At 40.5% G+C, this 70729-nt stretch overlaps 5 protein-coding genes across 10 annotated transcripts in view; 3 read left to right on the top strand and 2 right to left on the bottom strand.

Annotated features, from left to right (window-relative positions):
* The window catches only part of gpr156 (G protein-coupled receptor 156), a 22158-nt gene extending 14937 nt beyond the window's left edge, over positions 1-7221 (top strand). The window contains exons 8-10 of the mRNA XM_061053448.1: positions 2156-2392; positions 3470-3628; positions 4620-7221. Coding sequence (XP_060909431.1) covers positions 2156-2392; positions 3470-3628; positions 4620-5930 — 1707 coding nt within the window. The 3' untranslated portion in view covers positions 5931-7221. The remainder of the gene's footprint in view (positions 1-2155; positions 2393-3469; positions 3629-4619) is intronic.
* Positions 7222-9996: 2775 nt separating this feature from the next.
* gsk3ba (glycogen synthase kinase 3 beta, genome duplicate a) lies at positions 9997-47956 on the top strand. 4 transcript variants are annotated; one of them, XM_061053465.1, is made up of 11 exons: positions 10003-10910; positions 22177-22370; positions 31646-31729; positions 38627-38737; positions 39388-39518; positions 40518-40624; positions 40791-40888; positions 41010-41105; positions 43245-43431; positions 44029-44127; positions 44877-47956. In XM_061053465.1, the coding sequence occupies exons 1-11, from the start codon at positions 10823-10825 to the stop codon at positions 44945-44947; spliced, it is 1266 nt and encodes a 421-aa protein (XP_060909448.1). In that variant the 5' UTR covers positions 10003-10822; the 3' UTR covers positions 44948-47956. The 4 variants fall into 4 exon arrangements, with proteins under 4 accessions (XP_060909450.1, XP_060909449.1, XP_060909448.1 ...); XM_061053464.1 differs by having other exon boundaries at positions 41010-41117; XM_061053467.1 differs by lacking the exon at positions 44029-44127 and having other exon boundaries at positions 9997-10910.
* Positions 47957-48167: 211 nt separating this feature from the next.
* On the bottom strand, positions 48168-56372 carry cfap91 (cilia and flagella associated protein 91). Its single transcript, XM_061053459.1, has 17 exons — positions 56211-56372; positions 56024-56100; positions 53653-53810; positions 53434-53514; positions 52954-53010; positions 52694-52872; positions 52329-52506; positions 51396-51553; positions 51132-51284; positions 50901-51040; positions 50311-50415; positions 49707-49778; positions 49462-49608; positions 49148-49369; positions 48710-48858; positions 48514-48605; positions 48168-48408 (listed from the first exon to the last, which is right to left on the bottom strand). The coding sequence occupies exons 1-17, from the start codon at positions 56296-56298 to the stop codon at positions 48200-48202; spliced, it is 2265 nt and encodes a 754-aa protein (XP_060909442.1). The 5' UTR covers positions 56299-56372; the 3' UTR covers positions 48168-48199.
* Positions 56373-59320: 2948 nt separating this feature from the next.
* On the top strand, positions 59321-65112 carry si:ch211-214p13.9 (cell surface glycoprotein CD200 receptor 1-A). 3 transcript variants are annotated; one of them, XM_061053479.1, is made up of 7 exons: positions 59321-59730; positions 60846-60899; positions 61548-61853; positions 63152-63418; positions 63574-63670; positions 63764-63806; positions 64206-65112. In XM_061053479.1, exons 1-7 carry the CDS (start codon positions 59661-59663, stop codon positions 64293-64295), a joined length of 927 nt encoding a protein of 308 aa, XP_060909462.1. In that variant the 5' UTR covers positions 59321-59660; the 3' UTR covers positions 64296-65112. The 3 variants fall into 3 exon arrangements, with proteins under 3 accessions (XP_060909462.1, XP_060909461.1, XP_060909463.1); XM_061053478.1 differs by lacking the exon at positions 64206-65112 and having other exon boundaries at positions 63764-64164; XM_061053480.1 differs by lacking the exons at positions 60846-60899; positions 64206-65112 and having other exon boundaries at positions 63764-64164.
* A 5429-nt stretch (positions 65113-70541) lies between these two features.
* si:ch211-214p13.7 (uncharacterized) overlaps positions 70542-70729 on the bottom strand; it is a 2153-nt gene continuing 1965 nt past the window's right edge. The window contains exon 4 of the mRNA XM_061053447.1: positions 70542-70729. This exon is cut by the window's right edge and continues 488 nt beyond it. The gene's annotated coding sequence lies outside the window, so the exon portion shown is untranslated.

The following is a 70729-nucleotide window of genomic DNA, read 5'->3' as shown; positions in this document are numbered from 1 at the left end:
GGAAAGATAACATTTATAAAGATTGTTGTGCACATAGTGAAGCTGCTTCAAACTTTTTTTCTCCTTTGCAAGTTTGTTCTTAACTTCTCATTGGTTGATACTCGGCTGTGCATAATTTGAACATCCATACTCTGTAGTTTCTGTTGTGAGAGAGATGAATCAGTGTATTCTATGACAGCAATGCCCAAATAGTCTGTATTTTCAAACATTGTCTGGTTTTAGTGTTTAGTTCTTCAATATTTTGGCTCATTTTATTTAAAAATATTGAATCTTTTACTGACAGCTGATGCTTCTGATTTTTGATCACATGTCACCTTTTCACCGAGCTGATTCTGGTTTTGTTGGAAAACCTTAAATGCTTATAATCATATTTATTAAACATAACTTCTTTACTTGAAGTAGGTGAATCCTCCACTGAGACCTGACCTGTAAAATCCCCCAAGACTCCATCTGTGTGTCAGCATGTCTAGACTCGTTAAGTCTCAACTTTCAGACTAAGAATTTCTATTTGTGCATCAAAATACTTTATATTTATAAAGTGCGACACACGTAACGGGCTAGAAGCTTTTTTTTAAATGCCACAGAAGTAGCTTACAATAAAATGAATTGCCAGATTTATTCAACAACAACAAGTTCATCTTACTTCGGGCCGGGCTGTGGCTCAGTGGTAGAGTCAGCTGTCTCTCAACCAGAAGGTCGGGGGATTTGATTCCCAGCTCCTGTAGCCACATGTCGATGTAGTTCTCCTGAGGAGGCTAAAAAGTTTAAACGTCAGACAGGACATTTTAACAGCAGTATACCGGTCACTCGTTGAATCAGTCCTCACATTTAACATTTTATCCTGGTACGATTGTCTCACCGAAAAATGCAAGAAAAAACTTACTGGTATCATTAAACATGCAACAAAAATCACCGGCACTACCCAGATCCAACTATCAGAACTTTACATGCGAGCAGCAGAAAGGAAAGCAGTCTGCATCACTCAGTGCATCACTCAGGACCCTTCACACCACTCACTCACCACTCGGTTCAGCTGCCCCCCCTCAGGCAGTCTAGAGTTTTAGAGTACCACTGGCAAAAAAGAAAACTTACAGAATCTCTTTTATTCCCTCTGCAATACGCATTTTAAACAAGGTTAGATAAGCAATGTTTTTTAAATGCTCTGCATGTGTTTTTACCTATTTAGGGTACTTTTAGCTATTTATGACCTGATGTGAGTATTAGTGTGAATGTTTGTATGTTTTCATGTTTAGCCTCAACAAAAGGTAATTTTCTGTCACAATGTGATAGACAATAACGTTTTTCTAATCTTGAATCTTGAATGTGTCCCTGGACAAGACACTTTACCCCAAGTTGCTCACGTAGTACTGATGGACACTTTACATAGCAACCTCTGCCATCAGAGTGTGAATGGGTCGCTTGTGACCTGCAGTGTAACCTCTTTGAAAAAGTGCTATACAAGCAAATTCCTTTTACTATCAGTTGTTTGACGTCCTGAAGCAGTTTCAGTCTGCCACTGTGTAAAGCTCTGAACTACAGCACAAACTCGTGCTGTGATCGACGGCAAGTCATTTATTTTATTATTTTTTTTATTTTACAGGGACATCGCATATTAATAAACATTTCAGTAAATATGCCAGAGTTAGCCAAAAGGCTAAGGCCAGATTTTTATAAAAGGCCCCTTAAAAAAACCAATTCAAACATCGCTAAAAGCTACAAAAAGAAATATCATGACAGTAATTAAGCAGACAGGTGAGCAGCCACAGGTGAAAATACATAAACCATGCAGGATACACATAAAGCAGCATTTGGTTAATATAAAAAAATGTATCTCATGCAGGACAGACGTGGAGCAGACATAACAATGTACCAAAAAAATAACCAAAAAAATGTTTTTGTGTTTTTGTACGATATGTTTTTCACTGTGTTAAGATTTGCACATGTGACTTATATTACGAGTTATGAATATCAGTGACCTATTTATATTTCATGATGACACAGCACTTCATTCTGTATGTAATAGAATCTGCTAAGATCTGCTATATTTAGTGCCTCTTACCTTTTACTTCATTTAGCTTTTCAAAATGTATTTTGCCCTTCAGTTTTTTTTCTTTGAGCGCTGTCTTGACTTTATCCTTTTCTGTTTTCTCTTCAGGGTTGTCTTCTCCTCTACGGGACGTTTCTAGCCGGGCTGACCAGCACAGTCAGCCATCCTCCTGTCAACCAATCCCCGACCATCATAACAGCGGCCACTCTGGTCACCCTCTCGTCGGCTGTGGCCGTTCCTGTCTCCATCTTCCTGCAGGCATATCCTAACCTGGTCTACAGCACTGTGGCTGGAGCCATTTTCATCTGCACGCTGGCCACCAACTGCGTGCTGTTTGTCCCTCAGGTAAAGAGAAAAAATGTCATCACTCCCATATATGATGAATTAATAAAGTTTAGGGAAGAGCAGGATTTCTTCCTCTTTGTTGGAAAAACACGCCTGACATCTCCTTTTGTGAAATGACGACACCGGACGTTTTTATCTTTTTTATTTTTATTTATTTATTTATTTATTTATTTATTTATTTATTTATTTATTTATTTATTTATTTTTTATTTTTTATTTTTTATTATTATTATTTTTTTTTTCCCCGAAAACTTTCAGCTTTTTTTTAATTTTTTTTTTTATTGCAAGACAAGAGACAATACACTTAAAATGAGCACAGGCCAGAAAAGGGGTATATTCATGTTTTACTTGAGTGTGTGTGTGTGTGTGTGTGTGTGTGTGTGTGTGTGTGTGTGTGTGTGTGTGTGTGTGTGTGTCTGTCTGTGTGTGTGGATGGAAGTCAGAGTTAGAAAAAGGAGGAAAACAAATACAAAGTCACTACGAAACAAAAAACCAAAACTAAAAAATAATAAAAATAGAGGAATAAATAAGTAATGATAGAAATTATAACAATAACCGGCCATTTTTAATATCAGTGTGAGTGTCACAGGATGGCGCGTGTGGAATCCAGCCATTAAAACAGTCAGACAGATCTGATGATACAGATACGCAGACACATGACAGAATGAAAGATGCTCGTCTGACTTTCTCTTTTTTTTTTTTTTTTTGACAAAGTTGTAAAATCAATCGTCTGATTCTGGTTCCCACGTCTTTATTTGCCGTATGCGTGCCAGTGTGCCATGTCTATCAAAGGAGAGTGACTCACACAGAAGGTGTTTATGAGTCAAATCTACGTAGGCTGCTGCAAACAGGTTTATGACTCTTTGAGTGTCTGCTGGCGGCGGGGAAAGAATGCCTCTCCAGCGGGAAAGGAAGGAAATGTTTGAACAGTGAGCAACAGGCTCAAACACACCTGGTCAAAAGGTCCCGTGTTGAATGATCCTGGAAACATTTACTACTCATGTGTGTGTGATGCAGCTTTACTTTAAAGTTTGCGTAACACCTTTTTTTTTTTCCATCTATCTCGTCACCGTGCAGCTGACACAGTGGAGACAGTTTGAGGAGGATCAGAACAACCCGAGTCAGATGGCAAAGTATTTCAGCAGCCCCAGTAAGAGCCAGCCGTCGGTGTACAGCCAAGACGAGATCTACTACCTGCTGGGGGAGAACACCTCCATGAAAAAACTACTGAATGAGGTAATGCACTGTTCTTATCCAGTCTACTGCTAAAAGAGGAAAGACTTATATCTAAGAGAGGACAGGAGGGCCATGCTCTTACATTTTCTATTAAAGACTTCTTTTAGGAACTTATTGGCAAGCCCTCCCTGCAGGAGCTTTAATGTGATTTTGTGAATACTAATTTAGTTTAATTTGTTACCACTAATCCAAGGTTACTCTCTAACTTTTCTTTAACCCTTTGACTTCCACACTAAGAAATCCATTTGCAAAAAAATATTTGTTGGTAAAATTGTGTTCCTGCCTCTTCATTAAGCAACAGGTTATATTTTTACCCGATCAGGAAGCAGATATGCAGGAAAACCAGCTGGTTGCCTGTTCAGGGTTACTTTGGGCATGAATGGATTTCTTTCAATTCTGCAACAAAATGTTGAGTTTTTTCATTTAAAAACATCACAGAGAGTAGAACTTATTTAACAAACTGAATGAGTAGCAATGGTTAGAAAAGGTGAACAAAATAAGAAATTAGTGACTCGAGCCAGGCCGTTTGCATAGACCGGCAACTCAACCGAGCTGTTAACCATGTTTTCTGAGGAATCGTAGATATATATTTAATTGTCAAATTTATTTCCTTCAACTAAACTATGATTGTTAGAGGGTCTATAAATGATATGTGAAAATATATTTGCTCTTGTTCTGTGAGATTTCTGAGGAGCTGTGCAGCGCAGAGTCACTCCCGGTATTTTCCACAGTTTTCAGATAATGATAATTATGTACAGCAGCGCCACCCATTGGACATAATCAGGGTTACAATATGACGGGGGAAAAAAGGTCAACCGTGTGGTTACAATGCAAGTCAAAGGGTTAATGAGAATGTTCACATGCTGACTTGGCATTTTAATGGAGTCCTAGACTCACTCGCATTCACACCAGCTGTTCAATACTTTTGATATATTGTTCACAGAGGTTATGTGTATGAGTGTTTACGTTTTTTTTTTTTTTAAATCTCCAGAAGAACGCTGTGATCGACAGTCTGCAGGAGCAGGTGAACAACGCCAAGGGTAAACTCCTGCGCCTCATGTCGGCCAGTCAGCCGCCCGACGACCAGGACCTGGACTCCTCTGACACCAACCTCAACTCCTCCTCCACTCAGACCACAGAGCTTCAGTCTGACCGGATCTCTTCCTCATCTCTACCTCAGAGGGACACCAGATCCCCACTTCCTCCTCCTCCTCCTCCTCCTCTCACTGCAGCTGTTCCATTATCTGACAGAACGCCCCCCTCTGCTGCTAAATCTCCAGACCTCATCCCCGCCTCCTTTCCTCTCTCTGAGGGTGAAAATAAGAAAAGCGTCACTGCAAGCGGTGCTACAGGTGGAGGCCCAGCTGAGTCCAGAACACGGGATCCTAAAGAGCCCGTGTCCCTAAAGTCCAGCGGGTTACTCAGAACAGCAGAGGAAACAGTTCAGTTTGTCACTTCCCTACAATCCCACAGAGGATTAAACCCCGCTCAGGTTGAAACTCTCAACAATCAAAGTGGCCTGACGCTCAATCTGAGACGAAACACCAGACCGGCTGGTTTTGTGAGCAGCGAGCAGTTGCAGGAGATCCTCCAGGAGCTGAACGTGGACGCCATTATAGAGACAGCGCTTCGATCCCCCGGTCAAATGTCTTCTCAGCTGAAATATCCAGACGCTTCTGCTGCGCTCTCCCCGCTTTCCCTGCGGACTCCACGCTCCCCTCATCCGCCGCCTCTTCTCTTCCGCTTCCCCAGCGTCTCTCCGTACGCCATGAGGAAGCGACGGCCGCCCTTCCGCTCCTCCGGGAGAGGTTTGGCCCCTCGCTGCTTCTACACGGGCGCAGAGGCTGCTGCTGCGTGTGGGAAGAGAAAGGTCAACCCTGGACTTGATGCAGCCACAGTGGGGGGTAACCTCATTCAGGTGGAAGACTCTGACCTGGAGGAAGAGGAAGAGGGGGAGGAAGGAGACGCAGAAGGGAATGAAGCGGTTAGAAAATGTCGGAAGTGTGATTCAAGGTCTCACAGGTTTCACACAGCGTCGTCGCGCGTGGAAGCAGCCGGTGACAACGGTCAGAACAGACGCATTAGAGACTCCTGCGGGTACTGGGACTCTGACTCCAGCAGCTCCATGGACTACTGTTACTACCACCGTCCGTTCTGTGACTCGTGCCTGCAGCGAGGCTCGCTCCTGTCCTCTGACTCCTCCTCTGACTCCTCCGACAGCGAGTACGACGGCTACACCGGCCTGTACCGCTCCCCGCACCCCGTGGTGTTCAAAGAAGACCTCAAACCCACCTTTGTATAAGCACAGGGGTCACTGCACTTTACACTTCTCCGAGTTTAGTGCGTCATTTTACTGAAAAAACAGAATTGTGTGTTTTGCGATCGTTATGAAAGGAACACAAGTATTCTTGAATCTTGTATCCTAGAACATAATTATTATTTAAAGTCTTTATATGTGATTCTTCACACTTAAATGTAGAAATCAAGTATATCCTCTGAAAATAACTCTGTGAGTCATGACTGTCTACAATGGGTGTAACACCCGAGTCCCACTGTCTGTGATGTTTTCAAAGTTTTCAGAGTCCTATCTTCAGTTTGTTTACATCGCCCGGACGGCCGGCTGACTCCTCCCCTCGAGTATAAAAGTTGTTTAATTGAGGGACTAGAGAAAAGAAGAATAACATACTGTACTCACTGCTTAACTGTGTTTCTAGATCACGCTCATTTCAGGTAAATTTACATGCAGTGTGAAGATACAAGCATAATAAAGATCGCTAGCATTAGCATGCTAACACAACAATGCAGCGCAAGTTGTTTTGGTTTCATGCTGGTGCTCAAGGGCAACATCTGCTGGATCAAAAAAATCACATATAAAGACTTTAACTTATGAGGATAAAATAATTGTGAACCATTATGTAGCTGTTTTTTTTTTAATATTACATATTTGTATATTTCTTCTGTCAAAGAAAAGTCCTCACGTTCCAAAAATGTTGATTGAGAGCAAAATGAAAAGGTTTCTCACAACAGTTGAGATGTGCACTGTATTTGTGCAGCGCTGTATTTATTTTGATATTTATTAGTAGAAGTTTACAGAATAACTTTCTGTCTGTGTATTGCTGTTTTACATTGTCAAACTCATTCCTTTAAAGTCGATATGCAATCTTATTGTATGGTCTGCTTTTTGTCTGTTTTCTGCTCTACATTTTAAATTTGACACATCGTCAGAACAATACTCTGCATTTTATTTATTTTTTTAACATTCTTTTTATTTATTTTCAAAGACAAAACAATAACAGCTCAGTGCACTTTAGCAAAGTATCTGCATAGTTGGTCCAGTAGTCACATTCAGCATGTGATTAACAGTGATGTTGTACAATAGCAAGATAATCATTCAGGGATCATTATGATAAGTTGCACTTAACATTTAGAAGATTCAAAGGCTTCTCCCATTTTCTTTTAAAGAGATGAGTCTTTCCTCCGATACAGTATCTTAACTTTTCTAACGTCACAACATCAGATGTCAGAGATTTCCACAAGTGAACAGTAGGGGGTTCATCCCCAACCCATGATACTCTGCATTTTACCTCAAGATCTTTTTTTTTATCTTTAGCTATAACACAATCAGAGAAATTAGAAAAAAACAGGTCACTATCTGCTGTCACTTTACACAGTTTGAAAGTCACATGTGTATCTTCAGGTTGAAGAAAGACAAGTGGCCTGAAGCCCTTTCATGGTTTTCATCCCCCTTTTCCCTTTTTTTTCCCCCTAAAAGAAAATTGAAACCACTTCCTGTTTACTCTGCATTGTTTCCTGCTTCATCAACTTCCAAAGCAGAAAGTGTATTAATCCACCGGTTTCATTTAGGCCCAGATTAACCTGCTAGAGGGTTCAAAGCTCAAGCAAACACTCAAAACATTCAACAGTAGAACTCAAAACCTTTTTCCCTGATTCCTCCAATTCAACAAATGCAAGAAGACTAATCTCAGAATCAGAATCAGATTTATTGTCCAGGTATGCTTACACACACAAGGAATTTAACTTTGGTGAACTGTGCTCTCTTATATACAGGTACAACATTAAATATCAACAATAAACATAATAAGAAAAGACTAATATTTACATGACTAAATATGAAACAGTGCAGTGGTGAATAGTGCAAAAAGATGCTGAAGTAACATGATGAGTAAAATGCAGTTATGTGACAGATGGGTCAATTAAGATGTCAATTACAGTAACCTTTCTTACAGCACAAAACAAGACTTCTGTTTACCTTTTAACAGTAAAAGCAACAAATCCCCATGACATGCATGCGTATAAGTCATGTGTCTTCAATCATGACTAAAATAGTAAAATAGCAAATCGAGTAGATTCTGGCATTTTCATGATATTCCTGCAATACAGACAAAAATAGAGCATTTATCTCTCCCACTCATTTCAGTGTTTCTCTTTCCAGTCTCTCACTCCCTCCCACTATCTCCTCTCCATCTCCCTGTATACGTTTTCTTTCTTCTTCTGATGGGAATATGAGAGTCTGCCGGGGGAGGTGTTGCTATATGAAGGGAGAACTTGTGTCTTACATTAATTCTGCTCTGCTGCCTGTTTTTGAGTCTCTATTCTGCATAGCATCCATTGAAGGGGCAGCCTGGGAGAAACTCCCTTTGATACAGAGCATAACAGAGTATAAATAAACCACACAAAGAACTGACTGCCAGCATCACCGTGCAGCAGGAGTAAAGACTTTACTGCTAAAATATGATAAGTGCCCTGCAATATCTAATGTCGACTTTTAGAGCAATCCTAGAATAAAAAAAGTTTTCAATCACATACTTTTCAAATTTAAAATATCAGTAATCTGGGGCTATCCTGGAATATTTCTCATAACATTAATTAGAGGATGAGTAGGCCTCATCTTAACTAGAGAATTAGAAAGGGCCCCATATTCTTTTATCTATACATTATTATATAATTGTTGTTATTGAGCTAAGGCTTATTACATTTTTGGGGGTTGCCAGTTTTTGTTAAATCCCTTTAACTGGACTTTGTAAACAAATAGAAATACTCAACACCAGCCAACATTTTTTTTAACAACACTATAAGCCTAAAAGATAATTTATACACAGACATATTATTAACGTATCTATCATGCATGAGAAAGGTTTCACGGTTATGCTGCTACAACGCTGCAAGAAACGGAAAATATAGGATCAAAGAAAATTAGAAATAAAAAGTAAACAACAAAACAATATAAGCAAAGAATCAATTGCTCCTATAGAAATATAGTAATACAAATATTAATCAAATAGAATAGGAATGTAAGTAAGATATCAATAATAGGTACAAGAAATAATTACACAAATAAGAGTCAGATGGAATATATACATACATTTTCAAGATTATTGCACTGTTTGTTTCAATATTGCACTTTTAATGCACTTATTGCATTATTATTATTATTATATTGCAGTTTTAATAAATAATGAGTTATGGTGGAGGTTACAGTTTTTCAGTTTTATTTTATTTTTATTTTTTTCAAATAAAATTTCAGGCTGAACTAGTCTGGGGTCAGACGGAGTGTTTGTCACTCAAAGGGAGGAGTTAGCAAATTTAAACACAATATAATATTAAATACAAAGTAAATAAGCACTAAAAATATCAAAACTAAGAATGAGAATATATACAACCAGGATTTAACTAAGCATTACTAGTCTTAAATATGAAAGATTAAATGTAAATGTGCAAAAGAAAGAGTTGTAAATGGACAGTTCTGACATAAGTTAAAGTGAGTGTAGACATATTATCAGCAGATAATAAAGTTAATGGCTACTGTACAAAAACAGATGTAGTGATGAAATTAGCCTGAATTAAGTTTTTTAGTGATAAGGCAAACCCTGCACATATGTACAGACTCATTACAACAATTAATTTGCTTTATGACACTAATTAAATGAACGTGCCACGGGGCCTCGTGAAGTAGGATGGGCTTTTTCTATTTAACATAGCAACAGTGCTGCATGACCACCGGTGTGTCTGTGACAGCTGGGCCCATTCGTACTGACAGTACTGATTCTGGAGCCCCATTGGCTGACGAAGCCATCAATCATGCGAGCAGAACCCGCCCACTGTCCCCGTAGCGGCATGGAGAAAAAGCCCTTTGAAGTCGCGAGGGCGGCGCCAAGCAAATTGTTCCATGTGGTGCTCGAGAACCGGCGTCCTCATTGGATCAGATAAAACCCGGTCAACGCCCATTTCTGAAGTATCCCCTCTTCTGATTGGTTGAACCCGCCACTTCAGATTCGCCGTCTGCGCGTTCACAGTTTTCCTATTCTCCGTTTAGAGTTACGACAGCGGCGTAAACTTCCTTCTATGATGCTGGACGTAGCCCTACGTCCCGTAACGGATACTGCGCAGCTAATGTGCGCAGCGACAAAGACAGCGAGACCTGTGGGGAAGGAATAAAAAAAAGAAATTCAGTACCGTCGCCCTCTGTGTGCTTTAAGACCATCGTTATCTGAAGAGGTCGCTGCCCCGGGACTTCGGGAAAGAAAACCGAAAATTTGTGGGCGACGAGGTGCGGGTTTTTTTTTTTTTGATTCAACCGTGAGGTGCTGAACTCGTTTTTCTGAAGACTGAGGCAACGGGAGGATTTTTCCGTTGGACGGTAAGGCTGAGCTACAGCGAGGGAGCCGCCATGGCAGTCGGATCATTGAGCCTCCACATCGGGATATGAAGAGGAACCGCATGTGTCAAGAAAACACCGCATTCACCTGGAGCAGACATCCTCACAGCTTGTTTTCATATTTATGAAAATAATTCCACGTTGAAATAGAAATCTCAGTCGGTTTTAATCGGGGAGGGGGCCACAGGGAGAGGCCAGATTCATGACTATTTTAGTCGGAGACGTGTCTTCAAAGGCCCGCTGAGAGAAAACCCTGGAGCACACGGAAGAAACGATGCTCTGATTGTAGGGACAGAAAGAAACGGGTTCTTTTAGAAGGTGTTGGAGGATCTTGGACTTCGCTTTCTGCCTAACCCTTTCTCTTTTAATTTTTAATTTTTTTTTTACTGGTATTCATTTTTCTGCCATCCTTTTTTGTTGGATGAGAAGGTCCGGCGGATCGATCTGCCCGTCTGCCGTTCAGTGAGTGAGTCTCCAGTCTCCGAGTCGAGAGAGAACCAAAAGGGGGGGTTTGGATCATGTCGGGTCGGCCCAGGACCACATCCTTCGCAGAGAGCTGCAAACCAGTGCCGCAGCCCTCTGCATTTGGCAGCATGAAAGTCAGCAGTGAGTACCCCTCCTCATGTCTTTTCCCACCTTCTCTCTGCATGCACCAGGCCCCAAAAAGTGGGGCTTCACATTCTTGCAAAACCGAACTGGAAATGTGTAAAGTGAGCCTGTATGGTGAGCTAACGTTAGCTTCTTAGCCCCTGTCATGAATCTTGGTCACTGGCTTGAGATTGGCAAACACACACACCGCTGCTCTCCTCAGTGTTAGCACCACACACACACACACACACACACACACACACACACACACACACAGCTGCATTCTGACGCGCCGGTCAGCCTGACCTGCTGGGTTTAGCAGCAGGCCGTGCCCGGGCAGTGCAGCAGGGGGGAAGCTGGGGGGTTGGCACCAGCCCAGCCGAGAGAACCTAGCCAACTCCTTTTTTTTTTTTTTTCTTTTTTTTTTTTACTGCAGATCCGCTCTCATTAATGCCCACTTGAATGTCGATTAGATCTCATAGCTAGGATTTGCTACATAGCATGAATACCGGTATGCGTAATAGCGCGTAATGGCGTTAACGCGTTAAAGCGATAGGGCCGGTCTATTACGCAACTTGTCAAATCGGAAGGTGCCGCCCCACAGTTGTCTGGTTCACTGATATTATTTGTTCTGGGGCCGTTTCGATGTCAGACGTCGCGACGACTGGAAGGAGGAGTGTGACACAGAGAGGATCCTGTTTATGGAGCCACAGTGGCACCGTGCCACCGGGCTGCTTATAGACCGGCTGCAGAGAGAGAGCTGCACTAGGCCCGAAGTTACCTGCAGAACCATGGGAGTCTCACATTCCTCCTTCAAACTCATAAATCACTAAATTTTTTGCTTTATAGTATCTCTGTATTTAGTCATAAGCATGCATCTTTCCACTGCACGTTTTGTTCAAATGTCTCTTCACTAAACAGCTTCTTAAAACATTTCAGCACTGAGTATTTTTTGCCATAGATTGCAGACACTATACGTTCAAATAATCATGTTTTTGATGATTATTAATGAGTGGCTGTCCCTGCTGGAGATATCCAACTGACCTATAGCTACCACCTTTTCTTATCTTGATATATAGGAAGCAATTGGGTGTGTGTGTGTGTGTGTGTGTGTGTGTGTGTGTGTGTGAGGAAAAAATGACTCTGTTAAGGAATGTGTTGGTGGTGGTTTGAGGCTGTGATGTGGTCATGATGTGTGTCAGTGGGGTGAGGCCTGGGGCTCTCCTCTGGGCCTTGGCAGAGGAAACCACCCCAGTGGACTAGGGCGCACACACACACACACACACACACACACACACACACACACACACACACACACACACACACACACACACACACACACACTCTCTACAAAGGAGAAGCACTTACATCCAAAATGTGCTACTCCTCTTGCCCCAGATACTACGGCTGTGCTGCTGTCAGTGTGTTACAATCTTGGATGTTTAGCTATATAAAAAAAAAGGAAAGAAAAAGCTCTCCAGGGTGGAAATCTGTGTTTTTTCAATGAAGTCTTTTCCTTATTGTTAAATCATAAAATACTGAATGTAGCCCCAAAGAGCAGACATTGACATTACATGACTGTTACACCAGTCTCTCTCCATAAATGTATTTTTTTCAAGAGGCTCATCTGGTTAGTCAGTATTTCATTATCAATCATTAAAGGCTGCAGTGTTGGTAGTCATCCAATTAACTAGGTGTTAAATCAATGGATTTTTATTAGCCCCATAGAGGAAGGTGTTAGCAGTAAACACATAAAACATTTATTTAAAGACTTTAGCAAAAGGGCCATAAATCAGTTTGACTCATGAAAATCATAAAAGTTCAAAAGAAGAATTGGATAACTTTTAATAATGGAACTTTTGGCCTACTTTTTTTTTTTTTGCATGATCGTGAATATGTTGGAGAAGTTGATACCTTGGTTTAATGAGGTTGTTGTGTCTTTACAAGAGGGTTCACAGTGCATCGAGTTCAATACTTGTTGTGCTTTCAGTGCAGGAAAACAGAAATTGTAGAAAAAAATGAGCTTGACACTAGACATTTGGAACGCTGATTTGGTCTTAGTTTTGTAAGCTTAAGACCCCAAGCTCTCAGTCATAACGCGTCCTTCTTTGATTGTCACACTTTGACTCAGTTGGTCCACTATCCTTATCTGTAGATTCTATTTTGTTGAACTATTTTGTGCCATTCACATATGCAGAGTTGTTCAGCCAGAGACTATCTCTAATTTGACACTCACAAAGCCCCAAACACAAGTCGGCTAGAAAAATCTTCCTTTCAGGGGATTGACAATGGCACCAACACGATCTTGAAGAGTTAAAAACATCCCAATGAAGAGTCTGTGATGCACAAGTCTTTTGGTTTGAGGATAGAAAGAAGTATAAATGATAAGTAGCATTGCAACCATCTTTTAACTTCTAGGTTCTCTAATGGTGATGTCCTGTTTTCCCTAAAGGCAATCATATCCATATGTGTGTTGGGAAACTCCAATCCAATCCAACTTTATTTGTCAAGCACTTTAAAACAACCACACTCGACCAAAGTGCTGTACAGAAGAATAAATAAAATACATAACAGCTCACATGAGAGAAAAGAAAACTACATGTGAAATACAGAATCAATTTAAAAGAGATAAAACAAATAGGCACGCAAAAAAATAAATCAAATCAATAAATAAGTTGACGTCTTACTGTGTATTAAAGGGAAAAGAGATGGGTCTTAAGAAGAGATTTAAAAAGAGGCAGAGAAGAGGCCTGTTTAACATGCTGAGGTAAATCGTTCCATAGTTTTGGAGCCGCAGCAGCAAACGCACGATCCCCTCTGAGCTTCCGCTTGGTTTTAGGCCCCCTCAGGAGCAGCTGATCAGCTGACCTGAGAGAGCGGGTGGGTGTGTAAGGGTGTAGAAGCTCAGAGAGGTAGGGTGGGGCAAGACCATTCAGAGATTTAAAAGCAAATAAAATAACTAACCGTAACCAACCCTTAGTTAAGAATCGATGCAGCAGAATAGCAACAAAAGTCACACCCACATGTGTCAAGGAATCACAGTTGCATTACTTGTGACATTCTGTGAGACTATAGGGGCTCTTTGGAAAAGTCTTAAAAAAAGACCCCCATATGTTCTTTCTTATCTGCTTCTCTTGACCTTGTTAAAAAAAATGTCACAGGGGAAAGGAGAGGTTTGAATAAGGGGATAGGAAATGAGAACGAAGGAGATAAGGGAACATATCTGACTGGCGGATGTTACTGATGTTAGCAGGTCTGCTAGTATGAAAACTACAAATCAAGCGAAACGGACTACAAAGAGCACGTCTATCGCCTGGTGCGATCTTGACGCGTCTTTCTTTTCCAGCCATGAAACTCTGTGATAAAAACGACCTCATTAAGGTGCTTAAAGGTTACAAACCTGAAGAGGCGGGCCGCTCAGGACGAGCAGCTTTGACGGCCAGCCTGCAGATCTGAGAACTCCTGTAAGGGTTCATATCTGTAAAGTAGAATTTATTTGATATTAAAAAGGGTTTTATGACAGTTTTTTTTAGTCCTCATTTTACTGAAGTAATGTATTAAACTTATTTAATTGTCTTTCTTTTAATTTCCTTTTGAATTAGTTCCGACTTTGTTCTGTCTTACTATCGGCTCTCTGCTGACAAAAAAAAACTTTATCATTTTATCTTAATTATGAGGTAATAAACAACGATCTCGTTTTGACTAAGGTATCTTTAACGACATCATAAATCCTACTTCATATTGGCGGTGGTTAAACTTTAACCACACTCTATTCTAAAAGTGGTGCAGCTAGTGCAGTTGAATTATTGATTGATTGATAAATTTAGAGATTGAGATTAGAGGAATATTAATGAGCAGAGGACAAGGTGAGGCGATGTGGTGTTCAGGTGTTGAATGGTTGAGAGGCTTTCCACCTTTTTTTTAAGAGGGTTGACCCAAGGAGTTGTGGGTCTAATGTTCTTCTTCTCTTTCATAAATGATGGTCGGTGTGTCCTCAGGCTAATGGAGATAATAAATGGGTCGAATGTCGTTTCTTCCCTCATCATTTAGAGTATTTAAAAAGCTCTCATCTTCTAACCTTCCTAATAAAAAATAACTATTTGAACGGTCTCCAGATTTTGTCCTCTGTTCAAATTTTGATTTTTTTTTTTAGCTCCACTCGAGTGAAGTTTTAGAATTGGACATGTAGAAGTAATGATTCTCTTATCAACAAGTGACAGAAATAACCTGCTACAACCTGATTCATCATCAAGAGATACACATAATGCAATGTCATGATTGCACTTTGGACCTACACACACACACACACACACTCACAATCACACACACACACACACTCTTACACACTCACAATCACACCACACACACACACACACACACACACTTGTGGCCCGTTTATGTATGAGAATAACGTGACTATCTCAAGCAGCTGCTGTAGCGAGTGTGTATGATCCTGGAGAGAATGCACTTACCCCTCCCACACAGGAACACACACACACACACACACACTCAAAAGCATATGCATGCATACATTTCCTCATCCACATGAGCACTCTCACTCTTTGGTTCTGTTTTTGGGGGTGAGGCAGCTGGCCAAGAACAACGAGCAGCCTGTTTAGCATTTCAAAGCTGCATCTCTCTTTTCCTCTATTTACTCCCCTCCTCCTCTCTGTCCTCCCTCCTTGCCACATTTTGCAGATGATGATGGGAACAAAATGAACTAATTATATACTCTTTGATTCCAAATGAGACCGTGAGGGGACGAGAACCATCATCAGAATCATGCACAGGATTTAAATAAGAAAGAGACGCCGTAGAAAATGATCCTCATCAGGTGTTTTCTGCGACGGTTATTGAACATCTTATATGGTGGCCATTTTCCTCTGATGTCACACTCAGGGTGGTAGCTCTGATGCTCTAATAATGTCAAACCCTGCAGTTGCTTGTTGGTATTTCAGCTAGTTATTTACCTGTTTCTGCTAACCAGTTAGCTACTGCGAAACAGCAGCTAATGCCTCTCAAAAACTCCTAGCAAAATGTCCAAAACATAAGGAAGGCATATATTCCTAGCTAACGTTTTCCTAGGGACTTCTGTCTTTACTTTTGTCCTGCTTTTTTTTTTCAAGCTTTGTGCAGGATTCCTCGTTAGCATACCTTGTTAGCATCAGGCTGAATTGCTTACCCCACAGGGCTAATGTGAATCTACATTAGTTATTTCCGGCTTTTCCATCATATCATGTAACACAATCAATCTTTAATTTTAGCTAGAAAGCTAAATGTAGCTGTTGCCCAGAAGAAGCTAGTGGGTTCAAATAAGGTGTGTGGGTGAACAAACTGTAAGATGTATAATGTTAGAATTTGTCCGGCTATTTAATTAACAAACTGGAATACATCAGTGAAGAGTGAAACCAGAAGAAAATGTCCCCTGAGTGAGTATGGATGGCTCTGCAGGCTGCATACAGCCACTGTGCTATCTGACATCTTTGCACCACTATCTCGTCTGCTCACTGATGTCTTCAGTGTTGCATAGCCGAACGTCTCTCACATTCCTGTGACAGGATTTTCCAGTACTGCAGTGAACTATCTTACCATGATTGCAACAGTGATGGAACATTTCATTTCAACCCTTTGAGTGAGAGTGAGAGTGAGAGTGAGAGAGAGTGAGAGAGAGAGAGAGAGAGAGATAGAGAGAGCCCCCCCCCCCCCCCATGCCTTTAGCTTGATGCCGTATGCTGCCCAGGAATTCCTCAAATCTCCACATATATTCATCACAGATTTCCCTTTCCCTGCAGCCCAGTGCTGCCATGAGAGCATGTCTCTACATTCATCTTCTAGTACTCAGCCTTATTGTTTCAATTCAGAGGGTGAATCTAATCATGCTGTGTATATCCATACAACTGCGTTTCCCAGATTTCAGACTGGTTTATAAACACGGACAGTTTTGCAGGATTAGGATCTGTGACAGTCACTGGAAGTGATTCATAAACCCTTTTCACACATACAGAAATCTCCTGAAAAACTCCAGAGATTAGTCTACCCGGAGGTTCTGTAGGCTGTGTGTGAACGCAAACGGACGCATTTTTCGTGCAGACTTTACCCGGAGTTTATCCGGCCAGACCTCTAGTATTTTATCAGCAGAATATCTGAGTGAGCTGATGTCTGAACGCGGCAGCATATACTCCGGAGATTTCACCTCGAGCCAATAGAAAGAGAATGACGTTTATACAGTGACTGTCTAAAGTGTCTGCACGCGACCTCTACGATCTCCGTGCTCTAATTAAACGTCTGCATTCTGTTTTCTGTTCGTCAGTATGTTGTTCTCCTCTCTCTCTTTTGGATTACACATAGCATTGATATAAAGACAGATATTCTCGTTATAACGCTGTGTAGCGCCCCCTCTGACAGGGAAAGTCCCCCGCTGTGAGGAGCATATCTGAACGGCTAGGTCGGGAGAATCTCCGGAGCGTTCCTCCTGTAATTATCTAGATATTATCCGGAGTGCGGATGTGAAAACGGCTTTAAAGAGTGGTGTGAAGGTTTCCCCTCAAACTGCAGTTCATTCATGAATGATGTCACACGCTGCGACCTCGTAGTGTCTCGTGGTTTAATCACTTCAGTTGTATCCTCAGGTTACCTCCAGAGTAGAGGACTCGGGTTAAATGATACTCAAAAGTTTTTTTTAGGTTTTAAAAAGATATTCAGTAATAATTATAAGCCTGTGATTGTTTATTTGTCTTTGCTAACATGAAGGGAAAATATACCGGTCATTAATTCAAGTGTAAATGTGGAGGAAATATTTGCATCAATTTTCCTGCAGATGGATCAAAACATGGATTTTCAGCAACATGATGTTGTGCATACACATCATGTGCGTTAATAGACAAAATAAAAGATTGTTTAAAAGATTATTTCTGCACCTCCATCCAAAAAAAACCCCTCAAAAATGCTCTTAATTAAGCCCATAAAAAGCTTCATAAAAGCCCTGCACCTGTTATTTGTTGACCGTCAGAAGTGCCTGCAACCCCATTAACATTGCACTATCATCAGTGCGTTTAATGACAGCCAGGAGAGTGTGCACACATTAACCTGCACACATCGTGTCTACACATTATTGTGTGAATAGTTTGGCAGTTAGATCTGTGTGTGCTGTACTTACAGGTGAATCATGTCGCTTGATTTAATGCTTCATTATGTTCATTTTTAAATCAGGCAGTCTGCGTTTTCATCATGACAATCAGAGATGCATCATGGTATTTTGGTAGCCGTGACAGCACCAGATACGTTGTTCAATCAATCCTACATGTGTCCTGTACGCGCATAACAGTGGTGGTGTCTGGCCTCATTAATACACACGTTGTTGTTAGCTGTGTTCTGCTCTGGCCCGAGCTACTCTGGTGACCTGAATTGACTATTGATGCTTGTGGCTAAAAGTTGCAGCAACTGTCTCTCCTCTGTCACCTTGATGCAGCCTTTAACATGAAATCAGGCTCTGTGATTGGTCACGCACTATATGTATGTGTTCTCTGTAGAGGCTGTGATTTGGAGTTTGGTTTGAGTCGAGGGAGATTTCTAACATTTGATTTCCTGTTGGTTCAGTTGGTAATATTGTATTTAAATGAAAAGCTCCAAACTCTAAAAAGAGTCAAATCTGGCTGTGACAGTTTTAAAGTATAAAATAGAAGCAAATCTGGGATAATTTCTTTACCCTATTTTAAGCCCATAGCGAGTGTATAAGTGTGTAAAAGGCCATGCTTGGTACTGACTTCCAATCAGCCATGTAAAAATCCTTTTCATCGCACCCTGATTGCTGTGTCATCCTGTATTCTCTCGTTGTGAGACCTCTCTGTGCTTGTACAGTACGAGTTGTTGCTGCGTGAGCGTGCACAGACTTTTCTCACGGTTTGAGGAAGTGCAGAGGCGTCATAGAAGAGGCCCTGCTGGAATATGAAGAGAGCAGAGTCATATTCCTTTCTCTACGTCTCTCACTCTCTCTCTCTCTCACTCACACTCTCTCTCTCTCCGTCTCTCACTCTCTCTCTTGGAAAGTCTATTTCTCTCTCTCTCTCACTCACCCTCTCTCTCTCTCTCGCTCTCCGTCTCTCACTCACACACTCTCACTCTCTCTCTCTTTCTCACACACTCTCTCTCTCTCTCTCTCTCTCTCTCTCTTGGAAAGTCTATTTCTCTCTCTCACTCACCCTCTCTCTCTCTCTCTCTCTCCGTCTCTCACTCACACACTCTCACTCTCTCTCTCTTTCACACACACTCTCTCTCTCTCCGTCACTCACTCTCTCTTGGAAAGTCTATTTCTCTCTCTCTCTCACTCACCCTCTCTCTCTCTCTCGCTCTCCGTCTCTCACTCACACACTCTCACTCTCTCTCTCTTTCTCACACACTCTCTCTCTCTCTCTTGGAAAGTCTATTTCTCTCTCTCACTCACCCTCTCTCTCTCTCTCTCTCCGTCTCTCACTCACACACTCTCACTCTCTCTCTCTTTCACACACACTCTCTCTCTCCGTCACTCACTCTCTCTCTTGGAAAGTCTATTTCTCTCTCTCTCTTTCACACACTCTCTTTCTTTCACACACTCTCTCTCTTTCACACACTCTCTCTCTTGGAAAGTCTATTTCTCTCTCTCTCTCACTCACCCTCTCTCTCTCTCTCTCTCTCTCTCTCTCTCTCTCTCTCTCTCTCTCGGAAAGTCTATTTCTGTCGTTACACAATCCGAGTTCAGTTACTCTTTCTAGACTCGGTCGGGGGGAGTGAAGGCCCTGCTAGTTTCTCATCCCTCTCCCCTCTCTCTCTCTCTCTCTCTCTTTCTCTCTATCCTTTCATCTCATCTTCAGTAATTGGACCACTCACTGGTCACACAGTAGCAAAAAAAAAAGTGCAAACACATGCATGATTATTTTATGTTTTGGTTGGACTATTCTTGCTCACGTTTGAGTGCTTGTGTCTATGCAGGCACTATTAGTGTTAAAATCAATGCCACAGCTGGAAAATGAGCCGAGCGAGCCAATGAGAGCATCACAGCACTCTGTGTTCCCGTCTTAGTCAAAACATCCACTTTCTGCTCTTCAGCCACTCGGGGGTTAATCACCAAATCATTTAGTTAGTTTTCCAAACAGACTGATCACATGCTGATCATTTGCAAGAAACCTGCAGTCCATGCATGCTCACTCCCTCCTCACATGGATCAGACTCTGTGGCCTGTCAGTGTCCTCCACATGGAGGTGGTCTGCTCCCAGCATGCTGCAGGACGTTTCTATTAAATGACACCATAATCAGGGACAGTCACGGGTATTAAGCAGCACTAAATCCCCTCAACGTGATTTGTACCCACTTGAGAGCCGGAGACAGATTTGATCGTAGGCTGACTGTCTCTGCAAACTCGTCAAGAATTAGACGAATTTAACAAAGATATTCAAAATGATTTTAGCAATGTGTTTCTTTGTTTTGGTGCAGTTTTGTGGGGGGAAAAAAACAACAACTATTAAACTAATACAAAGATTATGAGGGGGATTTAATTGTACAGATTCTGTGGTGAAATTGTGATTAGAATTAGGAAGCAGGCCAAATGTTTGTGGCATGTGACACACACACACACACACACACACACACACACACGCACACACAATCGCCTGGACGTCCTATTACAGCCAGCTAATGTGAATTTTGCCCCTTGACACATTGGAGAGGAGGAGGGAGGGAGGGAGCCCACTTAAACAGGAAAGAGCCTCCATGTTGGGATCTCAGGGGAGCAGAGGCAGACTGGAGAGGAGGGAGGGGCAGATACTGATCCATAGTGCATTAGCATCAGATACAGATCTTACTAGCTTAGGACTTTTCACTGATCTTGTATTGCAGTGGTCGTGTCTGCTCACCATGGTTGGTGAGTCTGTCTTAAGGTAATGAGTCGTATCCAGTCGGGGGCTCCTCACTGATAGTCGTTATTTGATGGATGAACTATGTGGATAAAAGCTTCTATCTGCTATAACACAGAGATCAATAGCATTTTAAAAGAGTGTGTTTCTGGCAATAGCTGTTCATACTTTTATGTTTTTTTAGCATCATGACATTTACATTTTTTCACAAACAGGATATACTAAAACAACTAAAACCCACCAGTCCTCCTTTCTTTGTTTTAAGGGCACCATGTAATGATTCTTTAAAAAGGAACAATTGGATGTTCTGTTTCAGCTCAGCCATGATTCACACATTCACACACAGTCAGCTGGGAGCTGATCAGTAAAAACCACAGCTGTTGACCGGTAGGAAGCACTGCTGGAACAAATGAGGGGTTAAAACGGCCGCAGGAAGCCAAAAATGATTGTGTGTCTCACAGTCACAGTCACATAGTGAAAGCTGCGACCTGTCAATCAAAAATCAGCATCTCCAGGAAGACGGCGTTTTCTCAGTCTGACTCTTAAAGACACTCTAGAGAAGCGTCAGCAGGAGACGCACGGGTGTAGATTATGAAAATGAAAGATGGCTGAATTCCAGTCAGCAGCTGTATTTTCAGGTTTTCTTTTGTGCGCGTTGTTTCTCACTGTCACTGTGTCGTTGCTTACTGGGAATGGAACACAACCATTAGTGTTAGATTACTAGTTTCACATGTGAAATTAGAGAATTGATTTAAAAGTATGTTATGAGGCAAACACAGGAAATATGAATAAGACCTGTGGTAGGGAATTTCACTTTAATTCAAAATGCGTGACATAACCTTTGTTCTTCAGGTTCCTCTCTTACCCCGCTGCTCGGGTTTCTGCAGCACCACTTAGCTGGTCCAGAACTGCTAACTGCTAGCATCACTACAGTAAGCTGTCAGCGTGACAAACCACTTTGTGCCTTTTGTTTTCGGACCCTTCATAGGCTGTAAAGACCGAAAATCAAATCAGTAGTTCATCGGGGTCGACAGATTGGGACATGGTGCTGTAGTCATCCAGAGAATATTGTGGACAAACGTCTTTTAGCTCAAACATGAAGTTGGCACTACATTTCAAGACTCCCAAAGTCTGAAGCAACTCTTTTAAAGAGACGATGAGGTCTCACCATCGCTGTTGTTTTCTACAGTGGAGTTATTACTTGGCTCTGCGGCCTGTGGAAAAAAAACGAGCTGATTCTTAAAGAGTAAGCTCGTTTTATCGACTGTTAGCCCAAACCATGCACGGACCACAACCAGGTTTGACTTTGTGGAAAGGAAGTGCTGAATTTTTTTTGCCGAAGAAAAGTGAGTTTTAAGCGTTTGTATTGATCTCCTCTCTCTGTGTTTGTTTCTCTTCAGGGGATAAAGATGGCAGCAAGGTAACAACAGTCGTGGCCACTCCAGGCCAAGGCCCCGACCGGCCACAGGAAGTGAGCTACACGGACACCAAGGTCATCGGCAACGGCTCGTTTGGCGTCGTCTACCAGGCTAAGCTGTGCGACTCTGGAGAGCTGGTGGCGATCAAGAAGGTTCTGCAAGACAAGAGGTTCAAGGTAAATCAGGAGCGCTAGACTTTCAAACTAACGCAGGGCTCAACATTATAACTGGCCCGATGGCCCGGATGAATGATTGACAGAGTCCGGGCCAGCTGATTGCACGTTCAGCCAGTTCTCAATTTCACGGCGCTTTCCTGTCATATCGGTGTTTTGTCAGTAATTATTTTTTAAAAGTTGTGCTAATAACTGCTACAGCATCAACGTATCAAGTGATCGTGTGAGCGCTTGTGTGTCACAGTTGAAAGGCAGCCGACGGCTTCACTGCTGTCACTCCGGCGAGCACGCTCACTACTCTTGAATTGTACACTCGCACACAGATTTTAGCGCAGGTTTTCTCTGATAAAAAAACACGTTTGGTAAAACGGTTTTAAAACCATCAGATCCCGACAAAAGCCGAGTTTAAATCAGCTTTCAAAGAGAAAAAATAACTGGAAGAGTTGAGAGTGACAGAATGACGAAAACAGAAGAAAGAAAAGTTTGATCCACAGTGACGGACAGCTGGAGGAGCTGGAACACGTTAAAGGTAAAGACTAGATCCTGGTAAAGATAAAAGTTATTCACAAAACATGTTAGCCCTTAAGAGAGCTCCTAAAGTAAGGATGAAGAGTTTCTCACAGAGAAGAAAGAAGGAGAGATTCCAGCTCTATCACAGCCTCATATTAATATCAGATTAAGTAGACTCTTACAGTTAGCAGCATGGTGAATAAACATGAGCACATAAATATAAATATGTATAAGAAAAATATACAATATGTTTATAATCAGAGCTCAATTAATGAAATAAAAGTTGTAGCCAGCTCACATAAAAGACCAGAGACTGCCAAGCCTGCAGGACAGCTGTTTAGAGTCTCATTAACTTTATAGTCTTCAGAGGTTGGAGTTATGGGTGCTCTGTGTCCTGGCCGTGAGTAGGACTTGGTCTTGAGTAATACTGAAGTGATAAACAACTTACCACATTTATAACATTAAAACTACTACAGCCTGAAAACACAGCCATTAAGCCATTTTAATGAAATGTATAGAAAACCATTCTTTATATCTCAACACAGCAATACAAGTCATTCTAAATAGTCTTGTCTTGTCGCTACAATTATAAAATTACAGATTTCTGTCGCTTGATAACTGTTGGAATTTTGATATTTTAGCTTAAAAAATTCAACATATTGTACGGTTAAATCTTGGTGGCAAAAATGAAATTGCATTTCTTCTATTTAGTCAGTTTTTAATTCAGCGACAGAGTGTCAAATTACAACCTGTAACAGAAGCAAAACCATATTCTACAATTCACTTAGCAGACGCTTTTCTCCAAAGCGACGTACATCAGAGAGTAAGAACAACACAAGCAAGGATCTAGAAAAAAGGGAACAATGTCAGTAAGAGCAAACGATCAGCTTTGAGTCTGATTGGACACACAGGTGCTGACAGGAAGTGACCAGAGGCAAAGCACAACATTGAGGGCAGTTCTTGAGAGCTGTAATCAGTATAGAAACCATCTTATAAGTCGTCGTTATCAAACAGAATCCATCGTCATTACCATCATCATCATCATCAATAATATGGAGACCATCATCATTAAGTTAGTAGGTATTCATGAAAGAGCTGGGTCTTTAGCTTTTTCTTAAAGGTGCAGTGGGACTCTGCAGATCATCTTCAACGTTTCATTCACTATCCTCTCTTATGTACGCTGCAATATAGAAATAGTTGTTGTTAAACAGTATAGCTCCAACCCAGGCGTTCAAAACACCGGTCACAGTACATCAACAGCCAAAGGGCAAATTCAAGATGATGCAATACAGTGTGTGGCAGTAATGGTTTCCACATGTGCACCTCAGAACCCACACACCATGACTCTGCTCTTCCAAAAAACAGGATTTCAGCTCATTTGAACATCTTAAAGTTGGAAAGAGAGGGGCCCTTCAAGGAGACGTTTCTAAAGAACACTTAATCACTTAAAAAAAAAAAAAAAAAAAATGATTGAGAGTTTGAGGTTCAATAGCACCCAAATGTCTGTACAGTTAATGTAAAGCTTCAGCTAACAGGATATAATAAAGCTGTGTAAAAAATAAAAAAGCAAAGCTTTCTAATGAACACGCTGTATCCCATCGGTTTGACCATAACAGAAAATGAAGGGCAATACCAAAATGTTACCGATAGATAAACTTCATTTTCTGTCCCAACAGTGACACTGTCCTTTTGACAAGGCTCAATCCATAAACACAACTTAGATTAAATCACACTTCAAACACAAAGGGGAACTGTTAAAAAAACGACAGTGCTGCAGCAGGTTAACACCTTGTTTAAATCCCACAGTAGCTCCATGAGTCAGGGTGACAGTTTTGGTCGTTACTGCATGGTGGTGAGCTCGCAATATATCTGGGAAAGGAGAGAAAATGAACAGAATCTTTACTATTTGGGAATTATGTTATATTCAGTGGAGACAAGTGTGAGAAAAGCAGGGACTATGTAATCAAAGGTCAAAGGTATCTTTATTGTCCCCACAGGGAAATTTGTTTGCAGCTGGAGACATAAATACATAAACAACACTAATAAATCATCCAAACATCAAGTGCATAAGTACACACAACCTGAAACATGAAGCCCAGCAGAGATGCTCCAGCATCACGATAGAAATGATGAAGTGCAATGAGCAAAGGAATTAAAATTAAACCGCTATTCAACAGACAAACAGCAGCAGGCACAAATGAGACCTGATACCTTTTAGTCTTCACCACAGGAAGTCTGTACCGTCTGCCTGAGGTGAGAAGACCAAACTCTGCAAAAAGAGTTGCACGTACTTATAATCACACTTAGATGTTTGTTCATTTGTACCGAGTCAAACGGTCATTTTAATATTTGAGTTCACGCATCAGAAGTTTTCCTCAGATTTTATGAGGGCAAATTTCAAGTTTTTGTTTTGTTTTGCTGTTGATAACTTCATATTCACCAAACGGACATAAGAGTGACATCACTCGCCCGCTGTGGGCAGCTCCCTCACTCTGACATCTCTCCATCAGTGCATGTTCATAGGATCCTGTTTGTGTATGTGTGTGTATTTCAGACTGTGTGTGTTGCATGGTTAACAGAGTGTAAAAACAGAAATCAATAAAGTAAATCTTAATCAATCTTCTGTTAAAGTAAAAACCTGCATGTTTCAAAATGTGGATCTGCTGTGGAATCAGATCCTTTTTGTATTCTTTACAAAAATAAGGAAATTAATTGTTGGTACAAATTCTCTCAATGGATTTGACTTTTGGTTATCACATAGCTAGTAACACACGACTTCTCTAAGTGAAGTACTCGACTGTCGCTCTGCTCGGTATTAAGTATCTACTCCGTCCCTCTCAGGAGAGTCGAGGTGTGTTAGTGAGAGAAGAGGAGGAAGGGTGATGGCAGGACAAGCCTAGGTGTCTCCTCGACTGCAAACCTCCAGCTCTGTCTCTTGTGACTGAAGTTTAGTAAAGGTTCAGTCACATGGGTTTGCCTGTAGCCCGCTCCCCCCCCCCCCCCCCCCCCCGATCTGTTGTGCTGAGCAAACCGGTTCAGCTAAATACTTGAGCCCCATATTTCACCTTTTACCAGTTTTTCTAGTAACTGCTAGTAATCCAGTCTTTGAAAAAAACACAAAATGAATGATTGACCATCTGCCATAAAATGCACACAATGTAAATATCATGCACTCTTTGTGACTCTGCCATGATGAGGTCATGTCCTGCTCTTCCTGTTAGCCTGTCCCTGGTTAGCCTGTGCTTAGCATGACACACTAGCAGGAAACATCCTTGAAACAGTGGAAGAAGCTCACAAACATGTTCTTCCTTGTTTGTCGTTAATCTCTCTCTCTCTCTCCTGTTGCCTTTAGCTATGTCTCCTTCTCTGTCTTAACTGCCTCCGCTCCTTCCTTGTGAGCAGCTTGTTACTCAAAACTGAAGCAAATGAGTGCTAAGTCTCTTCACATGACTGCCAAGCTAGACTGTGTACCACAACCCTCCCTCCACAGATAAACACACAAACATATCCCAAACACCTGCGTTCTGATTTCTTCTAAAGCGCTCTCCTTCTCCTCTAAAGCTCTTTCTCTACACTTGGATTTTTTTTATTTTTTTTATGTCTCATTTGGTGCTACACACACACACACACACACACACACACACACACACAGTCAAAACAGGACAGTCATGTGAATAGGCTCTGTGTTGGGGAGTAGCTGATGAATGTGTAGGGAAAATCCTTGGTGGGTTTTTACAATCAGCTCCTGGTGCATTATGGGATACGTCCTCCTCCACTCCCCATCAGAGGGATCACATATCAGCCGATTGGAAAATGGATGCTCTCGTTAGAACTGACAATCACTCAAACGGACAGACAGAGGGTGAGAGCACGTCTGCTAATGGCCCTTATACAACGCTCTTACAGAAACACTGTTCCAGGGTCTGTGTGGGATATTTTGCTAATTTTTAAGAGGGAAAAACTACGACAGATTCTCTGACTGATAAGTATCGTGTGTGTAGTCATAGCCAGATATCGCTTATCACTGTGTGTCAAATGGTTTCTAAAGACATCTCGAAGCCGCAACAATTCTGTGGTTGACACAGTTTGTTGTTGAAGATGGACGCGATACGTTTTCTAAAATATTAAACCCCCCCTTATTATTTCTACTGCCAGAGACCCACATGTGTATTAATTAACAACTGAACCTAGTTACCTATACATTATTTACATCCTTGATTTACTTTGATAAAACACCTTTGATCATTTGTTAATGGAGCTTAGATTCATTATCTTTTCTTTAAAGGTGCACGATGTAGTTTTGGAAGAGAAATATGAAAGTTGGAGAAATGTACAGATTCTGTGATAAATGTTCATAACTCGATACGCAAACTGTCCTCAGAGGAACATTTGGTCCCTGGAACAATGTTTGAAGATAAGATGCTATGTGAGAAGTTATGGTGGGGGGTCTGCAACAGTGACACTGTAACTCTCCTGGTAGCTTTTAAGCTCTAAATAGTTTTCCAGGGACCCATTTTTTTCCTTTGAATAAAGTTTGTGTATTCAGTTCAGAAAGTATAATATGCAATTGTTTCACTTCTCCAACTTTCAAATTTCACTACCAAATCGACATAGTGCACCTTTAAGTACAAGTAATGACAAATGCCTTCTCTTTCCTGAAAATTAAACTGTATTCCCACACTTTTTTTTTTACGTAGTCAGTAGGTTTGAAAACATTTTGACCACCAAGTAAAAAAATTAAATAAGAGCGAGACTTAAAGGCTTTATATGTGATTTTTTTTGATCCAGCAGATGTCGCCCTTGAGCACCAGCATGAAACCAAAACAACTTGCGCTGCATTGTTGTGTTAGCATGCTAATGCTAGCGATCTTTATTATGCTCGTATCTTCACACTGCATGTAAATTTACCTGAAATGAGCGTGATCTAGAAACACAGTTAAGCAGTGAGTACAGTATGTTATTCTTCTTTTCTCTAGTCCCTCAATTAAACAACTTTTATACACGAGGGGAGGAGTCAGCCGGCTGTCCTGGCGATGTAAACAAACTGAAGATAGGACTCTGAAAACATCACAGACAGTGGGACTTGGGTGTTACACCCATTGTAGACAGTCATGACTCACAGAGTTATTTTCAGAGGAGATACTTGATTTATATTTAAGTGTGAAAAATCACATATAAAGCCTTTAAGGGACTTGTTATATCAGAAAGTAGAAGTGAAATATTGTAGTCACAGAGAAAAAAGATCTTGCTTATCAAGTCCTACATTCCCCGTAAATGTCCCGTTGTGGGATGAATAAAGGAGTATCTTATCTTATCTTATTCAGTATCGCCCATAAGCTGTTACGTAAGCAGAACAGTGAGACAGTGTGTGTCTTTGTGTGGGCGATGAGAATGAGATTGCTCTAAATCCTGTTGGAAAGTGGATGTGGGTTTTGTCTGACTCTGCACATCAGCAGCAGCATGAAGGTGTAGCACTTCTGGGCGCCTGCTGTCGAGGTCTTCTCTCCTCTTTTGTCTCTCTGCTGGCTCGGCTGCTGACACACTGGAGGATGACAGGTCAGCAGGAATGACTGCAGTATCACTGGAGCTGGGCAGGGCTTCACTGAACAGCCTGTCTGCTCCTCCTCCATATGGTACCATCTCTCTCACATACAACAACGCACACACACACACATAAACACACACTACCTCAAGCACACCCACCAAGCTACTGCAAGAAGACACAAGGGCGTTGCCTGCAGTGCACGATAATTCAATGGCTGGTCGGTGACCCACACGCTATGATGTCACTTTATGTTATAGTGGTTGTGTGTGTGTCGTATATATGTGTGTTCATCATAGTGGGGTAGGGGGTTAAAAAGCAAGGGGGGAGTATGTGGGAACCTTTTGTGTCTGCCTGTAAGTGAATCAGGAGAATCGTCCATATCACGCGGCGGCTGCTGCTGCTGAGACGACCGTGTCTCGTTTACCGCTCTCTCTGCTCTCTTAAAAAAATGAATGAGAGTGGATTAAATCCACATAAAGAGGCGGAAAAGTGTGGAGGGATGACAGCATATCTGCCTGCGCCAGCCAGCATGGTTCTGACCCACATCGCAGGGGGAGCTCATTAGTCACTCGATCAGTCAGGCAGATAGCACAGTTTCTCACTATTAAGTCAAACAATCCTCAGACAGTCCACCTCCTGCTCAGACGGTTTATCAGGCTGCTTTTCAAAACCATTTCATAGATGTAAGGCAGGAACATCTACATGATCATGTATAGCACAATTTCAGTTAATAGTGAGCACAATTTTAATAATAATAAAAGACTTTATTTGGCATGGACATCACAGATACATTGGACGGAGCAGATGCATTGTTTAAGTGTTTTAGCAAGCATGCTATTTCTCAACACCGGTCCACAGGAGGCTTTTGAAAGGAAAACAATGATTTAATTCAAATTAATTTAAACAAAACACCCAAACATGTCTTGTTTTATCTTTTTAACTGTGAATATCTCTTGCTTTTTTGAAAATTACAGAATATTAAGATACATATTTTTTGCTTTAAAATTTCATGTGGACCACATGAAGGTACGTTTTTAAAAGTTTTACCCTTTACTTTGACATTCAGGTTACTTACTTACATGTAATCAAGCGAGGAGGGTGCAGCTAGATGGGCATCTTTCTGGTATTAATAAATCAGTTATCAGAAAAGTTGCAAAAACACATTTTCTGTAGATAAACTTTTAATTTCAGAATTCAGAAATTATCCAATAGATTACATAATTTAGACCAATCAAGACGATGCAAATAAGTAGTTGTAGCACCATAAAAATGTTCAAAGCAATTTTCATCCTGAGATGGATCTTAATAAAAAAACATGTCAACTCCACATGGTTTACTGAAGTGTTATTAGTGTCACCTCCAAACCAGAAGCATTTGTTTCCACCAAATTTCAGGTCAGACGCTTGATCAGGCCGTTGTCTGCTCAGCGGTCATCCAGATAATCAACCCCCCCCCCCCCCCCCCCTTTTTTTTTTTAACCCAGAATCCCAAACATCTCCCCACGTTGTGTTGATGGTATATAGACAACACAGCAGCAGTTAGTCAGATAGATTGCTAGTCAGCTTGTCAATCACACTTCAACCTTCAGTGTTCAGTCTGTCAGTTTGGGAATAAATCAGTGGGAGAGTCACAGACTCGTCATCTGGCCAGTTGAAACACACAACTCAAATTTCGGCTGATTACGTTCTGGTTTTGAATTCATTATTTCCATCCTGCACTCCACTGAGTTTGGATCATACAAATACCAAAAAATGTGAGCTTGCACATGTGAGGCAAAAACAAGTGACATCAAATAGTGCAAAACCTGCCTTCTATTAATCTAGCTGCTATCAAATAAAAAACAGATTATCATATGGTTTCTCAACTTCTCAATCCCTGTTTTCTGCTCTCCGTTTGTTTCCGTTGGTTTTCCATTCCACAGTCTTGAAATGTTACACAGACTCTTAAAGGGATACTTCACCCATTAGCATTAATCTTTGTATCATTAGAAACCTGGTAGTATTTTTGAATGGTCGTGCATCCCGCCCTCATTTTCCCCTGAGATGTGAAATCTTTGTATTTCTGAGTCTGTAAAGGAGCTTCCTGTGACGCAAAATGACGGTTTTTGCGTCACTGGAAGCTGTTGTGGTTAGCGGTGTGAAACTACAACGCTAGTTCCTCATGTTTTCGACCACTGAAGCTACAGACCAATCACAGATCAGTGGGTGGGAACTCACTCCCAGAATCGAAACTTAACTCTAACTCTAGCTGCTGCTGGCCGCCGGCTGTGCATTCTGGGATTTGGTGTCTTTCATCCACATGAGCCAAAAAGACACTTTCTGTCTTTTCTCGGCCAAGAAGGCACCAACTTCAAAATGTATTTCACATTTCTACATATATGACCCAATGTCAACACAGATTCATGTTTCAACGGGTGAAGTATCCCTTTAAGAACATCTTAAAGCACTGTGATGAAGAGGGAAGAAGAAATGGAGTATAAACTATAATGGATCTGTTTTTAGAGCGGAGCTTTATGTCATGGTTGAATCCCCGCCCGCCAACAGAACATTAAAGTCCATGTGCACAGCCACTCTCTGCATGGACGCTGTATGTGAATATAGATTGAGTGCCATCATTTTGCTCTAGTGGCTCTGAGAAATGCACTCTGATGCATGTCCCATTATTAACAAAGTTGACTTTTCTTAAGTGTTTCTATTACGGGGTTTGTTTTCCGATCTCTTTGTGCTTCCCACTGCTCTTTTGTTGTAATTGTTGTTGCTTTGATGGGAACAGGCATTCTGCCACACAGTGCATTACTGTGTCATCATGTTTTAAACTCCTGGGATGTATCCGTCCCTGAAGGAATGTTTCTCCATTTTCTCTATTTTTAAAAAAAAAAGCATTCTTTCTCTGCACCCTCATCTCATTTTGTCATCTGGACTCCTGACACTCTGTCACATTGAGCTCGTGACGACGACGTAGCTGACAACAAGGTGATTGTTTTTCTGAGAGGATTAGTGACAAGTGTTTTTCAGTCACAAGACACAGAAACAGTGCAAACAAGACTACTGACCCATGCTTCTGACTTTTTCACTTTTTGGTCCTTGAGTGAAACTTTGCACAGTTGTGCTGCGGGTCAAATGAAAAACCTTCAAAGTCTCCTAAAGCTCCACTTTGATTTTTAAAAAACATGGCCCTTAAGACTTCAATGTGATGTGTCATGATTGTTTTTTGTGTTTCACAGAACCGCGAGCTGCAGATCATGAGGAAGTTGGACCACTGCAACATCGTCCGCCTGCGCTACTTCTTCTACTCCAGTGGAGATAAGGTCAGTGGGATGAGCGATGCTTCTTTCATCTTCTTCTTCTGAGGTTTCATCCATGCAGTCACCTGCAGAACAGAGCAATGTGTGGGGGGGGGGGGGGGGGATTTAACACTTCAGGAGGAGCTAGGCAACTATGTGATCAGTGGACACGCTCTTCCTCCTAAGGCACAGTAGTGACCACTATGAGAGCCCAACAGATGTATCTGTTTTTTTGGCCAGTTTTTGCTTTTCACACAAGGGCGGATATCTCACTTCACTATTGGGGGCGACAATTAACAGGATTTTTTTATTTTATTATCTATTTTTCTAGGATTGGGGGGGGTCCGTACCCCCCTGTCCCCCCTGTGATTTCCGCCCATGTTTTCACACAAACATCATAAATGGTGTAGATGAAAGGCAGCGATATGGAAACTTTCCTTACAGAACACATTGCTTCGGGGGTCGATTAGTAAAACATTTTATCATGTAGTGTGTCTAAAAATGCTCGCTCCACGATGCCGTCACCTCTGTCTAGAAAACACGTAACAGTGTAATAAATAAGCAGACAGCGGTCTGCTGAAAAGTTTGATATTGGACCTTTTTATGGTAGTCTATAAGTGAATTATTTTCCTCTCTAAAATAAACAAAAGTATCGGCCCTAAAGTCTCCATATGAGGCTCTGGGAATGAATTGTTCTACATGTTTGATTCAGTCTTTTTATATATATGTATATGTTAGTCTTCCTTGTATTTAATGTCAAATCTTAACATTCAATCCTTTCTTTTGAATATCACAGTTCTTAAAGTTAATAAAGCTTTTTAAACACATTTTCAGGAAAGGTCGATCCCTCCTCCCTCCACATAAAAACTGCGTCTGTGTCATGTTGAGCCTCTTCATCTTCAAATGCACCATAAAGTGTCCCTGGGATTACAGTATTTAAAGGATTGAGCAGCTGGCTTTAATCACACTGGTAACATAATATTGCCCACCCCCCCCTCCCACGTCTCAGACTTAGTGTAATCACTATTAATACGCACAATATCTAAACTTTCCTGCCTTTCTTTAGAGGTTTATGTAACCTGTCTGCTGCACCGTCAGACTCCCTCTCTTTGGCCTTTCATATATTCATTAGTGCGTTCAGACGGTACAATGGGCAAAGGGAAGTCCCTCTCTCTCTCTCTTGGCTGTGGCCCCCGCCTTTGCCGTCTGTCTGGAGGGTCCGCTGGAGACTACAAGGCGAGGATATGTCATTCAACTATCTGACGGAACAGGCAGCGCTCCATCTGTCAAATATAGCCACACATGAACCTGGCACACGCTCGCATGCAGAGGGGACTTTAACCATGACTCTCCAGATTGGAATGCTCCCATGTTGCACACCTCTTGAGGCTAAAGGAAATGCTGGGGGGCGGGGGGGTGATGATGATGATGATGGTGGTGTGTGTGGGTGAGAGGAGAGACAAATGAGAGACGGGTGAGAGGGCCCCCAGTGAGCCGACCACTCGCTGGGTATCGGTTAATTTTAGACTCACACGATTTTGCCCCCCCCCCCCCCCCCCCCCCCCCCCCTCAGTGCTGTAAGCTCCGCCCACTTCCCGCCCCTCGCCTCGTGCCATGTGCTCTCTGATCTCTGGGAGTCAGAGCTAATTCTTCGTATACTGACTTGGCAGAGAGTTGACCCTACTCCATTCCAAATTTGATAAAGTTCACTAGCTGGATCGAGTTATTTGTTTATCCACAATATTCAGTTGTGTCTATTCTAATCTCTGCCACGTTTGCACCATTTAAATACCCCTGTATTCTCTGTCATGTATCCATTTCTTATTCCCCCCCCCCCCCCCCTCCTCACTATCACTCAATGCTAATTATGGAGACTGGCACGGTGTTGCTGGTGTGGGGATTTACCACGTACAGAGCCCAGTTTGAGAAAGGAAAAGGGCTTGTGTTGCTGGTGAATAAAAGGCAAAAGGCAATTTCAGGGAAGTTAATACATGAGTTGCAGAGAAGTTCGATCAATCTTTATTTCTATAGCACATTTAAAACAAAGTGCTGTACAAGCGTAAAAACGACAAATAAGATATAGAATGAAGAACAATAAAAACACAATAAATAGGAGCATGAATAAAATGTCAAAATGTCAAATTGATTTAAAAGTCAGAGCAAAGAGGTGAGTTTTAAGTAAAGATTTGAAGTTGTTGATGGACTGAGCAGGTCTTATATTAACAGGTAGACTGTTCCACAGATTGGGAGCTCTGTCACCTCGGGGGTTTTTCGCCTGCTGCACCTTGGAACATCCATCTGGTGTGTTGACCGCGTTGCTCTGACTGGAGCATGGAGGTGCAACAACTCGGACACATATTGTGGAGCCAGCGCATTAAGGGATTTAAAAAAACAAATAATAAAATCTTAAAGTGGATCCTAAAACCAACACGAAGCCAGAGCAGGTGTGATTTGTTGACAGATTTGTTAAAAAAGAGCAGAGGGTAAGACAGAGATGAGATGGGGTCAGGAGCGTGCGTGCGGGCGGGCGTGCGTGCGTGCGTGCGGGTGTGCGGGGTGCCCTGTCACTCTCCCTGATGGGAGGCTTCACACTGGCTGCAGCTGTGAGCAGGTTAGGACCACAGCTGTTGTTGTAAGCCGTCAACATGTGCACAGGTAGGCTTATGTAACGGCTGGCATGTGGCGCAGCGTGCTACTGCTTTTACCCTTTAACCACTTGTATAATACTGTTCAAACAAGGAAGGCCACAGGTCCAAACTGCGTGGGCAAGTTGGCAAACAGCGGTTTGACTTTGTGCCTCTTTAAAAATCTGTAGTGACAAAGATGGTGTGTGTGTGTGTGTGTGTGTGACTTGGAGCTGCCCTCTGCTGTGGTGGCTGTGAATCACATGAGTTTATAGAAAAACATAAAAACGCTTTTATTAAACTTCAAGTCACTGAAACAAGTCCACCTATGCTTGAATAAAACTCAACCTACCTTTACATCGTGCACCTTTAAGTATAATCAACAGCATATGCTATTAAAGTTCCATCTTATATACACACATCACTTACATCTAGGGGCTTTTTTTTTATTGCACAAAAAAACACAATAGATCAATGGGAAAACACACAGTACATAATTATAAGTTAATTAACAAAATATACATTTTGAAAGAAATGTGCTGGAGGAGCCAGAGGGGCTCGTCGAGTGGCCCTCCTAAAGAGAAACGTGTAACACAGAGACAAATTATTAATGTAGTCCAAGCAAAAACAACAAAGCTAACAAGAACACATATTCAATAAGGTGTAAAAGAAAGCAAAACAAGAACGAGACAAATTAAAGAAGAGGGGAAAAGGACAATAAGCTCTTATGGTAGAGAATGATTATGATGGTTAATTGGTTAATTGGCCCGCTTTATATGGGTTTTAATTCTAATCACGTCTTTTGTGACCCTTTGAGCAGAACTGAAATTTTTTTTTATGATTCAATGTTTGATCCACTAATAATCCAGTATAGACACCAGATAACACATCAGAGCAAGCATCATGTGTTTCAATAAAACAGAAAATATAACGGCTCTAACACCCTGTTGACAATCTGTTCAGCTTGTGTTTACACGGTGATGTTTTTTTTTTTTTCCTGGGGAGAAATAGTATCAGTGAGTAGTTTCAGAAATAGTGAAGCTGTCATGTGTTGTCTGCTCGTTGCTCTGTAGGAGATCTTTACTTGTAGTACACACACACTCGGGGCAAAAGAAGTCGGGTGAGCACAAGTGTTTTTTCCCAGGGGATTCTGCAAATTTCTCCCGCGATTCCTGCAGCAGAAAATAAACAACGACATTAATCACTCGATCTAATATTAAAAATACACAATATACAAACTCACCCGCTGTGTAAATGCATGCACCAGTTGTCCCGTCTTGGGCAACCAAACAGTTCTGTCTGTGCAAGCAAGAGATGAGAGGAAGTGACCTCGTGAACCGGATGTTTATGATAAGTGGGATGAGCTCTGATTGGTTGATAGATTTTAGCGGAGTTCAGGTGAGATTATGGAGGGAAAAAAAGAATAGGGAAATAAATAAATACAAAATAAAATGAAAAACGATGAATCATAATTTATGGAGGTTCACTGAGGTCACTTCCCTCTCAAAGAAAAAAATAGAGGGCTAAATCAAATTCAATTAACCTGGGTTACACATATCTTTTTCCAAAGCGTCTCGGCAGATTATTATTTTATGCCCCTCAGGAGCGTGATGAAACCATGAGACACACATGAGACTTTATGAGTGTAGTACAGCTAAAATGAAAACGCTGCAGGGGGCAGATAATGATGCATTCAGAATATTTCTGAAGCTACCAAGATGGACGAGTGCAGGTCAGATGTTTGTTTAATAATGTGACCACATTTCAAGCTCTGCTGAGACGATTAAATAACTCAGAAAATGTCATTATGATGTCACTGACCCCGCCCACACTTAGGGACACAAGGTATTCTTTGTGTTTCTGGAAACACTGGTGTGAATGTCTTTGTGTTGTAATCACATGTAGTGATGATACCCCCTTTGTTAATGTCCTGTATTTATATATCTGTGCTTTTTTATAACGATATGGAAGTATGACAATGCAAGTGCCTGTTTCAGATCTGAGGTCCCTGCACAATTTTTCACATATTCTTTTTTTTAAATGTCAAAATTAGTGATTCTCCTCGCACAGTTTGTCCCTTCTTTCTGTTTTTTCACAGATATGTCATCACGGCTGTTGGGCAATTTCTCTCTAATCACATGTATTTTCATGTGTACTATGCATAATTGCCAACTTAGATACACACATGTACACTTAACTTATACTGTGCATTTCATACTGCACAGATTCCATCCATCCCCGTCTCTTTATGCGACGCAGCGCGGTGGTTGTAGGTGATGGATAGCTGAAGCAGTTGTTCAGGTGCAAGCGGTTTTTCTCAGCAAATTGGAGGCTGAATTATTTAGCCCGGGAGTGAGCGAAGGAGCCAATCACATCCCCGCCACTGGCTAACCATCTGGGAAAGAGTCGAGGAAGTGGCTTTGTAGTGTAGGCAGGAAGTGAGTCATCACTGTTGCTAGGCTAAATATAGCTTTGGTGGCGCTAGCAGGAAGGTGGAGCGGGGCCCTGTAGTCGTCACAAATGTTATCAATGGGATTGGAGGGAGACTGGGTGCACTACACACACACACACACACACACACACACACACACACGGCTACAGGAGAAGTGTGAGGGGGGAAGGGAACGAGTGACCAATGGTGTGCATAAATGAAACAATCAATGTTAGCGAGCTGTTTTGGAAAACGCTTCTGGTCAGCCATGATATCTGAACCTGTTTCTCTCTCTGTATAACAATAAGCCACCATATATGTCTAATGGTTTGGGGGGGGGGGGAACCAGTATAAGGAAAGGTGTTGAGCCAAACGACATGTACCAAAAAAAGTGAGTCTAGGGAGATTTTCACAGAATGAACTCAGTCACTCATTGAGCTCTATGGACATGAAGTCAGCAGCTCGGGTCGTGTCAGCTGGACTGTGAACTCTGAACAGATGGGGGATGGGGGGATGGGGGGATGGGGGGGTGGGAGATGGACACTCCGTCAGAGAGAGAGAATAATTAAATTAATTGAAGTTGGAGGCCCCGGGGCGGTATGTCTCACACTGAGTGTTTTAATGGATGGACTCAGGTCGGTGACACTATCACACAAAGCTTCAGTGTTTCAGTATTAACTTCATTTCCCTACTGGGGGATCTGATAGGTCTAATAATTCTTATCATCTGAAACACTTCAGTGGTTGAGTTTTAATAAACAATAACATCCATGGAACTGTACAGAAAATTCAAGAGAGATTCGAGAGAAAGGTAGGGCTATACCATGTGATCCCTGATCACCCACTTCACAATGAGTTTGACCTTTGACCCTCAGGTCGTCGTTTTAGAGCTCCTGTCAGGAAGACTCAAAGACTCCAGGTCTCATTTTTACAAAGTGCAACTAATATGTTAAACAACAATTAGCTATTTGTTGCTCTTTTTGCACATTTACACACCTCCACTTTGGACTTTAATAACTTGACTGATTTTATTGCGCTGGTTTTATTTGGTTTTATATTTTTGCTGTGTTGTCTGATTTTTTTTTTTTTAATTCATTTTGGTTTATGTTTTATGGTGATGTTGTCCTTGTGTTTCTTGTCTTCTGTGTGCTCCTGTTGCGTCGCAACATATTAAAAAAAACAATTAAAAAAAATCTGAATCTGAAAACTCTTCAGCAGGCCCAATGTGTGTCATCTGAAGAAGCTGGCTGCTTCTCCACTCAAACCTTTAGTGACAGGAAGAAGAGCTAAAACTGTGATTCTCAGATTGATTTAAAGGCCTCAAACAGTCGCTCCGTTAGAAACACCCCGTGACTCAGTTTGCAGCTCACCCTGCTCAGAATCAAAGCAAAGAGGAAGTCCTAGAATCATTTGGGTGGAGAAGCCTCGACACAGCATCCTCTCAGGATCAGCGCTCTCCGGGGGGAGAATGTGCAGGGGACCCCGCCCTTCAATCCATGTGTTTCCTGTCCTCAAGGGAAGAGTCCTTTTTACAACGGACCACCAGTTAGACTGTCTGCTGCATCAGAACACAACCAGCTTCTTTCATCAGGGGAAGTTTATTCACAGCTAAGGAGAGACAGAGAGGAGGCGGAGGAGGGATTGACAGGAAGTTTTTCCTGACCTACTTGGCAGCTGGAACGAGTCATTTGAATGTCATTTATTTTGTAGGGGTTGTATTGTTAGCATATTGTTAGCATATTGTTAGCATTCACAGGGATTTTCTCATTGCACACACTGCTTTTGACTTTATTTTTCTCTCCTCTGTATGTGCATGATGTTTGACCTCCTTTTGTGTCTCTTTTTTTTTCTTTCCTCTCTCCGACAGAAAGATGAAGTGTATCTAAATCTGGTTCTGGATTATGTTCCTGAGACCGTCTACAGAGTGGCCAGACACTACAGCCGAGCCAAACAGACTCTGCCCATGGTTTACGTCAAGGTACACAAGTTCCTGTAACTTATCATTATTAACAAGACCAGGTTAAATATGAAATCAAGTCATCGCACAGTGTGTGTACTCTGTATCATATCACAGCATCCGTCCATACTCTGTGTAAGCTCCTCAAGTTGTGGTCGATGAAATGTTTTTGGTTGAGAATTTTCAAATGATTTATTCACAAGTACACCAAAGAATGAATGATCATTAGTATATGAACCCGGTACACCTTCCACATATTGTCTCACCGTATCAACAACACAGAACAGTAATCTCTTCCATCTCACAAGAAAGTTCAAACTTGATGGAGCTGTGTGGAATAAAAACTTAAGACGATATGAAGATGTCTCCTGGCTTTATCTGAAACTCTGTGTTTAAAAGAGGTGAATGCTGATTGAATATTTATTATGCTGCATGAAGAGCAAAAGAATCAGAGTCACTGCTGTCACACGTTTCTGGTAGAGATGCAGCACACACATGATTTTGTCTCTAAACGATCGAGGAGTTTGAAGAGGCTTTGTGAGACATCGATGAATTGTTCTGTGCTTTAGTTTGATTTAAAGTCTTTAGTAGTTGTTTCTATCCTTTAATCCTGAAGTGAAAACTTGACGGCTGTTTGTATAGTGCTAACGTGTGTGTGTGTCTGTGTGTAGCTGTACATGTACCAGCTGTTCAGGAGCCTGGCGTACATCCATTCGTTTGGGATCTGTCATCGGGACATCAAGCCTCAGAATCTGCTGCTGGATCCAGAGACCGCCGTGCTCAAGCTCTGTGACTTTGGCAGGTGAGACGCAGTCGCCGTGTTTCAACACATTCTCTCACACACGTGGGCTGGGTTTTTTTTTTTTTTTTTTGTTCCTGCATGTTCAGGACAGTTTGATATTTTGTTCATCAAACCTGCTTCACTGTCTTGCTGAGGACTTAACGCTCGTGCCAGCAGCTTGGTAAGCTAACTAAGCTAACGGGAGAGAAGAGGAGATAACTAATGAATAAAACTCATGTTGACAACTTCAAAGTCGGGTTCATAACCGTAGACAGCTTTGGTTGCAGACTTTACTGATTTATTAACCTTCATATTATTGCAAAAAGGTTGCAGCTTTTTTTTTTTTCAATTTTCTTACTTTGAGAGTTTTTAAAAATTCTTACAAGAATTTTAAACCACTTTTAAAATTCTTTTAATAAAATAAGATTGAAGCATATTTGAATACAGAAACATATTGAACAATCTGAGATGTAGGTAGAACCAGATGTCTTTTAATTGATATAGTTTTTAGGTGAGTACATCAGTTACTCATACTGCTGAGCAGACTTAACGTGAGGACAGTGAACACATCACGATGGGTGACTGTAGTCTGCATGTTTAGAGGGTGGATACAAGCACGTCTAACTACTCCTTTAAAGAGTTTATTGTGGTTTGATCATTTTCAATTTTCACCAATGAACCAAAACGGTTTCCATATTGACTTTCTAAAAGTGGACGGTTGTTTTGTAGTTTTCTTTAAAAAAAAACAACTAAAAAAACATCAGAATCAGATTTATTGGCCAGGTATTCTTAAACACACAATGAATTTAACTTTGGTAAACTGTGCTCTCTTATGTACAAACATTAAATATCAAAAATAAACAAATAAGCAAAGACTGATATGTACAAGGATAAATAGGATAATATAAGATAATAGTGAAAGTGAGAAACCTTTTTCATAGGTGTATATTTCTTCTTCTGTTGGTCTAAAAGCAGCAGAGTATGGTGGTGATAATTGTGTGGTTTTGATTTTGTGTGCAGTGCTAAGCAGCTGGTCCGAGGAGAGCCCAACGTGTCGTACATCTGCTCTCGTTACTATCGAGCTCCTGAGCTCATCTTCGGTGCGACCGACTACACCTCCAGTATAGGTACGCCGCCTGCAGCTGTAACAAGCCCACCTTTAACTCTTTATCCACTCATTCAGCTAAATAACAATCCTGTTTAATGTTCTTATCATCTAAAGGGTTGTCTGATGTTTGATGCTTGTCCAGGTTGTTAATTATCGCCTTCATGTTATCTGTCTCTTCCTGTTAGACGTGTGGTCAGCTGGCTGTGTGCTGGCAGAGCTGTTGCTAGGACAACCAATCTTCCCCGGTGACAGCGGCGTGGATCAATTGGTAGAAATTATCAAGGTGATCACCGGCGAGGGGGAAAAAAGTCTTCACAAACTTCTTTTTTTAACTGCAAACAAGTAAATAGAGAATGAAGCTAACGAGCTACATGTGGGTCTCGTCTGTCCTCTCCCCCCTGCAGGTTCTTGGCACCCCGACTCGAGAGCAAATCAGGGAGATGAACCCCAACTACACCGAGTTCAAGTTCCCCCAGATTAAGGCACATCCTTGGACTAAGGTGAGTCAACAGGTACAAAAAGACCCTTTTTTCTTTTCTAAGATCCACAGCATCTCTTGTCTCCATGCTTGTGTTTTTTGTCACACTGTAGTCACATGACGCCGCTTCACCGCCATCTAACCTCATCTCCATCTGTCAGAGCTGCATGAGACCCCAGCAGACCCCACGTCAGGGCAGACAGTGATTTGTGTCTTTTTAGGAATGCAAAGAGAACTGCTGTTACACTCACATTGATGTTAATGGATACCAGTTTGGAGATCAACATAAAGTTTTAAAAACACTCCAAAAAGTGTCGTCTAATCTGGAAATGCCTTAAAAACTCAAAACGTGTTTGGACTTTAATAATAATAATAATAATCTTTATTTATAGAGCACTTTTCAGAAACAAGTTACAAAGTGCTTTACAAGGACAGCAAATATAAAAACAGGCAGGTCATAGAATAATAAACAGCAAGATTAAGGAATAAAGATCACTTTAAGATATAAAATCCCGTTTTTAAAAGAACTGTAAAATACAAACAATTATTTTAAAGGAAGTGAAAATAGCAACAATTTAAAATCAACAAAAATCAGGAAAGGCTCGCCGGGAAAAAGTGTGTCTTAAGAAGAGACTTAAAAGAGATGAGTGATTCGGCCGACCTGATCTCCTCGGGCAGGTCGTTCCAGAGTCTTGGAGCCCAAACGGAAAATGCTCTATCCCCCTTTTGTTTTTAATTTTGCATTTGGAACCGCCAGGAGACCTCTGCCCCCGAGTATCTCGATGTGCGCATGGGTTTAGGCCATGGAGAGCTTTAAAAGTAATCAGTAAAATCTTCAAATTAATTCTAAAACACACACAGGGAGCCGCGGTGTAGAGTGATGTGCTCATGCTTTCTGGTTCTGGTTTAAAGCCTGGCAGCTGAGTTCTGATCCAGCTGCAGTCCATCCATAGATTTTTTTGTTCAGGCAAGTAAAAAGGCTGTTACAACAGTCAAGACATGATGAGATAAAAGCATGAAAAATCGTCTGTGTGTCTTTACTTCCTGACAGTAAGTTGGTCAGGCTGTTTGACTTCTTTCTTTTTTTTTTTTTTCACATTTTCCAGGGAGATTAAACAGAGCTGGTGATTTGACATTGCATCACTTTTTTCCCCCCCACATTTTGCAGATTATTTGTAACTGGCTTTAACATGTTCTATGGGTTTGTAAAGTATGTTGAACCCTGTGTCATCTCATTTGAAGCTCTGGAACAACAAACTGATCAAACAGTCCATCAGTCTGTACGGACAGGTCAGCAGTTTAAATATTTCTAACAGGTGGAGCGAACTCTCCTACTAGCTTCCTCTCATCAGTCCCACCCACTGCACTTTCATTGGATAACACACTCGCCCAATCAGCAGGCAGCAGCAGCAGGTCTTCCTGTTGGCGTCTTAAGCGCCCTCCTGTGGTTGCTCTCTGCAACTGCGTGCAGAACCAAAACTACTTTGGACTATTGCAGCAAATCCCTGCATACAAACTAAAACACTCAGGGGTTTCACTGTTCACTGAAGGTAACTTAGAGCAGTCATTCTCAAAGTGGGGTCCCAGGACCCCCATGGGTCTGCGAAACCATAGCTTGGGGGTCCACGGAATAATTTACAAACAATTGTAGAAGTGTGCTATTTCATTGAAAAATCATATCTACAAACTGGGACCTCTTGCTCCAATAAAATCAGCTATTTTGTCCAATAATCCCGCCCACTTTAGTTTTGAATTCTGATATAGTGACATGTCTGTCACTTCATAGTGCGAAACGATATAAAAAAACTCAAAACAAAAAAAGACCTCGGAGCTAACGTTTTCTCAAAGTTTATCAAATGACTGACTTGGAAAGTATAAATGTAGCCTTATTCTATTGTTGCAAAATATAGTACATTATTACAGTATTAATAGCTTATCAACAACAAGATAATGAGGGGGGGTCCTTGGAAAAATGTCTAAACTGAAAGGCGTTCATGGTCTAAAGAAGTTTGAGAACCCCTGACTTAGAGGGCACAAGTTCATTTTGTGTGTTCATGTTTGTTTGTTCATCAACAAAATTAAATTGTCTCTTTTGTTTTTAAAAATCTCCTGTAATCACTCCCGTCTGTCTGTCCGTCTTTTTGTCTTAACTTGTGTTCAGGTGTTCAGGCCGCGCACGCCTCCGGAGGCCATCGCTCTGTGTTCCCGCCTCCTGGAGTACACGCCCACGGCCCGCCTCACTCCTCTAGAGGCCTGCGCACACTCCTTCTTCGACGAGCTGCGCGACCCCAACGTCAAACTGCCCAACGGGAGAGAGAAGCCCTCGCTTTTCAATTTCACCACCCAGGGTACGCAACGTGGAAGTCGTGCACAGAAAAGAGCGTTTTTCACCCTGCAGAAATAATTTACCAACATATTCACAACAACACATTCATTTCTCATGATAGCTACTTCATAGAGAGGATTCTCACCCCTTCCCCTGACTCACTCAAATGTACTGGACCGTTAGAGTCTAGAGTCTGAAACCAGAGGAAAACCTAAAATAAATCTAAGTGTCATAAGGCTTTTTGAAAACTGCGTTTAACAATCTGAAAAATCATATCAAGCAAGGCAAGTTTATTTATATTAGTACATTTCCACAACAAGGCAATTCAAAGTGCTTCACACAAGACATCAAAAAGAGGAAAGAAAAGAAACATTAAAATAGAAAATTAAAAAATCACTGAAATGATTCAATCTGAAAATATGTTCAAATGAGATTAATTGAAATAAATGTTTTTTAGCTTTTGCTGAAAAACTTTTCAAGCACAAGAAAAAAAATTCTGAGACAAGTTTTTTTTAAAGAGTTAAAAGTTACAGTGCAGAGTTAAAGTTTATCGACATCCTGCTATCATCCAAGAATTACAGTTAAAGACTAAACACCTTTTTTTTTTTTTGTCATTCAGAGTTATCCAGTAATCCCTCTCTGGCCTCCATACTCATCCCTGCCCACGCCCGCAGTCAGGCCGCAGCCTCCACCCCAACCAACGCATCTGCCACCACAGGTTAGAGACATGCTTCAATCTCTTTTTTTTTTTTACCCCATAAGCATTTCTTATTGTCACTTTTTGTTGCTGCTTTTAACGGACACAACAGATGAAATGTTTCTTAGATGAACGGGTATCATGACTGAAGTTCAAGTTAAAGCTCTCTGGTTTTTTACCTGTGGACAAACTGCTACATAGAACCCGTCAACTAAGAAGCAAAGTGAGCAATAAAGCTGCTGTTTCCATAAGATTGCATCATACCAGCTCATCTGCATGTATTTACACCTGGAAGCTTTCAGGTACATCTGGAGACTGTTGGTCACCGAGCAGCTTCAGATTGGTGTCAGAGGTTTATTATAAGACTTGATTCATTTTAGAAACTGAGCATGATCCATTCATCTCCCTGCTGATGCTCTGACAGTCGTCTGTAAGGATTCTCCAAAGAGAGTTCATAGAGCTCTCTCTCTCTCTCTCCCTCTCTCTCATTCTCTCTCTCCCATCACCTCCCTCTCTCTCTCCCATCACCTCTGTCTCTCTCTCTCTCCCTCTCCCTCTCTCTCTCTCCCTCTCTCTCTCCCATCACCTCTTTCTCTCTCTCTATCTTTTTCTCTCTCTCTCTCTCTCTATCTTTTTCTCTCTTTCTCTCTCTCTCTCTCTGTCTCTCTCTCCCATCACCTCTTTTTCTCTCTCTCTCTCTCTCTTTCTCTTTGTATATCTCATAACAAACCCTAATGATGACATCACTGTTTTCATCTTCCTGTCCACAGATGGCAGCAGCACAGAGCGAGGTCCCAGCACCACCACCGCCTCCGCCTCAGCCTCCAACTCCACCTCTTGAGTCCGCAGACCGCCCACCACACCCGCCCCGGTCTCAGCCCCAGCCCCCAAAGGCCTCTCCATTGCCCCCGGGCGGGGGGGGTGGGGGGGGGCTGAGCTCCGCTCCGCTCAGCGCTGCTCTGCCCTGCTCCGCTCCCTGACACAGCAGCGGAGCGATGCTGATGCAGTCCGGGTTCAACAGCTAGCCAACAGCCCCACGCCACGACCATAAACCAAGCCCCCCTCATCTGTCCCTTTTTACCCCCCCCCCCCCCCCCCCATCCGACTGGCTCCTTTTCATCCAGCTGTTTGAACTCTACTCCATCCCTCTGCGCCCTCTCGACGGGGAAGTGAAGCGCAGGGCCCGAGGTGTCGTCGACTGTACTCTTGATTAAAGTACACTGTACATGTATACACAATGCTAGCCTGCTAATGTTTGTAAGAGGACAATCTGTAGAAAAAGTCCTAAGCTGTCCCCCCACCCCCACTCCCCACCCCCCCAGCCGTCTCTTTCCCTTTCCTCCTCCATTTTTCTGCAAACTCATCCTTTGATCTCAGACCCCCGCGTCCCCCCCACTCTTCACCTCGCCCCCTTCAGGGGTATCCTCCTCCTGTAGTGCATGGCCTGAGTATGGTTAGGATCACCCGGGGGGGTCTCCCGCCCTCTCAACTCTACTTCCACAGACAAGGCATGAGGCTCACGCACGGGTATACACACACACACACTCATAAACACACACACACACACACACACACATGGATGCATGATGACCCTGATGTATGTGGAAAGAAGTAGTCCCACTGACGACGAGGGGGGGGGGTTAGAGGTGGGGGTAAAGTTTTTTTTTTTTCTTCTTTGCCTGGGGTTGTTTTTTAAACGGTTAGCTGCCGTTTTACTCGACCTTATCTTAAAGTTTAGTTTTTTTTACTCCCCAGGCAGATGTTTTTGTTTCTTTCTTGGATTGCCATGTTCGATGGATGTGACATGTATCTTGGTCCTGTGTGCTTGTATAATATATACATACAATACAAAACAAACACGCATTCATACACAGTTTATATATTACTTTTCCTTATGTATAAAAAGTATATATATAGATATATGTATATTAACTACAATGGTTCAGAAATCATTTATGGTGAGCTCATATCCGGCAGAGCAGCGGCAATATTTGCTGCTGCCTAAAGACAATAGATTTATAGAAGGTGGTGTTTTTGTTTCTGCTGGAGTGTGTTTAGATTCCAGCACTCTCTCTCTCTCCCTCTCCTCCTGTGTTGTCTGTAATATGGCTGTAGATGGATTTAGGGCATTGCTCTATTCTCTGTCTTTGTACCGCAGTGTTTCTGTGACAGTGCAGCGTCTAGACAAACGTCTTCCCCCTCTCTCTTTCCGTCTCTGATTTTTCACTTTTTTTCTTTTCCTCGACATCCCCGAGAAGTTTTCGACGGCAGCGGCGGGGTCTTTCATTCGTCGTCGTCGACTCTCTCTCTCGCGTCGTTGTGACCACTGACTGAAGTGTTAGGCTTAGCCTCCTCCTTCCTGCTCCACCTGCCGCACATAGAGCCACTCGGTACAGTCTGTCGAAAGGGTCTTATTTAACACAGGATACTCAACGTCTAGAAAAAAGAAATGAAAAGAAGAAAAAAAGCTGAATTTGTATATATACAGTATAAATGCTCCTCACCAAAATTCTGACTTCTATGTTTTTTTTTTTTTGTTGTTTTTTCCATGTTGTGTTCAAGGTATGTTGTATATATGCAGACCCGTGTACTGTTTATGAGCAAAAACAAAGATGAGAAAGTGTAGGGGGAAAAAGTAAAACAATAAAAAAAAAAAAAAGAGAATCAGGACAAAAACTGATGTTGATGGATATTGTAGATGATGAGCTTTATCCAGCCATATGTTCAATCTTACCTGTACAGTACAGTAGATGACAGCTGTATTATTGTAACAAGAACTAGTCATGTATAGTGTAACTATAGTTTGGAGTGCCTTTGCTTTCATACACCTTCGCCTTGTTTCCCTCCCTCACCCCCCCTGCCATCAAACCTCCACCCTCCTCCCCCTCCCCCCCGCCTTTAAACTGTGACTCTCCCTTTGGTGCTGTTGAATGTCCTGCTGTCTCGAGACACGCTCTCCCCCCCTCTTTTCTCTTTTTCATTGCACACTTCAATGTCTGTAAACTACAGACTTTGTTCATTGGAAGGATATTCTCCTTTATCTGTTGATTTCAGATGTTTAAATCTTAAGACACAAGTGCGCGCACAAACATGTAAAACACAACAGTCCTGGCACGGACTCCGGGGGAATGAAGTGGGTCGGGTAGCGGGAGATGTTTTAGATGGCAGCAGGGTTTTTCTAAACACCTCATGTACTGTTTATATATATCTATATATATATATATATATAATACAGTATGGTTTCTGTATTACTCAGTGTTGGTTCTGTTACCAAAGCCAAACTAAGATGTAGTCGTGATGAGCCATCCTCAGAGGCAGCTCCTTGTCTCTCTTAACTTGCCCCCCCCTCCCCCCGTCTGTGTATTCAGGTGGATCTTCAGTAGCACCTAAGGGGGTCCGAGTCATGTAGCCTCTTGTCCCGTTTCCGGCTTGCTGTAATTTTTGCATTCATGAACGTGTTGCTACCACCAGACAGTTAAGACCACCTCACCTCACCCCGACCCCAGATTCCAGTTCAATAAAAACACAACAAAGTTACCAAAAAAAAGAAGGCAAACAAGTATATATGCTAGTGTGACATTTAACACTAGCATATATATGCTAACTGGGGGTTAAATAAAAAGAAAAATCACAGAAAATACTACGAAAAACATCCTGTGTAACAGTACTACTACTTGAATGCCTCTGTTTGTGACTGAATTTATTTTTCTTTTCTTTTTGTTTGTTTTGTTCTGTGAAGGTATGCTAAATGTGCACCTCTGTAAATATTCCCTCTGCGTGCTCTGAGGAATAGTTCCCTGGTACTGTAATTTGCATTAAATAAAGAGTAGGATAGCCTGGAAATGATCAAGCGCTTTGTCTGTTACATCTATTTTTCTTTTTAGTGTGCCGTCGTCTCTTTACGTTGATTTAAAAAAAAAAAAAAAAAAACTTTACTTGTGAGCTTTTAGTAGAAATTAAGTTAAGTAGTACAGTCTAAAGCCTTTACAAAACCAACCCAAATCCCATTACTACCAAGCTTTAATTATATGAAAGAACAATAATTGAGACATCAGACTGTATCTTAGACTTTTTGTGTATTTGTAGTTTCTCATCACTCAGTGTTCTCCTCCTTTTCTTCTTTGCCCTGCTCCGGTTCCACTCGGTGGATCATCATCTCCTCCAAGATTTGCTTGGAGGCTCTTTCAGATGGACAGGTGAGCCGTGAGGCCCCTTGAATACTAGGAAGGAATCCAGAGTGCTCTGCAGTCCCCTGAATGAGACTCCGAGCTGCCTGCAGGTGTCTGAGCTGCCTCTGGTGCACTTTGGAGAAGAAAAGCAAAACGGTTAGATCAGTGAGCGAGGTCTCTTAAATGAAAATTGTATTTCAATTGTCTATTTTTGTTAAGGGAATTTCATTTCCCAAACCTCTTCTTCTGACGGTGATCTTCTCGACCTCAGGAATAAGGAAACTGTACACCAACTCTGACACGATCTCCTCAGACTGAAGATTGTTCAAGCTGCTCACAAACACACACAAGATATTTGTTAATGCTTAGGCTTCAATTTCTATTCAATTCAATTAAAAAAAAAAAAAAAGCAGACGTGATGAGGTATCCATTACCTTTCCTCCATGGCATAAGCGATATCATTGACCTCCTTTGCCCTCCTGCGGATCTCCTCTCTGGCCTGCTGGTCAGCTGTCTGCTCCACGGTCTCTAAGATGATGTCCTCCAGATACAGATCCAAAGTTTCCTGGTGGACCTGCACCACCTTGGACAAACACACACAAGCTGCAGTTTAATCAGAATCAGAATCGAGGTTTATTACCAAGTACATTTACACATACAAGGAATTTGACTTGGTTTATTGGTGCTAAACAATTAACAAGGAAATAAAGCAGAACTAGCAACAACTTAAATAATACAGAATAAGAAGCTATTATAATATATAAAATAGAATTTAAAAATGTAAAATATAAAAAACACAATGTACAAAAGTTATTCACCAGGAACGCCTATCATCTTAAAGCCACTTCCTTAAATCGGTACATGTTACACACTTGTCTGAAGATCTCGTCTTCTTCTCTGCGTCTGCGCTCCTCCACCTGTCTCCTCCCGCTCTCCTCGGCCTCTCGCAGGCGGCGACCTCTCTCAGCCAATAGTGTGAAGGCGTGGATCCTGCGCTCCTCCTGGAGATGAATCAGATCTTTGGACAAGGTGTTGAACAGGTGTTCCAGCTCTGCACCCACCGCTCCGGCCTGAGACGCCGACTCCCAAGAGGTCTGGGAGAAGAAGAAAAGAGAGAGAGGTGGAATAAGATTTTTTTTTTTTGTACTTTGTAAAATGTTGTTAAGTCTTGTGTCTTGAGTTTTACCTGATGTCTGAGTTTGTCTCGCTGCTGTTTCTGGTTCAGTATTCGCTCTTTGTCGGCTTTCTGTGACTCCTGCTCCTCTGCCTGCAGGGCGTTGACGCTTCTCAGTTCCTGGATGAGCTCAAGATGATTCTCTTTGCCTGTGAACATCTGCACCACAACAATTAAGACAGATGAATGTCCTACTAGAAACTGTACAGGCATAACAAAAATCAAACATGGAGACACACACCCACATAAGTTCAGACCTCATATTGGACACTTCTCCCTCGCAGTAGTCTCTGCAAATGGATTACTGCAAGCTCTGTCTCCTCGTCTCCCTAATAAGCAAATAAAGATCAATCAACAAATAACCTTTCAAATAAGGGTAGGATGAACATGTTTGAGTAATAATAATAATAATAATAACTTTATTTATATAGCACCTTTTAAAAACACAGGTTTACAAAGTGCTTTGACAAACAGCAAAAACAAGAACAAACTAAACCAAACACAGAAGAACATAAACAACAGCAAGAACATAACAGATGCAAATACTAAAAATAATTAAATACAATTCAACAGAAAAGAACCCAAAGTGCACGATACCCAACAGACATATATAACCCGACCATCACAAGAACCATCACAAGAACCATCATAAGAACCATCAGGAAAAGAAATAGAAACAAGTGAATAAATTATCAAAAACTATATATACATATAAAACATAAATAGACAAAGTAAGATAAAAAATTACCAAGTTAAAACATAAGAGGAGTTAAGATAAGAGCATAAATAAAAGGACAGTAAGAAGTAAAAGAAGATAAAAATAGTAAAACCAGTGTCAGTTTGTTTCACACATCAGCTGACCTCTGTCGGCTCCATCACTCGGGGAGTGACAGGACGAGGAACAGGCTTCTCCTTCATCAGAAGAAAACGCAGGTAATTCTCTTGCTTCTTCTCCTCCCTCTGTGCCTACAAAGTCAGAATTGATGACACATATGTAAGTCGAACTTGAGTCATTGAGTCTTTAAATAATGATTTGAAGGGTTGTGTTCAGATATTTCAGGTTAAGAAAATGTATAAGATCATAGTTATCAGACTGTATGAAATTGGCAGTTAGTGTGTTTTGTGTGTTTTCCTTCTAATTTCTGAGGAAGTGAAGACTGAATTGTCAGTTTTGTCAATTTGTTTTATGTTGGTATTCATTCATTGATTGTAATTTGGACAGAACCATCCAGACATTTATTGTTTGCTTTTTGAGTAAGGGGGCAGGCAAAACAAGATTTATTCTTCTCCCTGCTTCTTTTCCGTACATGGGATAAAGTGTGAATCTTTTTTTCTGTTTTTTTCTGGTTCTTTCTGTTTTTTTCTGTTTTTTTCTGTTGTGTGTTTTGACATGTACGGAACAAATACATTCAAAGAAATATTCTGAAGGACAACATTTTGTTCTGCTTTACCTTGTATTTCTGTGTCAGTTTAACCGCTTTGCTCACTGAGGACTTGATCACTTCCTTGGTGGTTTTGACTTTAGGTTTTGGTCTCGTCCCCTGTGGCTTGAGAGCTGAAGCGTAAAGTCCTGCTTCTAGCTCTTGCAAGCCTTTGAATCACAAAATTGAACATGATTTCAAACAAAGGAAGCTGTTGCGGTATAACGAGCTGTGAATGCTGTGTTGTATTTAAATCCAGACCTTCATATGTGTCCAAGTAGAAGCTTTTTAACTCATTGTTGCAGGTGGAGGTACGAGGAGCATACGTCTGAGAACCTGAAAAGCTTTTGACAGTTGCACGTTGCTCTCGCCTCCCTTCCAGATTTCTCCTCTTGGCTTCCAGTTTTCTCATCGCTACAGACAGAAAGATAAGGATACTTTAATAAAATGAGTAAACAAAGCCTTAGTTAATACATTTATGATCTCATTTGTATTGTATAATAGAAGAGGAGGCGGATGTCTTACACCTGAGGTAGTCCTTGTGGATCTTGTTCAGCTTGGCCTCCTTTTCTTTTAGGTGCTTAGAATGTATCTGGTTCAGTCTCTCACTTGTTACCTCTTTCTGGGTCTCGTCTCGCTGCTTCAAGAGGTCCTCCAGCACAGCGAGACGAGCCTCCTGCAACCTGGCCGAAACAGCACCACAGACACAGAGGTTTTTGCATAGTACTGACAGCAGTAATATTAAGTTATTCAGGATTGCTTTATAAGCCCATCAATATATATATATGTTGAACATGTTCTTTTCAGTAAGAAATATATCAGCCAAAGCATTGTATGTTTAAAAAAAAAAAAAAAGATTACAAAATTCTGGCCAAACTTATATGCCAGCATTTACCCACTTTGTCCACTTGGGGGCAGCAAAAACAAGCTTTGACCCCAACACTTACTTAGTCAGAGGAACATTTTATCCAAGTTTATTACCAGTGATCATTTACATATAAAAATGTGATCTTTCTGAAGTAAAACCAATAATCAACATAGCTTCTTAAAGCTGTTATATTTTACATTTTAACATTTCCAGAACACAGTACATGCAGCCGCACAAGTTCTGGGACCTTATTGTAAGCTTTAGGGCAGTTTTCATCGCAAGAGGCTTAAGATGAAATGAATCTTGGACAAGAGGAGGAGTCTTAAACGACAGCACCAACAAGTTTTAGGTACGTATGTGGTTAAGTTTTGTATTTATGTAGTATATTACACTTTATGTGTACTGTGTGCATGTCTGTGTTACACTGAATATTCTGACTACATTTTTGTCAAAACTGCAGCTCTCAGCTGATCTTTGTTTTGCTGTAACACCATAAATGTCCCCGTTGTGGGATAAATAAAGGATTATCTTATCTTATCCAGTTAGACCAAAAAAATTAGTAATAGAGGTTGAAGTGCAGCAATACTAACTTCTTGATTTCCCCCTCTCTGAACGCCCACTCTTCGGCCTCCATCCCTTCCATCATGCGTCTCCTTTTGTCCAGCTGACTGATGTCATCTAATGGAGGAAGTGAGGCCTCCCAAACTCGTCTGGCACGGGCCCGCTGTATCATCTCCACCTCTGCCCGCCCTGCAGGCAGACCTCGACCTGAAGAGGATTTTCATTCATCAGAGAAGGTTCTAATGTAATTATTAGAAGTGAAGGTTGGTATTGGTCCGTTAGAAGAGGTACAAGTAGACTAATAATCACCAAAAGGAAGAGTAGTCATGTCTAGACCAAGAAGACTTACAGAGAAGTCAGTAACTGGAGAAGAGAGTAATACTTGTTCATGTACCCCAGGTCAAAGCTGCCAGTCGCAGAAGCTCTGAGGGGGTTGTCCCGGGTCGTACCACATACTCAGGGCTGTACGGGTCTGTCTGTGATTCACTTTCCCTGTAGTCGGTCTGAACCTCCACAGTGCAGTGAGTGGGCTGTCGCTCAGCTTTCTTCAAACCAGTGGATTCAAATTCCCCTCTGAGAAGATGAAAAAAAGACAATAAACCATTAGGCAGCAAAGTGGCACAGCTGGAATAGATGGGAATATGTTGAACTTACTTTGGCAAAGTGAAAAAAACATCTGGGGGAAGTTGCTGTAAGGAGTGGATCATGGGGCTAAAAGTAACACAGACACACACAATCAAAAACGTTTTCAGTATATAATGGAGAAACTATGGAAGCGATTAGTGATCAGAATTCAAATGATAAAGCTAATTTGAAAATTAAAATCCATTAACAGAAATGCTTTTTAATTTTCAGAAAATGAGTGTATTATTTGACTCAAAAATAAAATGATGACTAATTTATCTAATTTGAATTTTAGTTTTCAACTTCAAAAATGCACATTCTTTGACTAAATTAAAATGAAGAAGAAAATGACATTTGCTTTTTCATTTTCAAAAAATGTAAATTTGTATCATAATTCAAATGAAAAAGCTAATTTTAAAATGTAAATGCAGTAACAGAAATAAGTTTTAATTTACAGAATATAGGTGCATTATAGTCACAGTGTTAAGACTGCAGGCTGTCTAAACAAACCGTTTAAAATATTTCCAGCGGTCTGCTCCGGTCACATGGCAATCCTCCCTCGTTAGACATAACGTGTCGTTTGGGATAACCCTGTGAAGAAGGAAATCAAGAATCATAGCTACATGCTCATAAGTACATAAGGGACACAGTTTATAGTTATTATAAGTACTCAAGAACCTTGAGTTAAAACACTCAGTAACAATTGCCGATTATGAAAATGATGCATACCCAGCCAGCTGCTGCAGTGCTTCTCTGCGCTGCTCTGTGTGGCCTCGCCAGCGACGATCAATAAAAGTAGGTACGGGGTCTGAAGAGTCCAGTTGAAAAGTATAGCGTGGGTGGTGATACAGGTTACTGAACATGGACCCAAATTCAGGCACTCTCCTCTGACGAAGGCAGAGAGAAACACTTTATAAACATTTTATAACACTGACAAAAGCCTATAGGGCTGAAACATGTTTGCTTCCTTCAGCTTCTGTTAACTTTATTATTAAAAGTGTAATCATTTATTGCGTTGCTGACATTTTTTGCTATAGCAATCAATTGACAGTTACTCATCCTCACAGTAACAACTGAGAAAATACATTTCTTTATTGGTCATGGTTATTGGTCATGGTTATTGGCCATGGTTATTGGTTATTGGTCATGGTTATTGGTCATGGTTATTGGTCATGGTTATTGGTTATTGGTCATGGTTATTGGTCATGGTTATTGGTTATTGGTCATGGTTATTGGTCATGGTTATTGGTCATGGTTATTGGTTATTGGTCATGGTTATTGGTCATGGTTATTTGTCATGGTTATTGGATATTGGTCATGGTTATTGGATATTGGTCATGGTTATTGGTCATGGTTATTGGTCATGGTTATTGGTTATTGGTCATGGTTATTGGTTATTGGTTATTGGTCATGGTTATTGGTCATGGTTATTGGTTATTGGTCATGGTTATTGGTCATGGTTATTGGTCATGGTTATTGGTTATTGATCATGGTTATTGGTCATGGTTATTGGTTATTGGTTATTGGTCATGGTTATTGGTCATGGTTATTGGTCATGGTTATTGGTTATTGGTCATGGTTATTGGTCATGGTTATTGGTCATGGTTATTGGTTATTGATCATGGTTATTGGTCATGGTTATTGGTTATTGGTCATGGTTATTGGTCATGGTTATTGGATATTGGTCATGGTTATTGGTCATGGTTATTGGTTATTGGTCATGGTTATTGGATATTGGTCATGGTTATTGGTCATGTTATTGGTCATGGTTATTGGTCATGGTTATTGGTTATTGGTCATGGTTATTGGTCATGGTTATTGGTCATGTTATTGGATACTGGTCATGGTTATTGGTCATGGTTATTGGTTATTGGTCATGGTTATTGGATATTGGTCATGGTTATTGGTCATGGTTATTGGTCATGGTTATTGGATATTGGTCATGGTTATTGGTCATGGTTATTGGATATTGGTCATGTTATTGGATATTGGTCATGGTTATTGGTCATGGTTATTGGTTATTGGTCATGGTTATTGGATATTGGTCATGGTTATTGGTCATGGTTATTGGATATTGGTCATGGTTATTGGTCATGGTTATTGGTCATGGGTATTGGATATTGGTCATGGTTATTGGTCATGGTTATTGGTCATGGTTATTGGATATTGGTCATGGTTATTGGTTATTGGTCATGGTTATTGGATATTGGTCATGGTTATTTGTCATGGTTATTGGTTATTGGTCATGGTTATTGGTTATTGGTCATGGTTATTGGTCATGGTTATTGGTTATTGGTCATGGTTATTGGATATTGGTCATGGTTATTTGTCATGGTTATTGGTTATTGGTCATGGTTATTGGTTATTGGTCATGGTTATTGGTCATGGTTATTGGTTATTGGTCATGGTTATTGGATATTGGTCATGGTTATTGGTCATGGTTATTGGATATTGGTTATTGGTTATTGGTCATGGTTAGTGGATATTGGTCATGGTTATTGGTTATTGGTTATTGGTCATGGTTAGTGGATATTGGTCATGGTTATTGGTTATTGGTTATTGGTCATGGTTAGTGGATATTGGTCATGGTTATTGGTCATGGTTATTGGTTATTGGTTATTGGTCATGGTTATTGGATATTGGTCATGGTTATTGGATATTGGTCATGGTTATTGGTCATGGTTATTGGATATTGGTCATGGTTATTGGATATTGGTCATGGTTATTGGATATTGGTCATGGTTATTGGTCATGGTTATTGGATATTGGTCATGGTTATTGGTCATGGTTTGGCTGCAACTTGTTGTTAGTGGATGAGAGGTAAACAGAAATTGTGAGCAATCATTATAACTATTATTATAATTGTTCAAGTGAATATTTCAGCTATAAATGGAGGTTATGTTTCTAGATGGATTTACTAAGGATAACACAACAATCAAATATTTTTTTTTCAACACATACATTCTTACTGGCTATAAGAAAAAAAAACCTATAGTAACACCAAAACAGATCAACCCAATAAAGTGTGTAGTGACTGTTTCCGGTTAGCATTAGCTTTCCGGTATATATTGCCGGTTTGTTTGTTATGGACATAACTTACAATTCGGTGCTTTGAGCCGTAGGCCTTGAGGCTGGACCTGGCATGGTCTACCTCGGATGACACTGTGTAAACTGGATCTGTGGCAAGAAACAAACAGTTATTATTACAGTCAACCAAATGAGCTAACGTTAAAAAGTAACTTAGCAAATGTTAAAATGTTAACTCGCGTTTGGTTAAGTGTACTTACCATACAGGTAGTCATAAACTCGTTGCCTCATGACAACTTTGTGTTCTTCATGTTTCTTAGGAACTGTGTGAGTGATAGAAACGCTCATTTTCTTAATTTAAGTAGCCTATAAAACGTGTTTTTTACCCCCTTCAAGACTCTGGCAGGCAGCGTTATCAAAGACCTCCGTTAACAGCGTTACCATGGTGACAGTAAATAGAACCGTTTGGAGGTGGGCGGGGCTTATTTCGTTGTTAGCGGTTGTGGCATGAAGCTCCACAAATGAGGGACAAATACAAGTGTTTCTTTGATGAAACAGCCTGAGGTACTAGTCTTGATTTATGTTTTAATTAACTTGTTCCTGTGTATTCTGCTGTTGTGTGTTCATCCTCTATAAGATTTTGTATAAACATTTTTTGTATGTTTTAAATTTGTCAATAAAGACGGATAAAAAAAAAAAATCTCCTCTGACGAAGGCAGAGAGAAACACTTGTAAACAATCAAAACATTTTATAACACTGACAAAAGCCTATAGGGCTGAAACATGTTTGCTTCCTTCAGCTTCTGTTAACTTTATTATTAAAAGTGTAATAATTTATTGCGTTGCTGACAATTGGAAGTTATTCAGCCTCACAGTAACAACTGAGGAAAATACATGGTTATTATTGGTTATTGGTCATGGTTATTGGTTATGGTTATTGGTTATTGGTCATGGTTATTGGTCATAGTTATTGGTTATTGGTCATGGTTATTGGTCATGGTTATTGGATATTGGTCATGGTTATTGGATATTGGTCATGGTTATTGGTCATGGTTATTGGTCATGGTTTGGCCGCAACTTGTTGTTAGTGGATGAGAGGTAAACAGAAATTGAGTGCAATCATTATAACTATTATTATAATTGTTCAAGTGAATAGAAGCTCCACAAATGAGGGATAAATACAAGTGTTTCTTTGATGAAACAGCCTAAATTACAAGTCTATTTACTGCTCAGAGACAGCGGAGAACTCAATGCCACTCTAAATAAAAGGTATATCTCGGTAAAACCGTGCAAATCACTTTTATAACAAGCCGTTTTGCTGTAGGTTAATAAACACAGTATCCTGTTTTGCATTGCCAGTAAATAAATGGAAAATAACGCGGCGTAAAAAGTGGTGTTTGATTGTCGGTTGTTGTTTTGAACCGAAAACGTTCGGAAAGTGTAAATTTGGCACTTTGGGGCCGCCATACTTTGTGACGTGTGCCTGGCTGAGGCTCATGGGTAACGTAGTTGTAAAAGCTTTTCCCCCGAACTAACACTTTGAAAGACTCAGGCCCTTTCCGAATTACATAACCACACAAATATCCATAGATGGACCCTCTATATAGACTGTCAGTAATAGACATTTACGGAGAGGGAAGTATAGCCTACTTCCGGAAAACTCGGTTCCGTCCATGATTTTTTTTTCTTTTTTTTTTTTTAAATCCGTCTTTATTGACAAATTTAAAACATACAAAAAAATGTTTATACAAAATCTTAAAGAGGATGAACATGCAACAGTAAAATACACAGGAACAAGTTAATTCAAACATAAATCAAGACTAAGGGGAATTATATATAAAATGAATAAATAAAAATCTATCTTTTCCCAAAAGTATGATTTTGAGTATCAGGCAAATATAAGCAGACAACCACCCCTCACTGTTTCTCAAGGCAACCTTGTAGGCCTATGCGTAATAATGCTCTTAAAGAAAGCCAGGAAAAATCAAATGTTGAATTGGTGGATCTAGTTGAGCCTTTATTGAGCAACTATATCCTCTACATAGCCCACCAGCCTTTGTGATGTGTTGGGTTTGCTGAGATCAGGAGGTGAAAAGCATTATTCATGTCAAATGGAATGATAGTTTTATTTAACTTGTACAAAGAGGTGTCAGTGTGAGTTTTAATTTTAACATGTATGGTTAGCTGTCACTTCCAGTCTGATATGAAGAACGCATGAAGTCATTGCTCTATTTGGTACAACTGATCTGTATTTTCTTTGGCGTATTCAAATAAATTGTAGGTTTTAACAATTTTTTTCTGAACCCTTCAGGGCAGATTTTCTACCAAACAAGGGTAATTCTGACATCAACAGGAAGTTTGTGTTATCAAAGGGAAACAGTGCACACACAAAATATGGCACTGAGACTGTGTCAGTCAACTTTTACATATTTTTCTAACCCTTTTCTAATTTGAGGAACAACAGCTGAGGAACCATGCGAGAGATTTCTCAATTCTGTGGAAAAGATAGTTTAAGTGCTAAGCGTGCCAGCTCACAGTCAGCTGAACTTCTCCTGCCTAAATGTGAAATAAACACCATCTAATATTAGATCTCAGGAAAAGGAGAACAGTCTTGTGACGGATTACTGCAAAAAATGACTCCCTCAAAATAGTGTCATATCTGTTTTTGAAACAGTTCGAAGATTTTATTTTTCACTAGACATAGCAGTTTAACTGTTTTTTTCTGCAGCATGCAGGAAGAGTGAGCGTACACAAAGCAATAGGAAAGGCTGAGTTTCTATCAGGCGGTTTAACGATAATAGATATTATCAGGATGCCTCAGTTCAAGCATAGCCCACTTGCAAACCACGAACTCCACAGCGAGCTCGCACATCAAAACCACATTATGTACCGCCAATAACTCTGAAATGAATTGTCAGCTAATCTGTGACACACAAATAAAAGTGGAGTCAGTGATACTGCCTATACACCCACATAAACATTTTAGAAACAGGACATGTCAGAAAGTCAAACAAGCAGATAACAGACAAACAAGCTCCTTTTGTCAAAAACACAATATTTCCCCTGAAATCTAAAGTCATACACAGTGACATTCATGAAAGCTAATTACTTCTGCTTTGAAAATGCTGATCTTGAAGAAGAAACCACATTAGTTATGTGTACCCCACATATCAACACATTCATATAAAGCAAGGCGTTCAAGCCAAGTTATAAAATATATATTTAGACGTATTGTGTTTGTGGCTGTTTTGTTTGTTCTCTAGCTTTTAGTGTTGCCTTTGTGAAAGGCTGATCATGTGAAAGGAAACTGGTGTGTTGACTTATCAGACGTCATCCTGTGTGGTAGACAGAGGCAGATGTTTAAGTGGAAAGTAGTTTGTGGATGGGGGAAGAAGAAAAAGAAGAAGAAGGGAGGGATTAGTTAGTCAGATGTTTTTGAATGTATTTTTTTTGTATCATAAAGCCTTGCCAAAGCATTTTTGAGTTTAGTTCTGGATGTGGTGGAGAACCCGTTCTTAGCTCAGAGCTTACACGGTTCAAAAAGAGAAAAAGGAGAATTATCTACTTCAGTTAAATGACATGATATCTCACCGCCAAACCAGTTTGGTGTTAGTGTTCAGGATTGAAGATTAAGTGAAGGACTTTTTTTTAACTGGAGTGAGAGGACTATACGTTGACCAGTTTGCAGAGGAGCCAAATCACAACAAGAGATGGCGTACACGATGTGGATATATGTCGTGGTTATACTCATATTGTCTGAAGCGTGGGGCAAAGAGCCAGGTTTGAAATCATTTATTTATATTCTTTAACAGTATGCTTAACCTGACTATCTATACGCTTGTAAAAAGGAGGCACAAAGCTCGCTCTGGATGCTGCCTCTGTTATATGCATTTTGAATCTGCATACTGTGTTTCTATGTATTGTTTCCTTTTCACCACTGGGTGTTAAAATATGAAAAAAAATTGCAAATATGTGTAAGTACAATGATCGGAAACGTTAATGTATTGCAATAAAAGTATTTTTTTTAAAAGTTGTTGAGATGCTAACCTCCACAATGAACTCTTCATGACTTAAATGCAGAGCTGCAGTTTCAAGTCTACCAGTTGTGGTTTGTTTAGACCTTGTAGCACTGAATGGCCATGATTGTGATTTAGTTTCAGAAACTTTCAAAATAGGTTCAAATGTCAAAATAGTTAATTTCTCTGTATTCTGGGACGTGTTGGTCGACCCCTTTTTTGAGTCGTAAACTGTCAAAAGTGTGTAAGTGTGTAGGTGTCAGCTCTGAGATTTCTGTCAAAATGTGACTTTGACTCACAGTGTAGACAATACAGTGGAAAGAACAGAGAGGTGTGCTGAAAGGAGCGGATCTGTGAGGAAAATTTTAGCTGTATGAAAAGGTTACCCCCAGAGTTTCTGAATGAATATAAAGTGCCACTTGTTGCTTCAGTGGAAATCGTGGTCTTAATGCAGGAGAAACATGATGATGCAACTTTTCTCCACTGTGGGGGGTTCTGAAAGGTGGAAGAGACACTTCTGTTTGAGGTCTGTGGTTTTTGTTGTAGCCCGCTTCATGCATGGGGGCTTTTTGTAAACACCTTTAGAAGTAAACAAGTGTGAGACCTCCTGAACGATCAGCAGTGAGTGAAATGAAACCATTTCAGAAAATAGTTTCTGTCAGAACTAGTCCTGCTGCTGTTAGTCATGTCATATCAACTTGTTCTTATACAGTTTTACACCTTAACTACTTTTTCTAAGTAACAAACTAATGACAGATTAACCACATTAATTTTTTGCTCATTGGATTAAACATTTTAACCACTAACTGCTGCTTTTCTGCTGAATAACCCCACACTGTTTTTACTAAATTTCCTTGAACCCACCTCCGTCTCCTTCAGGATCTAATCAAAACACATCTGTGATCACCAGCACTTCTCCTCCTAAAGTTCATGGTAAACTTATCTCCCCTTTTTTATATTAAAACACGAGTCAATCGTTTTTTTTTATGAGACTATAAATGCAACCAGACCATGTCTTTTTAATCTTAGTTCAGATGTCAGAGTTTTTGACTCAAAGGAATCAGCAAATGTGCTTTGAAACATGAAGAAAAGTTTAGTCTGACTTTTTATTTTAGATGATATCGTGATGTAAATATGACTGATAATCATGAGAGTGTAACTTAACTGAAAAAGTTGGACCTGTTAGTTGAAAGACTTGATTTTAAAATGACTGTTCATAAGTTTTTGTTGATCTAAAAGTGAAACTAAAGTGATTAATTTTGAATGTTATTTTGGATCAAACATTAAGTCACTTTGCATGTTTTCCTCATAGAACAAATCTTAACACACCTTTTATATTGTTTTAATCTGAATGGCATACGGTATATTATGTTTTTATTTTTCGCCATTCAATTGACCTTATCTTATTATTTTATCTCTATTGTAATTTCTTGCTTTATTTAATTAATGTAAACATTTTTGTTTTTGAACTTTTTGCTATTTTTACTAATTATACTACTAATTTTGAGCTGCTGTAACAAAGAAATTTCTCCCAATGGGGATCAATAAAGTTGATCTTTATCTTTATCTTCTTCTTGACAGTTCACAGAAACGCATTGTTCAACCAGGGAAGGGATGTGAACCTGACATGCAGCGAGAGGACATGGAATGAGACCTTTTATATAATCTGGGAAATAACGCTGAAAAACAAAATCTGTAAAATATCCTTGAACAGTGATGGGGGAAGTGAAGACTCCTGCAATGACGGGAAGTCACTTCGAAACACTTCCAGCTCTCAGTCATACCTGCGCATCTCAAAATTCTCAAATAACGACGTGGGGGTCTACAAATGCCAATCGCCTTACCGAGGAGGAACCGTGGATGTTATCATCAATGTGAATACGACAGGTAAGATCTTTTTTTTCAAGATTTATTTTTGTGCCTTTAATGTAGAGATAGGACAGTGAATAGATTCAGAAATCAGGGAGAGAGAGAGAGCAGGGAGAATGACATGCAGGAAAGGAGCCACAGGTTGGGTTTGAACCTGGGCTGCCTGCTTGGAGGACTACAGCCTCCATACATGGGGCGCGCGCACTAACCACTGCACCACTGCACCACCAGCGCACCAGTAAGATCATTTTCACTTTAAATGGTGATGGGTTGACATCGCAGCATCATATTAATAAAGTTTATCAAATCAAAAATGAAAATATTCTCTTAATGACTTTTGGCCTTACTTAGCAATGTTAATTTTCCTAATTTTGTTAAAGCATCTGTGGGGATCTTTCATTGTGTGTTCATTTTGGCAGCCCTGTGAACATAGTTTCCTTTGCTTCCCTGTCATATCTCAGGCTTCTTCAAACGGTTTTATTTTGAAATGTGACCATCGTCAAGCTGCTGCTTTCATTTTTTACGTTTTCTCTCCGTCCCCTGGCTTTTCTTTTCTACGACCCTGAACCCACTCATCTGCAAATGTTCACCTCTCATGAGTGCTGGAAATTTACTTATGTTGCATTTGTAAAATTGTACATAATCTTGAAGATCCTGAAATTACCAGCATGAAACCAAAACAACTCGCGCTGCATTGTTGTGTTAGCATGCTAATGCTAGCGATCTTTATTATGCTGGTATCTTCACACTGCATGTAAATTTACCTGAAATGAGCGTGATCTAGAAACACAGTTAAGCAGTGAGTACAGTATGTTATTCTTCTTTTCTCTAGTCCCTCAATTAAACAACTTTTATACACGAGGGGAGGAGTCAGCCGGCCATCTGGGCGATGTAAACAAAGTGAAGATAGGACTCTGAAAACTCTGAAAACATCACAGACAGTGGGACTCGGGTGTTACACCCATTGTAGACAGTCATGACTCAGAGAGTTATTTTCAGAGGATATACTTGATTTATATTATATTTAAGTATAAAAAATCACATATAAAGACTTTAAGGTTTCACTGTTACGGGCCCCCAACAATAACTTCTCGTGTATCATTTTATCTTCAAACAGTGCTACAGGACCCAAATTTTCCTCTGAGGACAGTTTGTGTATCGAGTTATGAATATTGACCACAGAATCTGTACATTTCTCAAACTTTCAAATTTCTCTACATAGTGCACCTTTAATATTTTTTTATGTGATTAAGTTGAGCACACCTTAAGACAGACTTCTGAGTCTCATTTCTGCTGTTCTATCTCTCCTTATTCAGTTCTTCCCACTGTGACTATGTGGGTTGAACATGAGGGCAACAAGACGGTGGCAGTGTGCAAGGCTGGAAGAGGAAATCCTGCCGCCAACATCAGCTGGAGCATCGCTGGGAACTGGTCTGTGGACTCTGTTTCCACAGAAGACGGACTTTTTACAGTAGAGAGTCGTCTGTTACTCCCCGAGGGAACAGACGCAGAAAACATTAACTGTGTCGTCAGACATTCCTGCTGGGAAGGGGAAAAGTGTTTCAGCCTAAACCACATACAAGGTCAGAGTTTTGAGATTTAAATACGTCTAAAAAAAACACATTCAGCGTTTAAAAAAATCATACACAGTGTTAACATCAAATGTCAAAACCAGAAGAGTGTTGTTTTGGTGTCTAGCAAATTATTAACATACACAATCTTCCCTTTCTCACTGTAGGTAATGTTCTTTGGCTGCTCATTCTTATTGTTGTGATAATCACAGTGATGGTGGCGGGACTTTTATTTATTGCACAAAAGAAACTAAGAATGTTGAGGTAAGAATTATAAATTGAGAAATGAATTAATTTAAATAAGTGCTTGCTATCTTTTCTGTTTGTTTACTTAGATGTGCACTTTTTTTTTTAAAGGCAATGCCAGCAGTCTGACCCCTCCTCATCCAAATCTCCACCAGTAGGTTATCTTTCTGTAACTCTTATAGTTTATCTTCTCTTTTTATATATATCACATGTAGCGTATAATTCTAATTCGGGGCACCAGCTTAAAGTATAAGCACAAGATAACTAACCTTAGTTAATTAATTAATCTATACATCTATCTCATATCATCGGAGCAAATTCTCAAGCAGTTGAAACCATTAAATTACACAGACAAAGTACTGAAAGTTTATGGTTTTAACTGCTTGAGAATTTGCTCTGATGATATGAGATAGATGTATAGATTAATTAATTAACTAATGTTAGTTATCTTGTGCTTATACTTTAAGCTGGTGATCCGATTTAGAATTATACGCTGCACACACATTATTCAACTTTGTTCATTACACCTCTCTCTGTTTCTTTTTTTTTTCAGACAGAGGATGTGGAGGAAGTGCAGCCGTACGCCAGCTATGTTCAACGAGTGAACTCTATCTATAACTCATCTGCCGATTTGTTCACATAAGATTCCACACGTTACACACACTCGCTCACACGCTGCATCTGCAAATGCGTCTGTTTCTCATTGTGAGAAACTGAAGGCTTTGAAACTGAGATGTGTTGAAATAGTAAAGAGAGATGTGAAGGTGTGATAAACTTTGATAAATATGGAGCCTAATTACTGATGGAACAGGGGCTGTACCCAACGGCCTCAAACTGGCTCCAAAGCACAGAACATAAAACCAGCACCCTGTGTGTGTGGGTGTCATGAAGAACATGACCTAATGAACTGCTGTATAACAGAGAATATCATGTTCAGCTGGACACTGATTCTACAGAAAGACATTTCATTGACTGTGATTTTTATCTCGTTTTTTAAGGATATTTTTGGGGCAATTTTAGCCTTTATTGGACAGGACAGCTGAAGAGAGACAGGAAGTGTTGTGAGGGGAGAGTTGGGGACGACATGCAGCAAAGGGCAGAGGTCGGATTCAATAACTAAGGCTGCTGCGACGGGGACTAAAGCCTCTGTTCATTGGGGCGCGCGACTCAACCACTAGGCCGCCGGCAGCCCTTTTATCACATATTTAAGCACAGTGTGTGAAGAGTTGTTCATCGTTTGTTTGTTATATCGCTGAGGTCAAACTATTAAAAGTGTTAAGAAAAGAAAAAACGCTGTTATTTAATGATTCAAGATAATGTGTGTATTATTTAAAGTTCTCCTGTTGTGTCTTTATTTATGATTCAGTAAACACATTAATCAAGAATACACCAGAACACATTCATCTACATCTATTGAAGCTCTACAAAATAAAAACCTACATTGATATTCATCAAGAAAATCAGGTGATCAGATTGACTTATTTATTTTTTGGATGCTGATCACACTGTTTTTTTTCAGTTTCATAAGTGTGGGAAGCGGCCATATAACCATTGTTTTCGTTTCCTTTCCTTTTTTGCCTTTTTTTTTTTTGTTACTGTGGTTACCATTTATAAGAAATGAAGGGTCAATGTGACTTTCCCAACCTTGTAAATTTGAGTACAAAAGCACGTGTTAGCTGTTTATCATCTTCAGTTTGTCAAATGTGTGATGATAAACATTACTGAGCTAATGACTATTTACACTTAAGTCTTTATTGTAGTACTCTTACGATGAGTATAAACTCACTGATGAGAGGAAGAGGAAATGGAAACTTTTAATATGAAGTGTTTCTGCCAAATAAGGTCTATTCTTGGCAAGCTACAAATGACAGAGCAACAAGTTGTAATAAGTTTCATATTTATTGTTGGGAGCTTGAAACCCTTATTTAGTGCGTAGATTTTATGGTACTGTATAATGTGTTTCTTCACTGAGATTTATTCAGTTTGATTTCTACATAGGGACACTGTACTATGATGTTTTATGTAGTTAAATAAAGAGAGCACTTAAGCTGCTTTTTTTCCATTTAAAGTCTTTATATGTGATTTTTCACACTTAAATATAATATAAATCAAGTATATCCTCTGAAAATAACTCTGTGAGTCATGACTGTCTACAATGGGTGTAACACCCGAGTCCCACTGTCTGTGATGTTTTCAGAGTTTTCAGAGTCATATCTTCAGTTTGTTTACATCGCCTGGACGGCCGGCTGACTCCTCCCCTCGTGTATAAAAGTTGTTTAATTGAGGGACTAGAGAAAAGAAGAATAACATACTGTACTCACTGCTTAACTGTGTTTCTAGATCACGCTCATTTCAGGTAAATTTACATGCAGTGTGAAGATACGTGCATAATAAAGATCGCTAGCATTAGCAAAAAAGGTTGCACAATTTGTTTGCCATCAAAATAAATTACTTTTTATTTGCAACCAGTCAACAATCCTAAATGTTGTAACTGACAGTTTCTCACAAGCAAGTGGTTTTAGTGTGTCACAACACGGAAAAAATTTATTTACCTCAGTTCAGAAGTAAACCTACGCCCCGTCAAGATTAGTACCTCATCGCCAAATACGTGTATGAAGGTTTTTTGTGGAAAAATAAAAAGTGGCCCTTACTCTATTCATATTAAAGAATGCAACCTGTTGTTGATACAGTAAAAACACAATAGCTTACAACTTATGGTAGAAAAGTGGGTGGAAGTATTCGGATGAATCAGATCATAACTTAAGAGAAGGGGCTTTAGAGAGCATACATTTGGATGAATCATGATGACGTGGAGTCCCCCAGGGTTCCATTCTAAGCCCTGCTTAATTTATTCTGTACATCCTTTCTGAGTTAAACCAAACAAGAAAATAATGTTGCATATTAAACTTATGCAGACAAGTCAGACTGATGTAGTTATTCACCTGAGAATTACTATATATACTTATCACCAGAGGTTAGCTTGTGCTAGCTTGCTATATTATCAGCTTTTCCATCACAACAAATGTAATATTCTCAGGTAACTTGCAGTGTATGTACGAGCAGTAAATGTATATGCTATGTCCTGCAGTGGGTGGGCGCTTCTGGTGGCTGTAACACTGTAACACTGGCTCCCAGTTACTGCTCACATCAAATGTAAAACTCTGCTGCTCGATTACAAAACAGAGACAAAAACGTCGCCTCCTTACTTTAACTCTCTGATCCAGGTCTACACTCCCCCCCCCCCACTACGCTCTGCTAATGAAAGGCGTCTGATCCAACCTTCACAACAGGGTCCTAAGTCTCTGACTAGACTCTTCTCCTCTGTCGCCCCCCCGGTGGTGGAATGAACTTCCAAACTCCATTGGATCTGCAGAGTCCCTCTGCACCTTTAAGAAAAAGCTAAAGACCCAGCTCTTTCATGAATACCTACTAACTTAATGATGATGGTCTCCATATTATTGATGATGATGATGGTAATGACGATGGTTTTTGTTTGATAACGACGACTTATAAGATGGTTTCTATACTGATTAGAGCTCTCAAGAACTGCCCTCAATGTTGTGCTTTGCCTCTGGTCACTTCCTGTCAGCACCTGTGTGTCCAATCAGGCTCAAAGCTGATCGTTTGCTCTTACTGACATTGTTCCCTTTTTTCTAGATCCTTGCTTGTGTTGTACTTACTCTCTGATGTACGTCTCTTTGGATAAAAGCGTCTGCTAAGTGAATTGTAGAATTGTATGTGCACAGGAGGAGGGGCCCAATTTGAATGTTTACATGCTGTGACGAACATTGCTGCTGACTCGTTAAGATAGTGAAGGAAGTTGTAATTCTTCTACCACTGATCTTGGTAATGCACCTTTCGTGCGGAAAATGAATTGAATGGAAAACTTAGCTGTTGTAATTATAAGGCTTATTGAAGAGACGACGTAAAGAGATGGTCTGTTTCACCAATGTCTCTTCGGGGACGGGCTGAGGTGTTAAAAAATGAATCTTCTGCTAAGATGCCCATGCCGTTTCTGGCAAACTGGTGCAAGAGAGATACAATCTGTGTTCTCATCATTTTTGTGAGTTAACAAGAAACCATAAATAAGCTGAGTTATTAAACATGATGAAGATGCTTTTAGCTACTGTGCTGCAAACCAGTGAAACCAGTTGCTCAGTTGCATTATGTGTCAGGAATCTTGCCTTTGGTGGTAAAAGCTACAGATTCTCACCCAGAGGTTGAGTTGCCTTTTTAAAGAGGTCAAATCTGATAAGTATTTGTCCCCTTCTTTTATTCTTTTTTTTTTCAGAATAAAGGGGTTTGGGAATTTATGCTTCATTATTAATGACATAGAGACGGGATGAAGTTCTCAGCCTTGTATCGCTTTACAAGCAAGTTTAAGTCACAGATTTTCCAGTAAAAATCTAGATGTGGTCTACACTTAAACAGGAAACGTGAGTCTTGATATGTAAATGGGTTGGATGGCGCACAAATATCTGACACCAAATTTTGTTTTTGATATTATCCACTACACCTTATAAGACATCATTTTTACCACAGGTTCCTGTTTACCCATCATAATCATCTTCACATCTGCCCATAGATTAACTCTCAGAATTAGGTTGAGCTTGAAGTGCTGCAGAGACAAAAAAAGCTGCATACTCATCATCCACAGTGGAAGCTCTGGTTGCTCTTGATCTTTTGGTGATGCTGTGGTCACTAAAGGAATATGTTTTAACATATAAACCTTATCACCCTTTCTTTTCTTTTAAAGGACTGAAGTGCGCTTAAGGCCGCAGCCGGATTTTAAGGCCAGGATGTTTCAACTTCCTGCTGGACTCCTGAGTCACTCGTGGACAATTGAACGGGTTGCAAATGGAGATTATCAGTCTGTGCACAAACAAAGGAGAACTCAAATCCCCAGGCAAGAAATAACAAGCCCTCTTAGCAATCTTAATGACTACACAGTATGTCTCAGTTTTTGGAATAACGGATGACCTATATATTATAGTCTCTCTTTAAAATTACAAAGAAAAGATACAAAATGCAATACTTATACATTTGAACATTGTTAACCTTGATATTTTATCCCATACTGAAACCCCCCTCTATATTGCAGGGTGGTCTTCAAAAATATATTCAAATAACTGAATTTCAAACATGCAATAATCGCAATTAAAAATGTATTCATTTGACAGCCCAAGTTAAAAAAAAAAGTGATAAAGTAATTGTATCCTTTTTTCTATGTACACATTGATTGGGTATTTTATAATACAATGACAATTTTCACAGTGTTAATCATTGTTGGTGTTGTATTGTTGTCTGACAGATAATTAACAAACCTTTGTCTTTATCTCCCACTGAAGGCATGACTTTTCCCTGGCTGCTCATCTGCACTGCTGTGGTAATCACCTTGTTCTGTCAGGATTATTATTTCTCAGGCACAAGAAAACTAAAAAGGTAAGAACATTGTTAGTCCTTATAGCCATGCTGTTTGTATGCACTTCGTACACTAGTTTAGCTGGCCTGAATGTGCAAGCATGCAGAGCTTCAGTCTAGAGCTCAAGTCACTGAACATGTTGTGTCCACCTCTTGCAAGCGACACTTAACCATCCAAACCTTCACAGTAGTTCATCTTTCTGTAAGGCTGCACTTGTATGTGCTCTTCACTGCACACTTTGTCAAATAGACAAAGAGACTCTTCTGCCATCTACTGTTGGTTATCAGAACATCATGATCATGAGCTGTCCACGTTTAAGACATCTCATAAATATTAACTCTTGTAGATAGTCAGATGCCTAATTTCAATTGGAGCTGGTTTTGTTTACTGTAATAATTCTTTCTTTTCATGTTCTGCATTGATAGAGGCTGTTTTATTTGATCCTTGCAAGAAACCTAACAGAACACTGTGAATTTGTATTTGAGTGTAATTCTGATGCTGAACACTAGATGGAGTCTTGACTTATGCTGTGCATAAAGCCAAGACTCCAGGTAATTGGATTCAGGTGTGTGTTTCGAGGCATATCGTTTTTTGACTGTCTCGGCCTGTCGGGTTGACTTGGATGTAACAGTTTATGCTTTATGATGTATTGGACAGAATGGGACATTTATGTGCATTATTGAACCCAGATCATGAACTATAATAAACAGATTGAAGACTCTATTGGAAAAGAGTACCAGACATTTGTTTGTTGCAACGCCAGGTGCACACGTCCGGAAATAGTTCCACAACTCACATCTCAATGGTGACTGCTTTGGAAAATATAGGGTTTGTTTAAAAATGGTCACCACAGAGGCCTTCCTTACATGTTTGTTCTGTCCTCACTCTCACATTGATTGTTAAGTTGAAAAGAAAAGAGGAAACCTTTTTCGTTTTGACTTAACGAATGTATTTCTGTCCACAGAATGTGACACCCTTGTACGCTCTTGCTTTTTTTTTTTTACTTTACATTTCCTTCCTGAAAGGGGGCAAAAAGCCTAACTGAAAGTTTGACCTAACTTCTACGAAAAGTTGTTGATGCAGTTGGTAGACAAGTATTGAACAAGTATTTTTTTTCTTAAAAGATGTCTTTTAAAAATCAGTAAAACAATAATCAAGCAATAATCAAGTAGCAAAACATTTCTGGTCATCCAGGCCCTAACGTCCTTAAGGCACGTTTCTAGTTTACATAACTGACTGGTGCCATCGGGCTTCATTGATACGTAAAGCTGAGTATCATCTGCATAACAATGAACACTTATGGAGTGTTTCCTCATAATATTTCCCAGAGGAAGCATATATAATGTAAAGAGAATCGGTCCAAGCATTGAACCTTGTGGCACTCCATGGCAGTATGCTGCTGTTTCATGAACCCCAACATATAAATAAATAAATGAATAGATACAGGCATACGAAACATTAAAAATGTTAATGTCAAATCATAAATATATATTTGCAGTATATTTGGGTGGTGTTTATGGTTCTCAGACGCACTTTGTTGCAATTGAGCACAGACTTTGAAAGCAGGTGAAGGTATATGGCATGGACACAATTACTATATACTATATATAAACACATAACATTATTTCATCATGGACATAACATGTAGTCCCTTT

Source organism: Labrus mixtus, chromosome 13, assembly GCF_963584025.1.
Source record: "Labrus mixtus chromosome 13, fLabMix1.1, whole genome shotgun sequence".
Taxonomy (NCBI): Eukaryota; Metazoa; Chordata; class Actinopteri; order Labriformes; family Labridae; genus Labrus; species Labrus mixtus.
This window is presented reverse-complemented; position numbering and strand designations above follow the sequence as displayed.

Bases quoted from the DNA above. Each gene is read 5' to 3' on its own strand.
- gsk3ba (XM_061053464.1), top strand. From the start codon at position 10,823: ATGTCGGGTCGGCCCAGGACCACATCCTTCGCAGAGAGCTGCAAACCA. The intron at 31,730-38,626 runs GTCAGTGGGATG...TCTCTCCGACAG, and splicing joins TCTACTCCAGTGGAGATAAG to AAAGATGAAGTGTATCTAAA. The intron at 41,118-43,244 runs GTACAAAAAGAC...ACTTGTGTTCAG, and splicing joins GGACTAAGGTGAGTCAACAG to GTGTTCAGGCCGCGCACGCC.
- cfap91 (XM_061053459.1), bottom strand. From the start codon at position 56,298: ATGAGCGTTTCTATCACTCACACAGTTCCTAAGAAACATGAAGAACAC. The intron at 52,507-52,693 runs GTACATGAACAA...AATCCTCTTCAG, and splicing joins ACTGGCAGCTTTGACCTGGG to GTCGAGGTCTGCCTGCAGGG. The intron at 48,859-49,147 runs GTGTGTAACATG...TGTTTGTCCAAG, and splicing joins AAGACGAGATCTTCAGACAA to GTGGTGCAGGTCCACCAGGA.
- si:ch211-214p13.9 (XM_061053478.1), top strand. From the start codon at position 59,661: ATGGCGTACACGATGTGGATATATGTCGTGGTTATACTCATATTGTCT. The intron at 60,900-61,547 runs GTAAACTTATCT...TCTTCTTGACAG, and splicing joins TTCTCCTCCTAAAGTTCATG to TTCACAGAAACGCATTGTTC. The intron at 61,854-63,151 runs GTAAGATCTTTT...CTCCTTATTCAG, and splicing joins CATCAATGTGAATACGACAG to TTCTTCCCACTGTGACTATG.